A 72,089-nucleotide genomic window follows, 5' to 3' on the forward strand; every position below is an offset into this window, starting at 1 on the left:
ACGCCATAAAAGAAAATAATAATAAACCATACCAGAATCACAATTTCTTGGTAACTTCGCATGAACCTAAAATGCTTCTGATCGAAACTACAGTTCGTTACGCAAAAAACAAGTCCTCACACGGCTTTCTTGATGGAAAAATAAAAAAGCTCTGGCTCTTAGAATAAGGCAACACAAAAAGTAAATTATTTTTTATAAAAAGTATTTTATTTTTCAAACGCCATAAGACATAAAAAATACTATAAGCATATGATATCACCATAATCGTATCGCTCCGCAGAATAAAGTGAATACGTCATTTATAGTGCACGGTGAACGCTGTAAATTTTTTTAAATAAAAACAACAGTAAAATTGCTGTTTTTTAGTCACCACGCCTCTTAAAAATAGAATAAAAACTGATCAAAAAGTTGCACACACCCCATGAAAATTACAATGAATTCCTCAAGGGGTCTATTTTCCAAAATGGGGTCACTTTTAAGGGGTTTCCATGTACTGGTACCTCAGCAGCTCTGCAAATGTGACATGGCGACCAGAAACCAATCCAGCAAACTCTACATGCCAAATAGCACTCCTGCCTTTCTGAGCTATGCCGTTTTTCCAACCAGCAGTTTATGACCACATATAGGGTATTACCGTAATCGGGAGAAATTGCTTTACAATTGTTGGGGTGCTTGTCCTCCTTTAGTTCTTGTCAAAATTAAAAATTCGTACCTTTCATCGGAAAAATTAGATTTTCAATTGCACAGCCTAAGGCTGGGTTCACACGACCTATTTTCAGACGTAAACGAGGCATATTATGCCTCGTTTTACGTCTGAAAATAGGGCTACAATACGTCGGCAAACATCTGCCCATTCATTTGAATGGGTTTGCCGACCTATTGTGCAGACGACCTGTAATTTACGCGTCGTCGTTTGACAGCTGTCAAACGACGACGCGTAAATTGACTGCCTCGGCAAAGAAGTGCAGGGCACTTCTTTGCAACGTAATTTGAGCTGTTCTTCATTGAACTCAATGAAGAGCAGCTCAAGATATACGAGCGTCACAGATGCCTCGTATATTATGAGGAGGAGCATTTACGGCTGAAACGACGCAGCTGTTTTCTTCTGAAAACAGGCTGTCATTTCAGCCGTAAATGCCTGCTATCATGTGAACATACAATAATTCTACAAAATGCAGCAAAAAACAAGTGGGATCTAAATGCCCACTATACCCTCAATAAATTCCTTGAGGGGTGTAGTTTGCCAAATAGGGTAACTTTTGGGGGTTTCCGCTGTTTTGACACCACAAGACCTCTTCAAACCGGACATTGTGCCTAATAAAAAGAAGGCCTCAAAATCCACTAGGTGCTCCTTTGCTTCGGAGGCCTGTGCTTCAGTCCATTAGCGCACTAGGGCCACATGTGGGATATTTCTCAAAACTGAAGAATCTGGACAATAAGTATTGAGTTGCATTTCTCTGGTGAAACCTTCTGTTTTACAGAAACAAATTGAAAAAAAAGGATTTTCTGACAAAAAATTTAATTTGTATATTTCCCCTCTACTATGCTTTAAATTCCTGTGAAACACCTAAAGGGTTAATAAGCTTTCTAAATGCTGTTTGAGGGGTGTAGTTTGTAAAATGGGGTGTTTTTTGGGGTTTCTAATATATAAGCCCCTCAAAGCCACTTCAGAACTGAACTGGTACCTAAAAATAGAGGCTTTTGAAATTGTATTCAAAATATGAGAAATTGCTGCTTATGTTCTAAGACGTGTAACGTCCTGGAAAAAAAAGAACGTTCAAAAACTGTAAACATATAGTAGACATAGGGAAAATGTGAACTAGTAACTATTTTGGGTGATATAACCCTCTGTCTTACAAGCAGATGCATTTAAATTCAGAAAAATTCAATTTTTTTTCACATTTTCTCAAAATGTTGCTATTTTTCACTAACAAACACTGAATATATAGAGCAAATTTTACCACTACCATAAAGCCCAATGTGTCATGAGAAAACCATCTCAGAATCGTTGGGATAGGTTGAAGCATTCCGAAGTTATTACCACATAAAGTGAAATATGTCCGATTTGAAAAAAGGTCTTAAGGCCCAAACTAGGCTGCGTCCTTAAAGGGTTAAGCCGTTTACCCAGGAGAGACAACGCAGACGCACCTTGGGACTCTGTCTACAGTATATTGCGGCCTCAAAAGCCATCTTGTGTGTCTGTGCCCCCAAAAGCCCCAGAGCCTAGGTTTGGTGGGAGAGACAACCCTGGGTGAAGAAGGACTTTTGTCTAGATTGTCCAGTCCCGTGAGCTTAGTGAAAAAACGCACCGGGTCTCTGCTTATCTGGACTCTGGATCTGCTGCTAATTTCATTTTAAGAGACCTGGTGGATCTTCTCCAATTGCCCATAACCCCTCTGGAGAGGCCTTTGATGGTTGCATCTGTGAATGGACTACCTCTGCCAGACCCGGTTGTAGCTGTGACCAAGCTGCTGTGGCTCCAAGTGGGAGCCCTCCATTCCGAGCTCATCTCGTTCTTTGTCCTGGCTAAAGCCGTCAACCCTGTGCTGCTTGGCCTGACCTGGCTCCGACTACATGCCCCAGTCTTGGACTGGAATTCAGGAGTGGTTCTCCAGTGTGGTTTCCGAGTGTCTCAACCGCTGCCTGGTACAGATTTGTTTGGCTCTGCCTCAGTCCTTGGCAGGATTGCCAGTCATTATTCTGCATTCTCGGATCTCTTCAGCAAGAAAGAGGTGGAGACGCTGCCCCCACACCGGGTGTATGACTGTCCTATCGAGCTGGTTCCTGGTGTATCCCTTCCCCGTGGTAGGGTATATCCTCTCTCCTTGCCAGAGACTCTGTCCATGTCCACCTATGTTAGAGAGAAATTGGAGAGGGGTTTCATATGGAAGTCTTCCTCCCCGGCAGGAGCCGGGTACTTCTTGGTGAAGAGAATGGATGGTTCTCTGCGTCCTTGCATTGACTACCTGGACCTCAACCAGATCAGGGTAAAAAATAGATATCCGTTGCCATTGATTTCTGAACTGTTTGATCGTATACGAGGAGCAAAGATTTTTTCGAAGCTAATCCGGATTCGCCGGGGTGACGTATGGAAGACGACATTTAACACCCGTGACTGACACTATGAATATCTAGTAATGCCCTTTGGCCTGTGTAATGCTCCCGCGGTCTTTCAAGAGTTTGTTAATGACATCTTCCGTGACCTCCTCTATGTTTGTGTTGTGGTCTATCTTGATGACATCTTGATTTTTCTCCAGATCCGATAACTTATCGGAGACATGTCTATCAAGTTTTGCTGCGATTAAGGGAGAATCGCCTGTACGCCAAGTTCGAGAAGTGCATGTTTGAGAAAGATGCTCTACCCTTCCTGGGCTACATCATCTTGGATCAAGGCCTCAAGGTAGATCCTGAGAAGGTAAAAGCCATCATGGAATGGCCATGTCCTCAAGACTTGAGGTCCATACAGCGCTTCCTGGGATTCGCCAATTTCTACAGACAGTTCATTCCAAACTTCTCCTCCCTGACATCTCCTATTTCTACCCTCACCAAGAAAGCCATGAACGCCAAGGTGTGGACTCCAGAAGCGGAATCCGCATTTAATAGCCCGAAGAGTGCCTTCACGTCAGCCTCTATCCTCCATCATCCAGATGTATCTCGACAGTTCTCGTTGGAGGTGGACGCCTCCTCTGTCGGTGCTGGTGCACTCCAGTTCCAGAGAGGTTCCAAGGGCAAGACAATGGTATGTGGCTATTACTATAAACTCTTCTCTTCCGCAGAATGCGACTAATCGATTGGGGATCGGGAGTTACTGGCCATCAAATTGGCTCTGGAGGAGTGGAGACATCTACTAGAGGGCGCAGTTCATCCCATCTTGATATTCACGTACCACAAGAACCTAACCTATCTCAAAACGGCCCAACGACTGAATCCCCATCAGGCCAGGTGGTCGCTGTTCTTTGCCCGGTTCCAGTTTGAGTTCTACTACCGTCCGGCTGACAAGAATGTGAGGGCCGATGCTTTGTCCAGGTCATTCGAGACAGAGGACACTATGGAGTCTCCACAGAATATCATTGATCCATCCTGCATCATCCCAGTCAACTCTCTGCAAGTTAGAAACATTCCCCCGGGGAGGACTTTTGTGCGTCTGGCAGACAGAAGAAGAATCCTCCGCTGGGGACACTGTTCCAAACTGGCAGGTCACATGGGTGCTCGTAAGACCCGAGACCTGACTGCTCGTCAATTCTGGTGGCCCACGCTGCCCAAAGACATCACAGACTTTGTCTCCTCCTGCACGGTGTGCGCAGCAAATAAAGTTGCCCACTCCAAACCGGCTTGTCTGCTCCAGCCGCTGCCTGTGCCTGTTGCCCCCTGGCAACATATTGCTATGGACTTTGTCATGGGCCTGCCTCCCTCTGCTGGATGCAGTACGGTCTAGGTGGTGGTGGACCGATTCTCCAAGATGGCTTATTTTGTTCCACTGACCGGCCTACCTTCTGCTTCCCGACTGCCCAATCTCTTCTTCCAACACATCTTCCGTCTGCACGGCTTACCTCTGCATATTGTGTCGGATTGTGGGGTTCAGTTCACATCAAAGTTCTGGAGAGCTCTCTGTGGACTCCTCGGTGTGAAGTTGGACTTTTCCTCAGCCTACCATCCCCAATCCAATGGTCAAGTCGAGAGAATAAATCAGATTATGGAGAACTATGACACTTTATCTCCAGGCAGCATGATGACTGGCTGCAGCTGCTTCCTTGTGCTGAGTTCTCCTACAATAACCACACTAGTGAGTCCACCTCCTCCAGCCCATTCTTCATTGTCTACGGCCAACACCCACGAATACCTCTCCCTGTTTCCACTATGTCCCAAGTACCTGCAGCTGACTCTACATTCAGGGACTTTCTACAAATCTGGCAGCAGACCCGATCTTCTATTCTGCTGGCGGTCGACCACATGAAAAGAAAGGCAGACACAAGAAGATGAGAGCCTCCCCAGTTTCTTCCAGGCACTAAAGTCTGGCTGTCCTCTAAAAATATCCGGCTGAGGGTGCCATCGTACAAGTTTGCTCCCAGGTTCCTCAGACCCTTCGAGATTTTGCAACAAATCAACCCTGTCTCCTAGAAAGCTTCGGCTGCCTCCTACTCTCAAGATCCCCAACTCCTTCCATGTCTCCCTTCTGAAACCTGTCATCCTGAACCACTACTCCAAGATTTATAGTCCTGCAGTGGCTCCCAGCGGTTCATCAGATACTTTTGAGGTTAAGGAGATCCTGGAGACCAAGAGAGTGGGTGGAAAACCTTTTATTTGGTGGATTGGAGGGTGTTTGGTCCTGAAGAAAGGTCCTGGGAGCCAGAGGAGAACCTGAATGCTCCTACCCTTCTGAAGAAATTTCTCTCTCGCTCTGGCCCCAAGAGGAGGAAGAGTAAGAGTAGGGATACTGTCATGCCGATGGACGCAGGCTGTCAGGCTCACTCACCTCCTGATGGCCACAACCATGGATCTGTCAGCTCTAGTCCCCATCTCCTCCTCAGGAGACGCCAGCACTCACTTTCACTTCTCCCGGCTGGGTCCTGTAGTTAAAGTGCCAAATTAGCCCATGAGCACCCTGGACTCTAAGAGGGGCCCAGCCCCTTTCTGCCTTGCCTGAGATTTGTTGTTGTTACCCTAGTCTGTCTATGCAAATGGTCTCCTAAGTGTTTTCCTGTTCCCAGTGTTTCCTGCTACCTGTAACCTGTATCCCGTGCTATCCTGGTCATCCTGGAGTCGTGTTGCGCTGAGTACCATGCCTGTCCTGCTTCACCACGCCTTGTGCCTGCCTGCTTCCTAGTCCCAGCCGAGCCTGACTTGCTACCGTTTGAGCTACCACAGGTACTCCTATACGAACTATAGACTGTGACCTGTGTCCTGTTGGCCAGCTGCCATGCAGTCAAGGCGGTACGGCCCAGTGGGTCCACATACCCAACGTGACACCTAGTCTTGATGTATGACCCACGTAATCTTCAGATTCAGCTGATGGACAGATGTCCTGATATTTTCCTTCAGAATTTGCTGGTATAATACAGAATTCATTATTTCATCAATGATGGCAAGCCGTCCTGGCCCAGATGCAGCAATAAACTACCACCACCATGTTCTTCAAATGGTATGAGGTTTCTATGCTGTAATGCATAACGCTTCTCATTTAAACCAAAAAACTCTATTTCGGTCGCATCTGTTCACAAAACATTATTCCAATAGCCTTCTGGCTTGTCCAGGTGATCTTTAGAAAACTGCAGATGGGCAGCAATGTTCTTTTTGGAGAGCAGCAACTTTCTCCTTGCAATCCTGCCATGCACACCATTGTTGTTCAGTGTCCTCCTGATGGTGGACTCAAGGACATTAGATAGTGTGAGATAGGCCTTTAGTTGCTTAGAGGTTACCTTGGGTTCCTTTGTGATGTTGCAGGCTATTATATGCCTTGCTCTTGGCATGATCTTTGTTGGTCGACCTCTCCTGGGGAGGGTAGTAATGGTCTTGAATTTTGTCCATTTGTACACAATCGGTCTGACTGTGGATTGGTGGAGTCCAAGCTCTTTAGAGATGGTTTTGTAACCTTTTCCAGCCTGATGAGCATCAAAAGCTCTTCATCTGACGTCCTCAGAAATCTCCTTTGTACGTGCCATGATACAATTCCACAAACATGGATTGTGAATATTAGACTTTGATAGATCCTTGTTCTTTAAATAAAACAAGTCGCCCACTCACACCCAATTGTCATCTCATTGATTGAAAACACCTGACTCTAATTTCACGTTCCAATTATCTGCTAATCCTAATGGTTCACAAACTTTTGCCACTCAGATATTTGATATTGGATCATTTTTCAAAAGAATAGACCAAGTCTAATATGTTTGACTAGTTTGTTTGATGTGGTTCCCTTTATCTTCTTTTAGGACTTGTGTGAAAATCTGAAGTACTTTTAGATCAAATTTATGCAGAAATATAGGGTTCACAAACTTTCAAGCACCACTGGTATGCAGCAAGTGAATAGTCAGTTCTTGAAGTTGATGTGTTAGAAGCAGGAAAAATGGGCAGGCGCAAGGATCTGAGCGACTTTAAAAAAAAACATATTGTGATTCTAGATGACTGGGTCAGAGTATCTTCAAAACGGGAAGTCGTATGGGGTGTTCCCTGTATGCAGTGCTTAGTGCCAACCAAAAGTGGTCCAAGGAAGTACAATGGATTATGGGTGCTTGAGAAAGCTACAGGCGAAACGCGCGTCGGGGCGCACTTCTACATCTTGGGTCACACTAATCTCCTTAACATGGGTAAGTGCATCTGATAGACCTATTCTGGCTTTATGCCGTTTTTCAAAGGCACTAGTGACTTTAAGTAAATACAGGCTTTTACTTTTGAGCTCTGTATACTCTGTTTTTTGTACCACTTGTACTTGAAATTTTCAATATAGATGCACCCTGTGTTGGAGTTACATTGAATGAAATAAATCTTTTATACCATACACAAAATGTATTTATATACTCTGATCAATGTATATATTGGTGATCCAGACAAGGATTTATTTTAGATTCTCCGTTTTTGTTATTTTTTGTATTTAATGTCATTAATAAAGATGTTTAATTTTTTCATACTTTGATATGTATGGACTCTTTTTTTCTCTAGTTTACATGACTGGGTCAGAGTATCTTCAAAACGGCAAGTCGTGTGGGGTGTTCCCTGTTTGCAGTGCTTAGTGCCAACCAAAAGTGGTCCAAGGAAATACAATGGATTATGGGTGCACAAGGCTCATTGATGTGCGTGGGGAGAAAAAGCTAGCTCGTCTGGATCGATAAAAGAGAAGAGCTGCTGTAGCACAAATGGTTGAAAAAAAGTAATGCTGGATATGATAGAGAGGTGCCAGAACACACAGTGCTTTGCAGTTTACTATGTTTGAGACTGCTTTGCCACAGACCTGTCAGAATGCATGTTGACCACAGTCCACCACTGAAAGTAAATGGACATATGAGCATCAGAACTGCACCATGGAGCAATGGAAGAAGATGACAAGGTCTACTGAATTACATTTTCTTTTACATCATGTGGAAGGTCAGGGGTGTGTGCATAGCTTACCTGGGGAAGAGATGGGGCCAGAATGAACTATGGGATAAAGGCAGGCCAACTAAGGCAGTGTGATACTTTGGACAATGTTCTGCTGGGAAAACTTGGGTCCTGTCATTAATGTGGCAGTTATTTTGACATGTACCACCTACCTAAACATTGTTGCAGACCACGTACACCCCATCATGGCAATGGTATTTAATAATGGCAGTGTTCTCTTTCAACATGATAATGTCCCCTGCCACATTGGAAAAATTGTTATTGAGTGGTTTGAGGAACATGACAAAGAGTTCAAAGGTTTAACTTGGCCTCCAAATCCCCAGATCTCAATCCAATTGAGCTGTGGGATATGCTGTAAAAGTTTGATCCATTAAAGACCCACTTTTAAATTTATAGAACTTTCAGAATCTGCTGCTAATATCTTGGTGCCAGATATCACAGAACACCCTCAGAAATCTTGTGAAGTCCATACCTCAACGGTCAGTGCTGTTTTGGTGGCACATGGGGGATCTACACAATTCTAAGAAGGTGGTTTTAATGTTTTGGCTGATTAGTGTCCTGTGGTTCTGTCAGATGGACAATCCTTTATAAACGTATCTGTGCCTCCTCTACCCAATGCCTAGTGTTCTGTTTTATACAGGAAAACACTCATTGGTAACAAAAAATAAGGGCAGAACATTCCTTTTTTTTTCCTAAAAAAAAATCTCCACTTCCTACTCCTCATAGACGCCCTTGGTTACGCCTACTCCACCTACTCTTCATCCCGTCCCTAATCATTAGCAATAACTATGAATTTGTGTCTCCCTCCGTGGAGCCAGTGTGGGACAGTCCATGCATTCTCATCATACAAAAAGTTCTGGTGCCTGTATGAGTAACACAGGCTTACCCTCATTGACTCAAGTAGAAAACGTGTCTCACCGAAGCCTGATTCAGTTTGTTGCTATGCAAAAGCCCCAGTTTGATAGAAGCAACATGGAAAGGAACAGGTAAGAGACAGACACACATGGAGTGCTTTAATAAAACACGTTGAAAACTTTAGTAAGTATTAATTCCATAAAATGAAAAATACCGCATAGCATACTGTCTAGCTCTCATGCACCTCTGCAGTGTTGGAGCTTGTTCAGCAAAATAAGTCGAGCAGATCTTGGTTAAATGTGTCTAATATTTCACAGAAAGATTTCCCCCTAGGAATCTGACACACATAAAGCATTCAAGAAAGAGCAAACAAATAAATTGAAGTTGCCCATCAGTTGGGAATTCATAAAGGATTTGTAAAAAGTAAAGTTAAAATGTCTTAAAAAATCCACACCTCTTCTCTCTCCTTTTAACAGGCATTAATATGCTGCATGAAAATAGAATTTGCCACTTAGCCTATTCACTTTACCATATAAATTGCAGTAGTTTGCCTAAAACAGTTTGCCTAAAAAAAAAAAAGATTCCTTTTTAAAATGAATTATATTGTTAATGTATATGTAGAGATTTTCCTTGGACGCATTCTTAAAGTAAGAGTTAAATACCACATTTGGGGCCGCATCCCCATTTGTGCTAAAGCAGTGAATGGCTTTCACTGCATTTAAATTGCATAACTAATGGGGGAGTGCTTTATATACAGATACCTTAATTTAAACATCTATAAAATTGATTCTCATATAGTTTAGCTATAATACACTGATAGGGTATATTGGGTATTACAAAGTTAAAAGTCCTCTGTCCTCCACAATAAGGGCTCTCTGCAAGATCTATCAAGGCTACAAAAGGAAGAGGGGACCACCAGCACTTCACTATACCATGAACAGGGGAAGATGACCACCATATCCCAGTGTTTGAGGTATGTAAATAGTTGTTTTACTTTCTTAGCTGAATGGTATGGGAATTTTAGAGAATAAGGATTATCCCTGGTGATCAGTTGATCACTGTGGGTCCTGCCCCATGAAACTTAGCAATCGGCTGCTATCACCGGGCGAAAGTTTGCCCAGCCATAAATTTCCTCTGTAATAAATGGACATGCAAAGTCCGGCTGTGCAGGAGCCACTCTTACTTAGTGGCAATTCACTCTTGCACATAGAAGTTGGTCCTGCCCATGGGACTCGCCTCTATGCTGTCCATATGAGACAACCCCTTTTTGTCGAATGAAAAAGGTGACGAGAAAAGCAGTAGTTTTGGATGTAATTGGTTTAATAAATAAGTATAATTAGAAAAAAGAATGAACAAAGTATACAGATTCATATATGAACATAAATATATATGAATAAATGCTTCTGTTTCAAACCTTATGTGCATTCAGTGCTGTTTGATGCATTTTTATGGAATAATTACAACACAAGCTTAAAAATAAAGAATGTGTAGGAAGAAATAGCCACAGTCTTTCAACATCTTACTTACATTTAGACACCCAACCGTCTGTTAAGAGTACATTATACACATACATTAGTTACGCTTGTTTCGTTTTAGATATTTAATACTGTTGGAGTGCAAAATTATTTTGTCCGAATAAATTAATTTTTTGACCGGAAATCATTGTGGAACTTTTTGGCAGTCTTTTGAATGGCAGGTCATGGTTCCATTGAAACAGAAGTAATAATCGTCCAGGATCAATACCACATGATACTTTAAGTAAAAAAATATATATTTACATGATTCAAGATGCAGTTGTTTAAGGGGGTAGTCACTTTTTGTTGCAAACATTTCTGTGACTGAAAATCAGTTCCATTCATCTGAACATGGTTGTTTCTGCAGCATGTGCATGGATTTAGTTGAATGGAACTGATTTTCAGTCACAAAAATTTCTGAAACAAAATCTGCAGTGTGTGACTAAATCCTAAGGGTCAGTTCACTCTATGCGTAAATTTTCCGCAATGGAACCTGTTGCGTAAAATCCGCTGCATAATACAGTAGTAGATGAGTGGATAAGATGTCAAGAAATCCTATCCACACGCTTTGTACATGATATGCGGAGATCCCGCACACAAATTGACCTGCGGTGTGGTTTTTAAGCCGCAGCATGTCAATTGTGGTTGCGGAGTCGCCGGTAATTTGTTTTTGGGTTTCCCCATTGAATTCAATGGGGATCTAAAACCCGCAACAAACAGTCAATTACGCGGCAAAAATCGCAACTTAGAAAAAGCAACTCATTCTACTTACCTCTGATGTTCTGTAGGCCGGCCTTTTGGGATGATGTCTCATCCCATGTGACAGCTGCAGTCAATCACAGGCTGTAGCGGCGGTCACATGGGATAAAACGTCATCCCAGGAGCCCAGTTTGCCAGCAGGCCAGCTAATTTCTGCCGTTTTCCACAGTGGACCTTCCGGGCGAAAAGCGTTACTACAATTTGGTGCACATTTCTTGATTTTTATTTTTGTCTCTCTGCATTTCAAGGAACTGGTGCCTGAATCACAGACAGCACACGGATGTGCATCCATGTTCTGTCCGTGATTTCACGCACCCATTGACTTCAATGGCTGTCTGATCCACAAAAATCGTAACAGAATAGGACACGCAACGGAAACACGCTGCGTGAAAAACACTGCATGTCTGAATGGCCCCATTGAATTGCATTGGTCTGTGTAAGGCCTCATTTTCACGCATGTCGTACGCACCTATATTACTCTATGGGGCAGTGCAGACAATGCGTGAATTTTGTGCAGCGCGAGTGCGTTGTGTAAAACTCACGACATGTTCTATAATCGTGCGTTTTTCGCGCATCACGCACCCATTGAAGTCAATGGGTGCGTGAAAACCACGAAGGTCGCACGGAAGCACTTCCGTGCGAACTGCGTGATTCGCGCAAGAGCTGTCAAACTGAATGTAAACAGAAAAGCACCACGTGCTTTTCTGTTTACAAACATCCGAACGGAGTGTCTTAGAGATGAGCGAACCGAACTTCACCGGGTTCGGCCGAACTCGTTTTGACCGAACCCGGCAGGAGATAGTCACTGTCCAGGGTGCTGAAAGAGTTAAACTGGTTCAGCACCCTGGACAGTGACTTCCAATCCCAATATAAGTGAACGTGTAAAAAAAAAAAAATTCTGACTTACCGATAACTCCCGGCTTCTTCCTCCAGTCTGACCTCCCGGGATGACAATTCAGTCCAAGTGACAGCTGCAGCCAATCACAAGCCAAGCACAGGCTGCAGCGGTCACATGGACTGCCGCGTCATCCAGGAAGTTGGGGCCAGATGTCAAGAGAGGCGCGTCACCAAGGACGCGTCACCAAGGCAACGGCCGGGAAGTTCTCGGTAAGTACGAACCTCTTTTTTTTTAAACAGGTTACTCGATATGGTGATCGGAATTCACTGTTGAGGGTGCTGAAAGAGTTACTGCCGATCAGTTAACTCTTTCAGCACCCTGGACAGTGACTGACGTCGACTAGCCTCATCTCTATGATGGCGGCTGCGCGAAAATCACGCAGCTGCGCATCATACACTGATGACACACGGAGCTGTCAAGTGCCTTTTTCAGACGCAAAACGCTGCATTTTTTTGCGTGCGCAAAACGCACACGCTCGTGTAAATCAGGCCTAATGGGCATTGTTTTAACGGTTGTCACATGGACGTATTCAACATTCGTGTGAATAAGGCCTAAGAGTGTCATTTAACTTCGTCCCCCACCCTTATCCAGACACTGAAATGTAATGTTAATATTATTTATTTTTTTTGCATTGCAGGACAGCACAATGTAGCACTTATGAAATAATATGATGCATTTTCTGTAGAGATGCTCCATGCATTCTACATAAGTATTTTCATGTACTTTTGAAAGATTCACTAAATCATATAGGCTTCTGGTTATGCCAAGTATGTGGATTTTATAGTGCGTTAGAGAAAAATAAAATAGCAGCCAGCTAAATCGCTCTTCTTTGTGAGCACTGATACCATTTGAATAGGATTAAAAAAATAACTTTGAACTGTAACATACACACAGGGACGCCCTAAATGATCTTACCATGTGGTAGCACATAACAATAAAACTCATATGCTCGTGGGCAGCTTTGAGCTTTTTGCTAATGAGCTGTAAACTGGGTACAAATGCCACAGTCAATTAATCTGTAAAACACTCAACAGGATCTTTCAGTCAGTTTTGTTGCAGGTGATTGATGGTGAATATAAAGTAGCTTTTCTTCAATTGTGGCATCAGTTAGAAGATAGAAAATAGTGCTAAACACTGACTTGAAAGTGCATTATGCACAAATTTTATTTAAGATTTTGCGAAAGAGAATGAACATATTAAACTACGGATGTAGCCATCTTTATATTGACTCTGATAACTTGCTGCAGCGTGATAGCACACAACAGAAGCCATTGAAAAGTCATTGAAAAAGTCGAGATAAAGGATCTTGCCAATATGTATTTATGCGTTAAAAGTCAAGATAAAGATGGCTACATCTGTAGGGCAGCAATGTATGGTATAGGTTCACAGTATAACAACCTCCTCCAATTCAAGTGTGGGAGAAGGATGTAATGCTGTGAACCGTCACTACAAGTGTGTCAGGCCCAGGGGCGTAGCTACGGGTGGGGCAGGCGGGGCATGAGCCCCGGGCGCAACTGCAATGGAAGGAAGGGGGGCGCAGACCAGGGGTGTAAAGGCATGTGTCCTACGGGCCGGTACCCTCATAGACGTTTAGTGGCATGGCCACCCATTGCTGTTAAATTTATTTAAAAGCTGGGGCAGCGCATGAGACAGGAGCGGGAGCTGTGTAATGTAATGCATGATGTTCTCCTGCACAGGCAGAGCGTGTGTGCTCGGGGCGACATAACATGAGGCGTCATATATTGCAGCCGGTCATACACTCTGCCTGTGAGGAGAACACCATTGACGTGTTCAGCCCCAGCTAGCAGACAGGCAGACAGGCAGGGAAAATGGAGGAAGAGAGGGCTGGGGAGGAGCAGAGTTAGGGTATGTGCACACACACTAATTACGTCCGTAATTGACGGACGTATTTCGGCCGCAAGTACCGGACCGAACACAGTGCAGGGAGCCGGGCTCCTAGCATCATAGTTATGTACGATGCAAGGAGTCCCTGCCTCGCTGCAGAACAACTGTCCCGTACTGAAAACATGATTACAGTACGGGACAGTTGTCCTGCAGCGAGGCAGGGACTCCTAGCATCGTACATAAGTATGATGCTAGGAGCCTGGCTCCCTGCACTGTATTCGGTCCGGTACTGGCGGCCGAAATACGTCCGTCAATTACGGACGTAATTAGTGTGTGTGCACATACCCTAACACATAGCTCTACTCCTGCCTGCAACGTGTGACCACATAACAACATGAAGATCCCTCCACGGAGCTCCGGAGTGATAAGTGTGTGCGTGTGTGTGTGTGTGTGTGTGTGTGTGTGTGTGTGTCTGTGTGTGTGTGTGTGTGTCTGTGTGTTCCTAACCACGCCCAATATTCCGCATAAACACATCAAATCACAGCCAGATCCTTCTGCAAATAATGTGTGCACATTCTGACTGCGGATCTCTAGACTGTCTGGATATCACAGATATTATGGATCCGGTTATATCGTCTTTGTGTTACTTTTCCTATCTTGGGTATAACATTTGCTCATCACGGCGGCAGCAGCTGCAGGACAAACCAAAAGGCTCAGAACAATGAAAATCAAGAGGGAGACCATGTGGTGGATGACTTTTCAATCGACAGGTAGCAGAGTTACATGATGGGGATTTTTCTTTTTCAGTTGTGTAACTCTGCTACTGGTCAATGGAAAAATCATCCACCAGAGCCCCCCTGTAGATAGCTCCAGATACAGCCCCCCTGTAGATAGCATCAAATACAGCCCCCTGTAGATAGCTCCACACACAGCCCCCTGTAGATAGCTCCACACACAGCCCCCCTGTACATAGCGTAAGGCACAGCCCCCCCTGTAGATAGCTCCACACCCAGCCCCCCTGTAGATAGCTCCACACACAGCCCCCCTGTAGATAGTGCCAGTCACAGCCCCCCTGTAGATAGCTCCAGATACAGCCCCCCTGTAGATAGCTCCACACACAGCCCTCTGTAGATAGCGCCAGACACAGCCCCCCTGTAGATAGCGTCACACACAGCCCCCTGTAGATAGTGCCACACAGCCCCCCTGTACAAAGCACCAGATACAGCCCCCCTGTACATAGTGCCAGATACAGCCGTGGCGTTACTAAGGCTGGGTTCACACACACTATTTGCGGACGTAATTCGGGCATTTTAGTATTGAATTACGTCCTGTCAAAAGGTGGTGCGTAAAAAAGACGCCCGCGTCAAAGAAGTGCCTGTCACTTCTTCAGACGTAAATGGGGCCGTTTTCCATGGACTCCATGGAAAAACAGCTCCAATTACATCCGTAATGGACTCAGCGAAAGACGCCTGCACATGCCTTTACGGCTGAAATTACGGTGCTGTTTTCTCCTGAAAACAGCACCGTAATTTCAGCCGTAATGGATGCTGCCGTGTGAACATACCCGCTTAAAATGTCAGGGGAAATAGCCCCAATACATATGTGTCCGCCCAAAAAAAAAATGTGTGTATAGGAGACAGCATAGCATATCTATAGCACTACGACCCTATAAACTATGGATAGGATTAGATACATTGGCTCAGCAGACAGTATCACACATGATAGGATTAGATACAGTGGCTGAGCAGACAGTATCACACATGATAGGATTAGATGCAGTGGCCCAGCAGACAGTATCACACATGATAGGATTAGATACAATGACTCAGCAGACAGTATCACACATGATAGGATTAGATACAGTGGCTCAGCAGACAGTATCACACACGATAGGATTAGATACAGTGGCTGAGCAGACAGTATCACACATGATAGGATTAGATACAGTGGCTCAGCAGACAGTATCACACATGATTGGATTAGATATAGGGCCCAGCAGACAGTATCACACATGATCGGATTAGATATAGGGCCCAGCAGACAGTATCACACATGATCGGATTAGATACAGTGGCTCGGAAGGCATTATCACACATGATAGGATTAGATACAGCGGCTCAGCAGACAGTATCACACATGATAGGATTAGAGATAGGGCCCAGCAGACAGTATCACACATGATTGGATTAGATATAGGGCCCAGCAGACAGTATCACACATGATAGGATTAGATACAGTGGCTCAGCAGACAGTATCACACATGATAGGATTAGATACAGTGGCTCAGCAGACAGTATCACACATGATTGGATTAGATATAGGGCCCAGCAGACAGTATCACACATGATAGAATTAGATACAATGGCTCAGCAGACAGTATCACACATGATCGGATTAGATATAGGGCCCAGCTTGCTGACATTGCGTCTGAAGCGTTGGACCCAGGAAAGGTAAGAATAATAATTTTGCTTCTTTATGTGTTACTAATTATTTTTGTGTGTTTGTGTTTTTTTACAGGTTCGGTTGTTGGACTTCGGATACGAGGACTTCAATGACAGCGTTTTTTTATTCTCAATAAAATGGTTAATGTGGGTTGTGTTTTTTTATTTCAATAAAATATTTTTTCTATGTGCTTGTATCTTTTTAAACTTTATTATCACCGCCTTAGTAATGGCCGCTGGCTGATTGACAACCTCCATTACTAAGGCGGGGCTTAATGTTAGCAGGTGCAGAGGCCAACACTAACCCCCATTATTACCCCGGTAGCCACTGCCACCAGCGGTACTGGGAAGAGCCGGGTACGAACCAGTACCCGACCATCTGTAGTGACGGTCAGGCACCGGGGTGGCCGCAGGCTAGTAGTATTAGGCCGGGATAGGCCAAAAACAGTGGCACCTACCACCCTGGTAATGCTGCCTGCTGCTGCTGTGTTGTATCTGGCTGGTTATGAAAATTGGGGGGGGACCCGTCATCGTTCTTTCCAATTATTATTATTTTTTTTTAAATGACGTGGGGTCCCCCCCATTTTTCATAACCAGCCAGATACAATAAAGCAGCAGCAGCCTAGCATTATCAGGGTGGGAAGGGCCACTGTTTTTGGCATTTCCCCTCCTGATAATACCAGCCTTCGGCCGCCCCATTGCCCGACTATCACTACAGATGATCAGGTACTGGATCGTACCCGGCTCTTCCCAGCACCCCTGGTGGCGGTGGGTACCGGGGTAATAAAGGGGGTTAGTGTTCGCCTCTGGATCGGCTAACACTAAGCCCCGCCTTAGCAATGGATGCTGTCAATCAGCCGGCGGTCATTACTAAGGCGGTAGTAATATAGTTTTAAAAAAAACAAAGACAAAGAAAAAATATTTTATTGAAATAAAAAAAAAAACCCACACAACCCTCATTAACCATTTTATTGATAATAAAAAAAAAGCCGTCATCGAAGAAGTCCTGGAATCCGACGTAGTCCAATGACCGAACCTGTAAGAAAACACACAAAAAAAACGATTAGTAACACAGGTGTTAGATACAGGGCCCATGTGTGATACTGTCTGTGAGACCCTGTATCTAAGCCTACCACAAGGTAGGCTTAGATACAGGGTCCAGCAGACAGGAATCTTATACAGTATAAGATTACTGTGTGCTGGGGCCCTGTATCTAAACCTACAGTGTGGTAGGCTTATATACAGGACCCATCAGACAGGATCACACATGGGCCATGTATCTAAGCCTACCATGTGATTGGCTTAGATACAGGGCCAAGCAGACAGGATCACACAATCTGTGATCCTGTCTCATGGGCCCCCTAAGCCTGCTACATCGTAGGCTTAGGGTTGTGCAGTCCCTAAACATTGATGGCCTATCCACATGACTGGCCTAAGTAGAGTCATGTAATATTTTACCTACTAAACCTCTTCACCCCCTTTTCCTGCCCATCTCCCAATAACGACACGTGACAACCGAGGTTGGATATGAAATGGCCACAGCAGCCGTTTATTTATTTACATTATTTAAATGTAATTTAATCCGAAACATTCGGATAACTCCACCTCTAATTCACATGACCCAACATGGGTCAGAATCAGAATTAACCATAAACATTTTTTAATACTTTAACAGAGCAGGGGAAGTCCTTGAAGCCATTTTAAGACCGGATTTTCCTTTAAGTTAGCCATCTGCAAACCACCACCAACTCTTTACCTCCAGCCGTAAACCAGCTCGGAGGCACCGCTCACCTCTGCAGATGGCTCCAACCACCAGAAGACCACTTCAAAGGGATAACACCCTATGAAGTCTTCAAATGATATACCTTTTTGGGGGACGCATACCCCCGATGCGACCCCCCCACCATTTTGTACTGACCAACCTCAAGGACTCCCCCCGCCACAGCTAAACAGGCCTTGACTACCTTAAGCCTGTGAGTTCCTCCAAACCACCACCGCCCTCTCAATTCCTTCTGCTAAGGCCAAGCTCCGCAGATCAATTCCAACCTCGGTCAAATGCACCCCATCACTACGCCAATAGTTCCCAACCCCGGACTCCAGATCCCTGTGACGAACACAAATGCCCCCATTCTTGGCAACGAATCGTGACACCGCCCGATTCACCTTAATGCGGGCCTTGTTAACCCTCTCCACCGACCTTGCCAGGCGCCAAGCCTTCCTTGGAACTATGTCCGACCAAACAATCATCAAGGACGGATGAGACGCCCACAGACACAGCAAATCATGCTTTATATCCCGCACTAGCTCACGAAAGGGGCGTACCGCTAGATCGTTCCCCCCAACATGTAACACCAAAACCTCCGGGACTCTATCCAGGCGAGCATATGTTTGAAACTCGGCCAATACCCGGCTCCATAACATACCTCGAAATCCCAACCAATGTAACACCGCATCCCGACGCGGAAGGCGAAGCTGGCGGCCATCCGGGCGCACGTCCGCCCGCAGTGCCCCCCAGTGCACAAAAGAATGTCCTAACAGCTAGACTAAACATGGGCGATGATCTGAAAGAAAGGACAAGAAACTCATAGAAAATCATAAGAAACAACGTACAACTCATAACAAATGAGGGCGCACGTAAGACCTAAACCTATTGGACTCCCAGCGGCCAATGCGACGCACGCCCTCGTCATCCAACCCCCAACGCCCAGCTTCCGTAGCCGCGCCAATTCTGAACGAGTGAGATGAGTAACACCCGTCCCCCACACCAACCACAGCCAAGCATTTTTTGAATACTGCATCAAATTGATACTTAGACAGAAACGCGCCATTCTCATGACGGAGCAATGGCGCCTCCGGCACCTCGCCCAGTGGCCTGAACGCACCCATGCAAGCGACCGGACACATCGTCAATCCCTGGAGAGCAAACAACACTATCCGCTTACCTCGGCCCAACTGATCGGTCTTGGACCGCCGAACCAACAACTCGAGTCTATCCCCGTAAAGACCAACATCCGCCTGTCGCAACCCCCCAGCCTTAGCCTTACTAGGGGAGACCAACTTCCCAATTCGGAGTGCCACAAAAAACACGAGGGAAAAAGCCAACCTAAACAAATCTACCTCATAAGGTGAATTACAAACAGCCCCCAGCGATGCGCCCAGTGAACCAAGGAGGGCAAAAAACACAGGTCGCCTCTGATCTGCTTCGGCCCTGCCTCTACGCAATCCTTTCAAAGCTTGCTTTACTAGAAAATGCTTGGATACATCCTGGAAACCCCGTAATTTGAAACCGAACGCCAAACCAGCAACGAAACTATTCACCTTAGCCAGCGAAAACCCCGCCTCCCACGCATCACCCAACCAATAAAACAATGCTACCAACCTGTCTTGCTCCGTGCAGACGTTGCCCAATACTCTTACCCAATCCTCCCATTGCTGCCAACAAGCCGAATAAGCGTTCCAAGTCGCCCTAGCCAGCGACCGTTCAATCAACCCTTCCACGGGACCGAAACCAGCTCCCAGAGATGTTCCGGGCAAGCCAAGCCGGACGCATCCGCTCCCGGTGCCAATTGACGAAAACGATCCCACTGCGAGCGAGAAAGAGCATCAGCAATACAGTTGGACACCCCTGGCACATGCACCGCCACCACCCACGCAATTAGCGACAAGCACAATAACACTAGGTGACGCAGCAACTGAACCACCGGTGGAGATGATGCCGATAAGTTGTTAATTGCTAACACCACTCCCATGTTATCACAGTGGAAACAAACCTTTTTATCCCTGAGCCTGTCCCCCCAAATGGTCGCTGCAACCACGATGGGAAACAGCTCGAGCAGGGCCAGATTTCGCGTAAGGCCACTGACCACCCAGCTGTCCGGCCAGCTCCCCGCACACCATTGACCCCCCCGCATATGCGCCAAAACCCCCGGACCCCGCCGCGTCAGTAAACAACTCCACGTCACTCATTTCTTGCACCGGGGACATCCACAACGATTTACCATTATACTGCCCGAGAAACTCGTCCCATACCTGCAGATCTGCCTTGTGTTCCAAACCAAGTCTCATAAAATGATGGGAAGCCCTGATACCCGCCGTCGCTGCCGCCAAGCGCCTACTAAAAATTCTACCCATTGGCATAATCCTACAGGCAAAGTTCAACTTCCCCAGCAGCGACTGGAGTTCACGCAAAGTGATCTTTTTTACTCGGCAGGCCCGCCTCACCTCCTGCCTCAATGGTAGTAATTTATCTTCAGGCAGCCTGCACTCCATAGCGACCGAATCAATTGTGATCCCTAAAAAACAGATGGTGGAAACTGGGCCCTCAGTTTTACCCGGCGCCAACGGAATTCCAAAATCCGACGCAACCTTCTGCAAGCAATATAATAGGTTACCACAAACAGGAGAACCGCTAGGGCCGACACACAAAAAGTCATCCAGATAATGTATCAACGAGTCCACCCCCGCTACACCCTTCGTCACCCATTCCACGAAGCTACTAAAAGCCTCAAAGTATGCGCACGAAAGAGAACACCCCATTGGAAGACACCTATAGACATAGAACCCCCCGTTCCAGAAGCAACCCAACAGCCGTTGGCTTTCTGGATGTACAGGCAGCAAACGAAAAGCCGCCTCAATGTCTGTCTTCGCCAACAACGCCCCTTGTCCCGCCCCTCGCACCAACGCCACCGCCTTATCAAATGACGTGTAAACCACCGAGCATAAATTGTGATCTATCCCCTCATTTACCGACGCTCCCCTGGGAAAGGACAAATGGTGAATCAAACGGAATTTATGGGGCTCCCGCTTCGGCACAATTCCCAAGGGGGATACAACCAAATTCACAACAGGCGGCTCGACAAAAGGACCGGCCATGCGCCCCAGCGAAACTTCCTTTAACAGTTTTTCTGAAACAACCGCCGAGTGCAAATAAGCCGACTTAAGGTTACGCCGCGTAACCGGAACCTCATACGGAGGAGGGGGAATAACAAAACCAAACGAAAACCCCTCAAAAATTAACTTGGCTGCAACCCTATCCGGATATTCAGTTAGATACGGTGCCATTCTTTCCACCCTCACCGGAGACCGACCCTTGGCCAACGGCGGAGGACTGAGGACCTGACCGCTTCCCTTTCCGCATACATTTTGCAGCCCCATGAGAGGAGCCGTTACACTCCGAACAGACATGTTTAAATTTGCATGAGGCCCCGAACTTACACTGGCCATCATTGAACTACCAGCAGAATCCAAGTTTTGAACCGGAACCCTGTCCGGCCGTAACCCTTAACCATAGCGCAATATCTTTCTGATACCACCGAATCGCCGGTCGTACAGCTTTTCGCTGGCGAAATTGCTCATCATACCGCAACCACGCCTGCCCACCGTACGCCCTATACGCCTCCCCGATGGCATCGAAATAACAGAACAACGGCGAGCAATTTTTCGCCGCCTTTTCTCCGATCACGCTCGCCAAAATAGCAAAAGCTTGCGACCAGTTCACGAACGTCTGCGGAATAAGCCTATACCGCCGGCGTTCTTCTTCCTCTTTTTTACTCTCATCCCGCTTGCCTTTATCCAGATTGAACTTAGCAAGCGGCAGAAGAGAAAATATCTCCACGTATTCATCTTTCCAAATACGGTCCCTCACCTCCTGCTTCAGGTGAGCACCTAACGGACCCTCAAAACAGACATACACCTCCCCCGAGCGCGATCATCCAGCCTAATTCTATCCCCATCCTTCAGTGCCTCAGTTTGAACTGACACTGGTACTGCTTCTCTTGACACCCCCGAAACATTACTACCCACGGACCGCGGCAATACATCACGATGACCTTCCCATACCACCGCCGGGGACACCGCAGGAACTACAGGGGCCGCTGCCCTATCTAAACGCCCAACTAACTCACGCAAACAACCCACCAAATCCGATAAGCCATCGCACCCGACAACGCCACTATCGACTGCCGCAACCTCTGCGCTTGCTACCCCACCCTCACAACCCGACATGAAAATTGCTGGATACGGTAACGTGGGAGTTACACACTCACCTGGCTGCCCAGGCGCTGTATTCCCGCCAGCCGCAAAATCCTGACCGCGCTGCGTCTCATCCAGCTCTCCATCTTCCAAATCCTCTCTTGCTGCCGACTGGTGCCACCTGCCGCCCGACCGTAGGGATCCAAACCTCCGACCGGACTTGTTGCCTCGACAATGGCGTTGTTCTTGTAGTCCTCCCCGACGATCTTGAGGAAGCCTGCCCCCTGGCCGGCACATCACCATGCGGAGCGGCCGTGGATTGCACACTGCATACTGTGGCTGAAGGCGGGGGTGTGATCGGGAGCCCGGCCTGCGACTCCCTGTTAGCTGCCAAGCCCCGTCACGGCTGGGGATTCCTGCCAGGACGCAGGCCCTGGGAGGAGGCGCCTGTCCCAGCAACCTGGCCTGCAGCGTCCTTAGAAGGGCTCCCCCTGCGAGGCCGGGCCCGCGGGGCCATGTCTGGGCTCAGACGCTCTGGTGGACGGGACCGCCGGGGTGACCTGGCCTGAGCCACCGCTCCCAACGACGCCCCCTGCTTTATTGTAGCAGGGGCCGCAGGGACCATCTCTCCCCCTGCTGCAGTAACACTAACGCCCGTGAAGAGGGTGGGGGAAGGGGGCGCCTCTATGCCGGCTGCCGACACAGAGCGCGACGGGCCTGCCTGAGGGATCCTGGCTAGCACTGCCACTGTTTCCTCCAGCCAGCCCGGATCGTGAAACGCCGATGCAGCCTGCAGCTGCTCGAACATTGCGGCCAGGGAAGCCATACTAACACTGCCACGGGAGGTAAGTAAATCAGTTCGCACTGAGCAGCTCAATTTGCTACCTGTTGTTCCTCCCGCTGCTTCCGGCTCAATGCCGAAAACAGCAGGAGGAACAGATAACTCCCCCCGTCCCCTCCCCTATACGTCCCCTCCCTTTCCCCAACTATCTCTTCTCCTATTGGTTCTCTTCCCTCCTATGGCAGTCATGGAGGCTTCCCCTTAAGCCCTCCGCGCTGCCGTCCAGCCTCGTCTGGATAGGCCATCAATAGCTGATGTGTCGGGATCCGTCTCCCGGGACCCGCCAATCAGCTGTTTTGAAGGAGCCGCAGCACTCGTACGAGAGCTGCTTCCCCTTCATTTCACTACTCGCTCACACTGTGAATCGCCGACATGAATTCACAGTGTGACCGGAATGAAGGGGAGCAGCTCTCGTACTAGTGCTGCGGCCCCTTCAAAACAGCTGTTGGCGGGTCCCAGGAGTCGGACCCCGGCAGTCAGGGCTACTAATCTTATCTTCCTCTTCAGCCGCGGCGGAAGTTCTGTCCTCTCGATGCTGTGCGCTGCGCACAGCGCTTGACGTCAGGACCTCCGCTGCGATCCGGAACCAGGAAGGTAAGTACAGTCTGTTACTATAGTAACAGGGGCCCGCGGCCCAAGTTACTATAGTAACTTTTTATTGATGTGCTGCGGGGGGCTGTGGGCCCCCCTGGCTTTGGGGCCCGGTCGCAATTGCGACTGCTGCGACCCCTATAGCTACGCCAGTGCTCACCGTCAGAAGAAGGCAGGAGTCTTGCAGCTGCGTTCTCACTGGTGTCGATGCCGGCCCGGGAGTGAACCAGTCCAGTCACCTGACCGGTGAGGTCAGATGACAGGTCAGGTGACAGGTCAGGTGACTGGACTGGTCCACTCACGGGCCAGCATCGATCCCAGTGAGAACACCGCCGCAAGACCTCCCTTCTTCTGATCGCTGCTGCAGTCAGCAGCGATCAGCTATTTTGATGCAGCGCCCTGCGGGACATTTACAGACCGCCTGGGACGGCGGGACAGCGGTGAGAAACCGGGACATTTGGGAGGTATGGTTTCTGTATAAATTGTTTTAGAGGGGAGGAAGGATTTGACTGTATGGCCTCGTGCACACTTCCGTCGGCCGTTGTATGGCCGCTAATGACGGACCTCACACGGATGGCTTCCGTGTGCAGTCCGTTGTTTCAAAGGCCGAGACTGTTCCGTCAATAACGTGCAGGAGTAGGACCTGCCCTATTTTTGAGGGAACAGCGTCACGGTTCCGTTAAAACAACGGAAGTGTGCATGGCCCCATTGAAATGAATGTGTCAAAGTGCTATCAGTTCAAACAACGGATAGCACCCTGATGAAAAAACTGAAGTGGGCATGAGGCCGAAGTCCTCAAGCACACATGTGTTGTTATTTAGACGGCTGCACATCACGGATCCGCGAAACAAGGAACCCACATAGAACTATACTGCTTGTAAAATGTACAAATGGCTTTATGCTTCAGTTACATTAAAATATAAGTGAAAAAAAAGTTACACCTCATTGATTCGTAGAGAAAGCAAACATGGTGAGTGGGAAGGAGATGTCAGGAAAGAGTTTGGGGGGGGGGGGTGCCAAACTGAATCTTTGCCCCGGGTGCAGGAGAACTTTGTTACGCCTCTGGTCAGGCCCGTTTAAATAGCTGATCGGTCTGAGAGTCAAGAGTTGGATCCCAACCAGTCAGATATTGATGGACTGTTCTGGGGAAAGGCCATCAGTTTTATCCTTCCGGAAAACCCCTTTAGCCCCTCTGATGACAAAATCAGTATTGATATGTCTTTGCTAACTTTAGGCTATGGGTATTTTTTTAACAGCACATATTTTCATGACCCGATGGCTCCCATAGCACTCAATGGATCAGTTTTTAACTGCGGTTTTTGAGAAATCAATCAATGTGACGGCCATTAAAAGCTGATCGGTCACAAGGGGACACTCATCCTCAAGACACAAATACAAATGACAGTGCTAGCAAGTCAAGGGAACCATTGGTTCCCTTCCCCGCTAATCTGCGCTTTTTTGTGATGCAGGCAGCGTGATGGTGTCTTCGCATTACCTGCTTTGCTCCACTGGAGCAGGTCTGTTCAGAGGAGACCAGGCCTGCATCGCTGGAGAAAAGGACGGCACGGTAACGGAGACAGGTAAGAGTGGGGCTCTAGCTACAGGGGGTTGTGTGGCACTTCATACAGGGGGGGGGGGGTGTGGCGCTATTTACAGGGGGTCGTGTGTGGTGCTGTCTACAGTTGGTGGTGTGTGGCACTATCTAAATGGGCACTGTGGAACTATGTGGACACTATCGCCAGGGGACACTGTGGCACTATGTTCATGGGCACTATCTATGCAGGCATTATCTACAATGGGCACAGTGGCACTATCTAAATGGTCACTATGGCACTATCTATGTAGGCACTCTGGCTCTATCTGCAGGGCACTATGGCACTATCTATGTGGGCACTATCTGCAGTGGGAACTGTGGCACTATGTTGGCAATGTGGCAATATCTATGTGGGTAATATCGACAGTGGGCACTGTGTACATGGCAACTTTAGCACTATCTATGTGGGCACTATCTATAGTGGGCACTGTGGCACTATGTTGGCACTTTATACAGGTGCATTGTGGCACTATCTACATGGGCACTGTGGTGTTTTCAGGGGGTTCAGACAAAAAAACACTGACAAAAGAAATTCATCTGTTTTTTTAAAGGCTATGAAAAAGGAAGGAAAACTAATTAAAAACGGTCATATGGCTGGGAAATAGATTACATTTTTTATACACACTGATGGCACTATCTATGTAGGCACTCTGGCTCTATCTACATGGGCACTATGGCACTATCTATGTGGGCACTATCTGCAGGGGGAACTGTGGCACTATGTGGGCACTGTGGGACTATCTATGTGGGTACTATCTACAGTGGGCACTGTATACATGGGAACTGTAGCACTATCTATGTCGGCCAGGGGCGTAACTAGGAAAGACTGGGTATCACACAACCCCCCCCCTTGTAGATAGTGCCTCCCTATAGATTCCACCACACAGCGCCCCCCTATAGATAGCACCATACACAGCCCCCTGTAGATAACGCCATACAGCCCCCTCTGTAGATAACGCCATACAGACCCCCTCTGTAGATAACGCCATACAGCCCCCTCTGTAGATTACGCCATACAGCCCCCCCCCAAAAAAAAAAGCGGCCTATAGTTTGTCCTACAAAAGACATGCATCCCCTATCCACAGGATAGGGGATACATGTGTGATCGCTGGCAGCGATAAGGAGACCGAAAGTTCCCCGAAGTTCTCCATGACTAACCTCGGACTTCTGGCGTCTGCGCAGTTCAATAAAAATGAAAGGAGCGCTGGTCACGCATGCGCACAAGCACGACCGGTGCGCAAGTCATTTCCATGGAGCTGCAGACAGACTACGGAAGTCCGAGGTTTGCCATGGAGAACTTAGGGGGGACTTTCGGTCCCCCGTTCTCCTCATCGCTGGGCGTCCCAGCGATCCCACATGTATCCCTATCCTGTGGTTAGGGGATGCATGTCTTTTGTAGGAACAACCCCTTCAGTGGCGTCTCGCTGTAGCAGCCATAGCGGCTGCTAGCGGAGCCTGCGGCCATGGGAGGGGCCGTGCCGGCGGGTGGCACGGGCCCCCTCATGCTGCAGGCCCCGTAGAAGTCGCTACGGCTGCTATAGCGGTAGTTACGCCACTGCGCATAGGTTTGTACGGCGTAAAACTACAGCTCCCAGCATGGCCGAAACAATGATAAGGATATGCTGGGAGATGCGGTTTCACAAAAAAAAAATCATACCACCATCATCTCGCTGCAGATCATACAGTGACTACAATACTGATTAGAGGCAGAATAAACATTTACATTAAGTGACTCACCGGTGACGTCTCAGATTCTAGTTCTTTTCTTCTCACTCCGGTTCAGACATCTATGATGGATTTCTCCCGGCCATGACCCATTTCTGCAGTTTTCCGTTTAGATGTCTTCAGCTTCTCACTTTTAAAACATTTCTGCACCTGTAAACAAAGTTAAAATTCTCAACACCTCTAAATATAACTGTCACACACACACACACACACACACACACACACCGTGCCCCCTGTAGATAGTGCCCCCTGTAGATAGTGACCTATATAGAAGCCCCTGTAGATAGTGCCCACATATGGACTCCAGAGCTGCAAGGCAATAGTGCTAACCACTGAGCCACCGTGCTGCCCTACATATAGCTTCCCCTATAGTTAGTGCTCCACGTATAGCCCACCTCTGTAGATATTGTCCCACATATAGCCCACCCCTGTAGACTGCGCACTACATATAGCCACCCTGTTGCTAGTGCCCCACAGGTAACCCACCCCTGTATATAGTGTCCCACACATAGCCCACCCCTATAGAAAGTACCCTAAAAAATAGCTCCCCTATAGATAGTGCTCTACATATAGCCCACCCCTGTATAGTGTCTCACATATACTGCCCCACATATAGACCCCCCTGTAGATAGTGGCCCACATCCCCACATACAGACCTCCCCTGTAGCTAGTGCCCCACATATAGACCCCCCCCTGTATATAGTGGCCCACATATAGACCCCCCTGTATATAGTGGCCCCCACCCCCACATATAGACCCCCCTGTAGCTACTGCCCCACATATAGACCCCCCTATATATAATAGCCCACATAAAGACGACCCCCCCTGTAGATAGACCCCCCCCACTATAGATAATGCCATTCACATTTTTATGAGGAAAAAAATATATAAAGTTGACATACTCACATTCTCCGGTTCCCACGCTGTTCACTGGCGATGCAGACATGCTCTCTTCTGAGCGTGTCTGCAGGAGCTGAACGAGCGTCCTCCAATGACGCCGATTGGCGGGGCAGAATGACTTGCCCCGCCAATCAGCACCTTCCAAGCATGGAAGCGGCGCGATGATGTCATCGCGCCGCTAGCCAATCAGTGTCATTGTAAGGCACTGGATGGTCAGGCACGGAACATGCCCGGCCATTCATTGCTAATACATGTATTTGGCTGCCGCTAGCACCGGGGCCCCCTCCGGTGCTAGCGACACCTACAGGCATGAGAGTGCCTGTGTAAGGCTCGTTGGCGCGGGCCCCACAGTAGCGGTGCTACCCCTGTAGCAGCCATAACGGCTGCTAGCGGCGCCACCGGGCATTTGGGAGGGCGTGTCGGCTGGCGGCACGGGCCCCCTCAAGCCCCGGGCCCCGTAGCAGCCGCTACTGCTGCTACCGCGGTAGTTACGCCACTGATGTCGGCACTGTCTACAGTGGGCACTGTGGCACTATGTTGACACTATCTACTGGTGCATTCTGGCACTATCTACATGGGCACTGTGGTGTTTTCACGGGGTTCAGACAAAAAAACCCTGGCAAAAGAAATTCATCTGATTTTTTAAAGGCTATGAAAAAGGAAGGAAAACGAATTAAAAACGGTCATATGGCTGGGAAATAGATTACATTTTTTTATACACACTGATACAAAACGACCATGAAAAACTGACAGTCGATCCATTTAGAACGGCCTTTTTTTCCCACTGTCATGTAAATATATCCGTATTTTACATAGACCGCATCTGATGGTTTTATACTGACATCCTATGGCCTACGTAAGACCACCAGGATTGCCCTGTATGGCTATGTTCACACAATCAGGATTTGCAATAGGCAAATCCGTGTGGATTTTCAGGATAATCTGCATCAGAAATCTGCAACTGAAAGTCATATTCCGGTTGGGCATTGAGCATTAGCAAGTAGATTCATATGCATTGAAGTTCAGTGGAGCTAATCCGTGGTTTTTCAGCTCTAAATCCACATAAATAATGAGCATGATGCGGATTATAAAGGAGAATCACAGCTCCTCTCTCTGACCAGGCTGTAAGGGGAGATTCACACGAACGTTGCGTTTTTGCGCGCGCAAACAACGCAGCGTTTTGCGAGCGCAAAAACCATTTGACAGCTGCGTGTGTCATGCGTGTCTGATGCGCGGCTGCGTGATTTTCGCGCAGCCGGCATCATAGAGATGAGGCTTGTCAACGCCCGTCACTGTCCAAGGTGCTGAAAGAGCTAAATCTTTCAGCACCCTCGACAGTGAATGCCGAACACAACAGCGAAAAACCTGTAAAAAAAAAAGATAAAGTTCCTACTTACCGAGAACTTCCCGGCCGTTGCCTTGGTGACGCGTCCTTGGTGACGCGTCCTTGGTGACGCGCCTCTCTTGACATCGGGCCCCACCTCCCTGGATGACGCAGCAGTCCAAGTGACCGCTGCAGCCTGTGATTGGCTGCAGCCTGTGCTTGGCCTGTGATTGGCTGGAGCTGTCACTTGAACTGAAGTGTCATCCCGGGAGGTCAGACTGCAGGAAGGAGACAGGAGTAATCGGTAAGTTAGAACTTCGTTTTTTTTTTACAGGTTAATGTATTTTGGGATCGCAAGTCACTGTCCATGGTGCTGAAACAGTTTAACTCTTTCAGCACCATGGACAGTGACTATCTCCTGACGTCGCGTACCGATAATTTTTTTGCCGGGATCGGCCAAAACGAGTTTGGCCGAACCCGGTGAAGTTCGGTACGCTTGTCCGGCTTCGCTCATCGCAAAGACACTCCGTTTGGATGTTCGGAAACAGAAAAGCACGTGGTGCTTTTCGGTTTTCATTCATCCTTTTCACTGCTGTTGCGCGAATCACGCTCGTCCCACGGAAGTGCTTCCGTGTGGTGCGCGTGATTTTCACGCACCCATTGACTTCAATGGGTGCGTGATGCGCGAAATACGCAGAGTTATTGAACCTGTCGCGCTTTTTGCGCAGCAGACAAACGCTGCGCAAAAAGCACGGACTGTCTGTACTGCCCCATAGACTTGTATTGGTCCATGCGTGCCGCGTGAAAACCACGCGGCCCGCACGGACCGAATACACGCTCGTGTGAATCCCCCCTTATAACGTATGCGGCCCTGCATTTTACTACAGTGCACCGACCCATCTAGGTCACACGCAGGCAGGGAGGACGGAGGAAGAAGAAAGGGCTGTAGAGGATTAACACACATCTCTTCTCCCCTCCTGCCTGCAATTTGCAATAGCTGATGAAGATTCCTCCACGGAGCTCAGGACAGGTAAGAGGGAACTGTAAGGCCCTGTTCACACAGTTTTTTTGCAGGCAGAAAAATCTGCCTCAAAATTTCTTCTGGAACTTTGAGGCAGATTTTGACCTGCCTGCAATTTCTTGCCGCGATTTTCGCAGCGTTTTTTGGCAACGGCCATTGAGCGCCGTGGGCAAAAAGCGCAGAGAAAATGCTTTCTCTGCCTCCCATTAATTTCAATGGGAGGTCAAAGGCATAACCGCGGCAAGAAAAAGCATGCCGCTTTTTTTACCATGAGCGACTAAAAGCTGCCGTGGAACAAAAAGCCTTATTAATTTAATTTGAATGGGAGGTATCTTTGAACACTTTTTGGCTCTGATTGCGGTTCCTGCATCAAAACCAGCGTAAAAAAAACTCTGTGAGAACTTAACTGTTAAGGTATGTGCACACACACTAATTACGTCCGTAATTGACGGACGTATTTCGGCCGCAAGTCCCGGACCGAACACAGTGCAGGGAGCCGGGCTCCTAGCATCATACTTATGTACGATGCTAGGAGTCCCTGCCTCGCTGCCGGACAACTATCCCGTACTGTAATCATGTTTTCAGTACGTGACAGTTGTCCTGCAGAGAGGCAGGGACTCCTAGCATCGTACATAAGTATGATGCTTGGAGCCCGGCTCCCTGCACTGAGTTCAGTCCGGAACTTGCGGCCGAAATACGTCCGTAAATTACGGACGTAATTAGTGTGTGTGCACATACCCTTAGACTGGGTTCACACAACCTATTTTCAGACGTAAACGAGGCGTATTATGCCTCGTTTTACGTCTGAAAATAGGGCTACAATACGTCGGCAAACATCTGCCCATTCATTTGAATGGGTTTGCCGACGTACTGTGCCGACGACCTGTCATTTACGCGTCGTCGTTTGACAGCTGTCAAACGACGACGCGTAAAAATACAGCCTCGTCAAAAGAAGTGCAGGACACTTCTTTCAGACGTAATTTGAGCCGTTCTTCATTGAACTCAATGAAGCACAGCTCTAAATTTACGGCTGTCAGAGAAGCCTCGCAAAATGCGAGGAGGAGCAATTACGGCTGAAACAAGGCAGCTGTTTTCTCCTGAAAACAGTCTGTCATTTCAGCCGTAAAAGCCTGCTACCGTGTGCACATACCATAAATGTTATGTGTGGGATGAGGGGATTCTGTTTAAAGTCTATGTAGGCCTTTAAAAACTTTATTTTTTTTAAATAAAACAGTTTATCAGTTTTTTCTGATGCAACTTTCTAATTACTTTTTATTAAAAATAACTTTTACTTTTTTAGATACAGCTGCTTTGTATCCTGTATACAGAGCAGATATATAGTGCGCTGAGACCTGTATCCATCAGGTCAGCAGGACTGACAGTTCAGTGACAGCGGTCGGATCGTACTGTTATCGATCACATCTTTGCTCATAACTTAGATGTGATCGATAACAGCTCGATTCTGAGTGTCAGAGAACCTGTCTGTCCAGCTGACCTGACGGATTCAGGTATCAGCGCAAGATACAGCTGCTATGTATATGGTATACAAAGCAGCTGTATCTCAAGAAGTTAAAATAATTTTTAATAAAATGCAATTACAAAGTTGCACCAATCATGCACATTTTTATAACAAACTAAACCAAACTGTTTTCAAAGGTATGCATAGCCTTTAAATTGTTTTTGGGCGGGGGGAGGGATTTGACTGTAAATGCTATGTGGTTGGGACTTATTTAGCATGTATTCACAGGTTACTCTCATATTACATTTTTTTCACAAAGATAATGCAAAACCATGGCAAATTACAAGGTCATAAAGCAATTTTACGAAAACTGTTGCAAAAAACGTGATTTGACCTCGATGTGTGAAGAGACTTTTGTAGTTCATTTGTGTAGGGTAAAGGGCTTTATAGTTATAGTTTTTGTGTCACATAGTTTTTTCACATGTAGCGATTGATGCAGTGGCGTAACTACCGCTGTAGCAGCCGTAGCGGCTGATATGGGGCCCGCGGCATGAGTGGTCCCGTGCCGCCCGCCGACACGGCCCTCCCCATGCCCGGTGGTGCCACTAGCAGCCGTTATGGCTGCTACAGCAGTAGCGATGCCACTATGGGTCCCGCGATGCCCGGCCCATAACATTTAGGCTTTATTCACACGAACGTGGCGTTTTTGCGGACGCAAAAACGCGGCGTTTTGTGTGCGCAAAAGCCACTTAACAGCTCGGTGGGGCAGCAGCATATGATGCGCGGCTGCGTGCTTTTCGCGCAGCCGCCATCATTATGACACTCCATTTGGATGTTTGTAAACAGAAAAGCACGTGGTGCTTTTCTGTTTTCATTCATCCTTTTGACAGCTGTTGCGCGAATCACGCTGTTCGCACGGAAGTGCTTCCATGCGACATGCGTGGTTTTCACGCACCCATTGACTTCAATGGGTGCGTGATGCGTGAAAAACGCCCAAAGAACGGACATGTTGTGACTTTTTTTCAGCGGACTCACGCTGAGTAAAAATCACGGACATGTCAGCACGGCCCCATAGACTAATATAGGTCCGTGCAACGCGCGTGCAAATCACGCGCGTTGCACGGACGTAATTCACGTTCGTCTGAATAAAGCCTTAAAGGCCGGGCGTCACGGACCCCCTTATGCCCGGTGGTGTCTCTAGCACCGGAGGGGGCCCGGGTGCTAGCGACAGCCACATTCACTTGTATCTGGGTCCTCAGGACGCAGATGCAAATGAACACTATGGGCTAGTGGCCACATTAGGCCTTCAGCCTACAAAATGCTGGGAAGACTCCCTGCGCAGGCCGGCGGGATGACGTAACTGTATCACGCTGGTCTGCTCATGCGTCCCGTCCCGAGGATGCGCATCACTCCGAACGGGGCAAGGTAAGTACAAATGTTTTGGGGAGTTTCTGGCAATATACAGGAGGAGAGCAGGGTGGCACTATATATACAAGGGGAGGAGCAGGGTGGCACTACAGTATATACAAGGGGGAGCAATGTAACACTATATACAAGGGGGGAGCAGAGTGGCACCATATACAAGGGGGTGTAGGGTGGCACTATATACAAGGGGGGGCAGGTGCACTATATACAAGGGGGGAGAAGGGTGGCAATATAAACCAGGGGGAGCAGGGTGGCACTATATACAAGGGGGAGCATGGTGGCTCTATATACAAGGGGGGGCAGTGTGGCACTATATATATGGGGGAGCAGGGTGGCACTATATAAAGGGGGGCAGGGTGGCACTATATAAAGGGGGGCAGGGTGGCACTATATACAAGGGGGGCAGAATCGCACTATATACAAGGGGGAGCAGGGTGGCACTATATACAAGGGGGAGCACATTCCCATATCCCCTTTATAAATGAAAAATGTATAGGAAGTAAATTGGTGTTAAAGATTCCTTAAGTAAATGGATATATTATATGTTGTCTTGCAATGTATGCTTACGATTTTGTATTTTTACTAATATTATAATAAAGAAAAAAAAACGTTAAGAAAAAAATGTGCACTGCCACACTGAATTTTTTTTTCAAGAATGGCTTGAGGAACATAACAAAGAGTTTAAGGTGTTGACTTAGTCTCCGAATTCCCAAAATCCCAATCCGATCGATCAGCTGTGGGATGTGCCTGAAAAACAAGTCAGATCCATGGAGGCTCCACCTTGCAATTTACGGGGCTTAAAGGATTTGCCGCTAACGACTTGGTATCAGATCCATGCCTCAATGGGTCACTACTGTTTTAGCTGTTTTAGCAGCACAAGGGGGACATACACAATATTAGGGGGGTTTTAAAGTTATGGCTACTTACATATAATTCACACAAGAAGTAGCAGTACTTGGGAAAATAAAGAGGGTTGTGTGCCAGAAACTCGACCTTGAAGATTGTCCCAGTATGTACAAATGAAGGTGTATATATATATATATATATATATATATATATATATATATATATATATATATATATATATACATATACAGTGCATACATATTTGAGAAATAAGTATAGTGTCAGTATACTGAACTGTTCATTTGTCACAGACCAGTTTTTTACTCGCTTTATCCATAATTTTGCCTGCACAGCATAACAACAGAAGAAAGCTAACACCATAAAAATCTGAATAATTCATATTTTCATGTTTTTCATGTAACCTGTGGCATGAGAAAGCTCTAGTATTTCAGCTTTTTATACTTCACATTTAATTCAATATCCATCTTGAGTGTATGCACTGCAAATACTCTACAGGAAATTGCCAGATTTACAATGTGGATCAATAAGTACAGAATACAGAATAGAAGATTAACACTGCCAGTATGGGAAAGTTTCAATTTTCATGCATGGTTCTTGAATCTTTAACAAGTAACAGTCTCATTTACAAATTTAAAGAATGTAACATAGTAATATAGCTAGTAAGACATAAGTCCATCCAGGTCAAGGTAAAAAAACAACTCCATGCCTCATCATAAGGCAATCAAAATAAATCCCTGGATCAACAACCCATCCCCATTAATCTAGTACATATCACGTGCAATATTATTACTTTCCAGAAAGGCATCTAGAACTCTTGCAACAAATTAACCATGACAACTTAAAGAGGCTCTGTCACCAGATTATAAGTGCCCTATCTCCTACATAATCTGATCTGCGCTGTAATGTAGATAACAACAGTGTTTTTTATTTTGAAAAAAGATCATTTTTGATCAAGATATTAGCACTTTTAGATTTATGCTAATTAGTTTCTTAATGCCCAACTGGGCGTTTTTTAACTTTTGACCAAGTGGGCGTTGTAAAGAGAAGTGTATGACGCTGACCAATCAGCATCATACACTTCTCTCCATTCATGTCCATTTGTACTCAGCACAGCGTGATCTCGCTGTGCTGTCACAAACACCCACATTAACTTTACTGAAGTGTCTTGAGAGTGAATAGACATTGCCTCCAGCCAGGACGCGATGTGTGTTCACACTCCCAACACTTCGGTAAAGTTTGTGTGGGACTTAATCACAGCACTGCGTGATTTCGCGAGATCACGCTGTGAATGACAGATTGGTCAGCGTCATACACTTCTTTGTACAACGCCCACTTGGTCAAAAGTTAAGAAACGCCCAATTGGGCATTAAGAAACGAATTAGCATAAATCTAAAATTGCTCATAACTTGCTCAAAAATTATTGTTTTTCAAAATAAAAAACACTGTTGTCATCTACATTACAGAGCCGAACAGATTATGTAGGAGATAGGCACTTATAATGTGGTGACAGAGCCTCTTTAATGTGTCAGAGAGTTCCATAGTCTCACTGCTTATCTCCAGTAAGTAAACCCTTATATGTTGTTGTTGGTTTCCAGTACATCCTTGATGGCACTGCATACCCTATTCACAGCAATCCCACTTACTGTGGTGATGTGAAGAAGAAGGAAAACAGTTTTATGTTATTCGAATAAGCTTCATACACTTACCGCTCTGGTACATTGGTTTACATTTCTCTAAACTAGCCAACCTATCGCAAGGGTTAATGCATTATTCCTGATTTATTGCTTTTACCTTTTTAATTCATAATTAAACATTGCGACCTTTAATGTACCCATAAGCAAAACATAGCAACCCCACATCACTAGCTTGAATCCGCTAAGTTCAATAAAATTATAAGAAGGTAAGTTCTCACTACCGCTTTGACTCTTTTGGCAAAATCCCATAATATTGGGTTAGATTTTTTATACTCCACTGCATTATGCATATTATACTTTCAAACAATCTAGTACTGTGACCTAGCTCTACATGGTACATTGCTCTCTATTCTACTTACTTCCTGCTCTACTTAACTTTGTTCAATCTCCTTATCTTCTTAATAAAAATTCCTTACGGTAATAAAAAGAGATTTGCAAAAAAAAAAAAATTCTTATGGTCTATAACTTTACCTTTATTGCATAAAGGCTCCTTCTCACCTAGGACCTCATTTTTTTCTCAGTTACTTTAATGTGTACATATCTCATATTTCTGAAGACTACTTCTAAAACATTCTTTGTCATATAAATCATTTTGGGTATTTTTTAAAAATATTATATCATCTATTTATTTACAACAGTAAACCGGAACAGCTGATCGGAGCGGGGTTCGGGTGTCGGACCCCAACTGATCATATACTGATGACCTATCCTGTGGAAAGGTCATCAGTATGAAAAAACATCCCATGCCCAGAAAACCCCTTTAAATTTAAAACAACTAAGAGTTAAACTAGATGCACCAAATTTATCACAGTGGCTCATGCTGGATGATAAATTTGGAGCACGTTCAGACACTTCTGTCTAACATTATACCACCTATTGGTTGTTTTTTTTGCTAAAAAAATGTTGGTGAAATTTGGCGCATCTTAAACCACGCCTCCTTTCCTGCTAAACTACTTATCAGGTGAGTTGCAAACATTATTCTTTGTGGTGCATTTAATTGATAAATGTGTCCAAGGTGCAATTTATGCCAGAATTCTGGTGCAGCAACAATAGTAAATCTGCTTCAATACTCTTCCAAGGGTACTCTATTTGAAGATACTGAGTCATAGGAGTGGCAAGGGTACAGCAACAACTCATTCAGGAAAACATGCTAAAACATCTATAAAACTGCAGACCTCTCTAACCTCAGCTAGGTTACAGAACCAAGATCCAGTACCAGTTGACATCATGGTAGACTTGTCGGGATAAAAAGTTAGGTAAAAAGAACATATACAGTACACTATTAGGAGGATCCAGTTGCACCTTCACTACTGGAGATCCAGAGGCCTGTCAGCAATTGTACAGTATCCTCTGGCATGGCACGGACTATGACTCTAATAGCTTTTGGGATTACTACCATCAGTATTTCCATGCCACTGTTGATAATCTATTAAACATTATTAAAAACATTACACATAAAAATGAAAATTTACCATGTAGATTAGGTTGGAGACTTATTATAATTGATTTCTTGCTCAATAAAAAGTTAATTGTCAACAATTGTCTCAACAACCATAGGTGTCCACAACACCTTGAGTGCCCTACCTCTAGTATCACACCGCGTTCCAAATTATTATGCAAATGTTATTTTTCGCTGATTTTCCTAAATAGTCGATGCAAATGACAGTCAGTATAATCTTCAAGCCATCAACCGTTAGAGTATAATGTGCATTTTATTGAACAAATCTCCTAATGATAACAGATTTTTTTTTAGAAGTAAAAAACTCAAAATGCACTGCTTCAAATTATTATGCACAACAGAGATCAAAACATTTTAAAGGTTGTAAAGAGAACTAAAATGGCAATTTGTTGAATTTGCAGCATCAGGAAGTCATATTTACAGAAATCAAAAGCTCTTGCAATCAAAAAACTTAACAGGCCAAGTTACATGTTAACATAGTACCCCTTCTTTGATATCCCCTTCACAATTCTTGCATCCATTGAATTTGTGAGTATTTGGACAGTTTCTGCTTGAATATCTTAGCAGGACTAGCCTCCCAGAGTTTCTGTTTTGATGTGAACTGCCTCCCACCCTCATAGATATTTTGCTTGAGGATGCTCCAAAGATTCTCAATAGGGTTGAGGTTAGGGGAACATGGGGGCCACACTATGAGTTTCTCTCCTTTTATGCCCATAGCAGCCAATGACACAGAGGTATTCTTTGCAGCATGAGATGGTGCATTGTCATGCATGAAGATAATTTTGCTACGGAAGGCACGGTTCTTCTTTTTGTACCACGGAAGCAAGTGGTCAGTCATAAACTCTACGTACTTTGCAGAGGTAATTTTCACACAGTCAGGGACCCTAAAGGGGCCTACCAGCTCTCTCCCCATGATTCCAGCCCAAAACATGACTCAGCCACCTCCTTGCTGACGTCGCAGCCTTGTTGGGACATGGTGGCCATTCACCAACCATCCACTACTCCATCCATCTGGACCATCCAGGGTTGCACGGCACTCATCAGTAAACAACACGGTTTGAATATTAGTCTTCATGTATTTCTGAGCCCACTGCTACCGTTTCTGCTCGTGAGCATTGTTTAGGGGTGGCCGAATAATAGCTTTATGCACACTTGCTAACCTCTGGCGGATCCTACACCTTGAGGTTCGCGGGACTCCAGAGGCACCAGCGGCTTCAAATACCTGTTTGCTGCTTTGCAATGGCATTTTAGCAGCTGCTCTCCTAATCCTATTAATTTGTCTGGCAGAAACCTTCCTCATTATGCCTTTATCTGAACGAACCCGTCTGTGCTCTGAATCAGCCACAATGCTTTTCACAGTAAGATGATCACGCTTAAGTTTTCTTGAAATATCCAATGTTTTCATACCTTGTCCAAGGTATTGCACTATTTCACGCTTTTCGGCAGCAGAGAGATCCTTTTTCTTTCCCATATTGCTTGAAACCTGTAGCCTGCTTAATAATGTGGAACATCCTCCTTAAGTAGTTTTCCTTTGATTGGGCACACCTGGCAAACTAATTATCACAGGTGTCTGAGATTGATTACAATGATCCAAAGAGCCCTAAGACACAATACCACCCATGAGTTTAATTGAAAAACTAATAATTAAATGTTTATGTCACTTAAATCCAATGTGCATAATAATTTGGAACACGGTGTATATATACAGCATAAAGCACTCCTTACTCCCCTTCCCTTTCCTGCCCTCCTTCCTTCTCACCTGTCTGTAAAATTAAATTAAATTAAATTAAATTAAATTAAAATTAAATTAAAAATGTTAACAACTTCCTGAGAGAAGGCCGGGAGGGAATGTATGGAGCGGGCGCACGGGCTGAGCCCGCTCTATATGTTGTGTGTGTCGGCTGTATCAAACATCCAAAACTTCACCTCAATGATTTGGATCCCATTCATTTAAACCCTTAGATGCCGCGGTCAATAACGAGCGTAACATCTAAGTCATTAGAAAGAAGGGGACAGTCGACGGTTGTCATGGCAACCTGGGGGCCTAATGAAGGCCCTCATCTCTGCAATCTTTGTGCTCTTATGAAGCCCTGCCAGAGGCAGCATGTAAAAATCACAATATACTGCAATACATTAGTATTGTAGTATATCGTGCAAGTGATCCAAAGATCACTGGTTCAAGTTCCCTAGGGGGACTAATAAAAAGAGTTAAATACAGGTAAAGTTTTTTATACATAAAAAAATGAAAACATTAAAAGTAAAAAATCACTGGAAAAATAAAAATGTTATGGCTCTCAGAATTTGGCGACACAAAACTTATATTATTTGTAATAATCAGTTTTTCCTTGTAAAAGTAGTAAAACATAAAAAAATATATAAATTTGGTATAGCGTAATCTAATTAACACATAGAATAAAGTTAATGCAGTTTTTACCGCAATAAAAATGAAGCCCAAAAAACAATGGAGGAATCAGTTTTTTTCCCATTCTACCCCACAAAGAAATGTTTTCCAGTTTCCCAGTACATTATATGGTACAAAAAAATGGTGCAGTAAAAAACTACAACTCATCCTGCAAAAAAACAAGCCCTCATATGTCTGTATTGACCAAAAAAATAGAAAGTTATGGAAATTGGAATGTGAGAAGGAAAAAGCGAAAATTAAAAACCGGAAAATGGCTGCAGAGGGAAGGGGTTAAAGTGTTGCACGCTGTTTGTATATATGATGCTGATAGTAATGAATGTATGATATAGCGGATGGAAAAAGTAACTTTTTTATCAGCACAAAGGTAAAAAAAACATTTACTTCTATGACATCACTGGCAAAGCTCTTTTTATTCTAGTAATGCTGCATTATAATAGAACACTACATAGGTTAGCGATTTTTGAAATGTATATTTATATGCTATTGTTTCTGCTTACAAAGCACTCATTTTTGTCATGATTGAAATGATTAATGTTGCATTTATTAAAGATTTCTCAAGGTGGTAATATTAAAAGAGAAAGAATAGAGAATATAATTAGATCAGCTTCTAAAAATATTTTCATCTTTAGACAGAGCAAATATGAGTGATTTCATTATATTAGACTACGTTAATTGGATTTTTAGCTGAGATATAGTTCGTATTCATCTGTAAATAAAAATTATGGCTAATATAAGATTAAAAAAAGAAACCTGTTTGCAAGGTTTGGAAAGGTGACAAACTGAAATCTGCAATTATCTCTGATATTCGTTTTGCACCAGGAAAGATGTAACTTTAGATCTACTACAAAATGGCTAATGGCTTCTTGGAGAAGAAACTGAATATAAAATGAGTTATAATGTTATTGTCATTAACTGTAAAGTGAAAAGATCCAAATTCTGCCTCCAAAAAGATTAAAAGCCAGCAAAAGGTTTTTTTTCCTTTTCGACACTAAACTTATAACAATTTTCGAACAGATAATGTAATCTGAAAGAAGGTTGAAAAAAAAGACATGTTAAAATAAACACCTTGTACTGAATTTTATAAATATTTTTTTATATATATATAAATGTATTGCTAGTCCCAAAAAGAGCAAGCTACTTGATTTGCAATGTTTGACGTCTCGTGTGGTTCTTTAACAAAGCAAGTACCATGTGCATGACAGTACAGTATCTTAGAACAAGGTCACCTTGGTCAAGCAGAGGTAGGTAAACCTTGTAATAAACAGCCTCTCTCCTGATAATTGATATACTGTATTCCCTTCCTATGGCACCAAAGATATACATATTCTGAACCGTCATACAATCTTGATGACTTGTAAATTTCTATTGAATTAAAGGAAAGATCCAGCCAAAACTAAAGTAGAGTTTTTAACTGCAACGAAGTCTAACGGAACCAGACGTTTGCAGCTAGAATAGTCATTTAGCACATTAACAATGTATAGAGTGTATTTCTGATTAATTTAATTTTATCTTCATTGAAAAAAACTGTGCTTTTCTTACAAAAATAAGGAAATTTCTAAGTGACCCTAAAATTTTGAACGGTAGTGTAAATGGCACTAGAAAACTTATCTTATTCTTTGTTGGTCAAAAGAGTTGAGAAGATCACGTATATTAAATTTGATCACACACACTATATGGACAAAAATATTGTGGCACCTACACATTACACCTGCAGGAGCTTTTATGACATCCCATTCTAAATCCATAGGCATTAATATGGAGGTGGTCTCCTCTTTGCAGCTACGGTACAACAGCTTCCACACTTCTGGAAAGGTTTTCTGAAAGTTTTGGAGTGTGTCTGTGGGAATATTTGCTCATTCATGCAGAAGAGCATTTGAGAGGTCAGACACTGTTATTGGATGCGAAGGCCTGACTCGTAATCTCCGTTTTAGTTAATCCCAAAGGTGTTCGATGGGGTTAAGATCAGGGTTCTGTGTGGGCCAGTCATGTTCTTGCACACCAAACTTCACCCAACCATGCCTTCATGGACCTTGCTTTGTGCACTGGGGCACAGTCATGCTGGATGTAAAGGATCTGCCAGGCACAACTTCTGTGTATACGCCCATGGGTAATCAGTCTGCACCTGGTTCTATGTCTCTTAGACTGACTCCATCTTCCACCACTCAGGATGGCAGGCTTAGGAGTGGCAGAGCCTATCGCAGCCTGGCCAGACGGAGCTAGCTCCCGCCCCCTGTCTATTTATACCTGCCTTTCCTGTTCCTCCTTTGCTTGTGATTCTTCTCGTGTGGTTTCCTGGCCTTGCTGCAGCTCCTAGCTATTTGACCTTGCTTCATACTGACCCTGGCTTACTGACTACTCTCCTGCTCTGCGTTTGGTATCTCATACACTCCTGGTTTGACTCGGCTCGTTCACCTCTCTTGTTGCTCACGGTGTTGCCGTGGGCAACTGCCCCATTTTCCTTTGCTTGTGTCCCCTTGTCTGTTTGTCTGTCGTGCACCTACTGAGCGTAGGGACCGTCGCCCAGTTGTACCCCGTCGCCTAGGGCGGGTCGTTGCAAGTATGCAGGGACTGAGTGGTGGGTAGATTAGGGCTCACTTGTCTGTTTCCCTACCCCCCTAACACGACATAATCACAAGCCCATATACCTAGGCTACCCTGGTCCCTCACACTACTATGGACCCCCTTGAGACCCTGGCTCAGCAAATGCAGGGTCTCTCCCTACAGGTCCAGGCCCTGGCTCAGAGGGTCAACCAGCCTGACGCTACCATGGTAGTGCCCCTCACCTCACCTCTTGAACCCCACCTCAAGTTGCCTGACCGGTTCTCAGGGGACCGGAGGACTTTTCTCTCCTTTCGGGAGAGTTGTAAGCTCTACTTTCGCTTAAAGCCTCACTCCTCAGGTTCTGAGAGCCAGCGGGTGGGTATAATTATGTCCCGGCTCCAGGAAGGGCCCCAAGAATGGGCCTTCTCCTTGGCTCCTGACGCCCCTGAACTTTCCTCCGTTGATCTTTTCTTTTCTGCTCTCGGACTCATTTATGACGAGACTGACAGGACTGCCTTTGCCGAGAGTCAGCTGGTGACCTTACGTCAGGGTAAGAGACCTGTGGAGGAGTATTGTTCTGACTTTAGGAAGTGGTGCGTAGCTTCTAGGTGGAATGGCCCTGCCTTAAGGTGCCAGTTTAGGTTGGGTCTGTCGAACGCCCTGAAAGACCTGCTAGTTAGCTATCCCTGTTCTGACTCCTTAGACCAGGTTATGGCTTTAGCGGTATGACTTGACCGACGTCTCAGGGAACGTCAACTTGAAAGTTTTTGTGTTTTCCCCTCTGACTCCCCCATGATGCATCCCGAGGTCCCGTTGCTTCGCTCTTCCACGGAAGACTCGGAGGTACCTATGCAACTCGGGGCCTCCGTGTCCCCCCGACAACGTACAGAGTTCCGCAGGAAGAATGGTCTCTGCTTCTATTGTGGGGATGACAAGCATCAAGTGAACACCTGTCCTAGGCGTAAGAATAAGCAGCTGGAAAACTTCCGCGCCTAAGTGACCATCGGGGAGGTCACTTGGGCGCACAGGTATTTCCCGTTAATATGAAACGTAATAAAATCTTGCTTCCCTTTCAGGTCTCTTTTGGTGGTAGGTCTGCTACCGGCAGTGCCTTCGTGGATTCAGGGTCTTCTGCTAATATCATGTCTGTGGAATTTGCTATGTCTCTAGCTATGCCTTTGATTGATTTGCTTAAACCTGTCGCGGTAGTGGGTATCGACTCCACTCCTCTTGCTAATGGTTATTTTACTCAGCATACCCCTGTTTTTGAACTCCTTGTTGGCTCCATGCATTTGGAGCAGTGCTCTGTACTGTTGATGCAGGGATTATCGTCCGATTTGGTTTTAGGACTTCCCTGGTTGCAGTTGCATAATCCCACATTTGACTGGAATACTGGGGAGCTTACCAAATGGGGTAATGAATGTTTGACGTCATGTTTTTCTGTTAATTCTATTTCTCCCCCTGAGGAGGTGAACACGCTACCTGAGTTTGTTCAGGACTTCGCTGATGTTTTCTCTAAGGAGGCCTCCGAAGTGTTACCTCCTCATAGAGAATACGATTGCGCTATCGATTTGGTACCAGGAGCTAAGCTCCCTAGGGGTAGGATATTTAATCTTTCTTGTCCCGAACGTGAAGCCATGAGAGAGTATATCCAGGAATGCCTGGCCAAGGGTTACATTCGCCCCTCTACTTCTCCGGTAGGTGCTGGCTTCTTCTTCGTAGGGAAGAAGGATGGTGGTCTTAGGCCATGCATTGACAATCGTAACTTGAATAAGGTCACTGTAAGGAACCAGTATCCCCTTCCTTTGAATCCTGATCTCTTTAATCAAGTTCAGGGGGCCCAATGGTTCTCTAAGTTTGATCTACGGGGGGCGTATAACCTTATCCGCATCAAAGAGGGGGATGAGTGGAAGACTGCGTTTAACACGCCCGAAGGTCATTTCGAATACCTTGTCATGCCCTTTGGGTTGTGTAAAGCCCCCGCGGTCTTCCAGAATTTCATAAATGAGATTTTAAGAGATTACCTGGGGGTATTTCTTGTAGTGTACCTTGATGACATACTTGTGTTTTCCAAGGACTTGTCCTCCCACATTGAGCATGTCAGGAAGGTGCTCCAGGTTCTTCGGGAAAACAAACTGTTTGCTAAGACCGAAAAATGTGTGTTTGGGGTGCAAGAGATACCATTTTTGGGTCAAATCCTCACTCCTCATGAATTCCGCATGGACCCCGCCAAGGTCCAGGCTGTGGCCGAATGGGTCCAACCTGCCTCCCTGAAGGCGTTACAGTGTTTCTTGGGGTTCGCTAATTATTACAGGAGATTTATTGCTAACTTCTCGGTCATCGCTAAGCCTCTTACGGACCTCACTCGCAAAGGTGCTGATCTCCTCCACTGGCCTCCTGAGGCTGTCCAGGCTTTTGAGGTCCTTAAGAAGTGCTTTATCTCGGCCCCGGTGCTGGTCCAGCCCAACCAAATGGAGCCATTTATCGTGGAGGTTGACGCATCCGAGGTGGGAGTGGGGGCTGTCTTGTCCCAGGGTACCAGGTCCCTCACCCATCTCCGTCCCTGTGCCTACTTCTCCAAGAAGTTTTCGCCCACTGAGAGTAACTATGATATTGGCAACCACAAACTCTTAGTCATTAAATGGGCATTTGAAGAGTGGCGCCACTTCCTGGAGGGGGCTAGGCACCAGGTAACGGTCCTTACCGACCACAAGAATCTGGTTTTCCTAGAATCTGCCCGGAGGCTAAACCCGAGACAAGCTCGATGGGCGCTATTTTTTACCAGATTCAACTTTTTGGTTACCTATAGGGCTGGGTCTAAAAATATTAAGGCCGATGCACTGTCGCGTAGCTTCATGGCCAGCCCTCCTTCGGAGGAAGATCCTGCTTGTATTTTGACTCCTGGTATAGTCGTTTCTTCTATTGATTCTGATTTAGTCTCTGAAATTGCAGCTGATCAAGGTTCAGCTCCTGGGAACCTTCCTGAGAACAAGCTGTTTATCCCCTGCAATTCCGGCTAAGGGTACTTAGGGAAAATCATTACTCCGCACTATCTGGTCATCCAGGCATCCTGGGTACCAAACACCTCATTGCCAGAAACTATTGGTGGCCTGGGTTGCCTAAAGACGTTAAGGCCTACGTCGCCGCTTGTGAGGTTTGTGCTAGGTCCAAGACTCCCAGGTCCCGACCAGCGGGCTTACTACGTTCTTTGCCCATTCCCCAGAGACCTTGGACCCATATCTCCATGGATTTTATCACCGATTTGCCTCCATCTCAAGGCAAGTCGGTGGTGTGTGTTGTAGTAGACCGCTTCAGTAAGATGTGCCACTTTGTGCCCCTCAAGAAACTACCCAATACTAAGACGTTAGCTACCTTGTTTGTCAAACACATCCTGCGTCTCCATGGGGTCCCTGTCAATATTGTTTCGGACAGAGGGGTACAATTTGTTTCATTGTTTTGGAGAGCCTTCTGTAAAAAGTTGGAGATTGATCTGTCCTTCTCCTCTGCCTTCCATCCTGAAACTAATGACCAAACCGAGAGGACTAATCAGTCTCTAGAACAATATTTAAGGTGTTTTATCTCTGACTGTCAATATGATTGGGTCTCATTAATTCCCCTCGTCGAATTTTCCCTTAATAACCGGGTCAGTAACTCGTCAGGGGTCTCCCCCTTTTTCTGTAATTTTGGGTTTAATCCACGGTTCTCCTCCGTTTCACCTGGTAGTTCCAACAATCCCGAGGTAGAGGTCGTTCATCAGGAACTGTGCACAGTCTGGGCCCAGGTTCAGAAGAACCTAGAGGCGTCCCAGAGCATACAAAAAACTCAGGCTGATAGAAGACGTTCTGCTAACCGCTTGTTTATGGTCGGGGATCTGGTGTGGTTATCGTCTAAGAACTTGCGCTTTAAGGTCCCGTCCAAGAAGTTTGCTCCCCGGTTTATAGGGCCGTATAAGGTCATTGAAGTCCTCAATCCTGTCTCCTTCCGACTGGAGTTGCCCCCATCTTTTCGTATACACGATGTGTTTCATGCCTCCCTCCTTAAACGCTGCTCCCCGTCCTTGGCTCCCTCGAGGAAACCTCCTGTTCCCGTTCTCACCCCTGAGGGGGTGGAATTCGAGGTGGCCAAGATTGTGGACAGCAAAATGATCCAAGGCTCCCTCCAGTACCTGGTCCATTGGAGAGGATACGGGCCTGAGGAGAGGACATGGGTACCTGCCCGGGATGTTCACGCTGGGGTATTGGTCAGGAATTTCCACCTTCGTTTCCCCAATAAACCAGGTCCACTTAGAAAGGGTCCGCTGGCCCCTCATAAAAGGGGGGGTACTGTAAAGGATCTGCCAGGCACAACTTCTGTGTATACGCCCATGGGTAATCAGTCTGCACCTGGTTCTATGTCTCTGAGACTGACTCCATCTTCCACCACTCAGGATGGCAGGCTTAGGAGTGGGAGAGCCTATCGCAGCCTGGCCAGACGGAGCTAGCTCCCGCCCCCTGTCTATTTATACCTGCCTTTCCTGTTCCTCCTTTGCTTGTGATTCTTCTCGTGTGGTTTCCTAGCCTTGCTGCAGCTCCTAGCTATTTGACCTTGCTTCATACTGACCCTGGCTTACTGACTACTCTCCTGCTCTGCGTTTGGTATCTCATACACTCCTGGTTTGACTCGGCTCGTTCACCCCTCTTGTTGCTCACGGTGTTGCCGTGGGCAACTGCCCCATTTTCCTTTGCTTGTGTCCCCTTGTCTGTTTGTCTGTCGTGCACCTACTGAGCGTAGGGACCGTCGCCCAGTTGTACCCCGTCGCCTAGGGCGGGTCGTTGCAAGTAGGCAGGGACTGAGTGGTGGGTAGATTAGGGCTCACTGTCTGTTTCCCTACCCCCCTAACATGACACTGGAACAGAAAAGGGCCTACCCCAAACTGTTTACACAAAGTTGGAAGCATACAATTGTCCAAAATGTTTTGGTATGCTGAAGAATTAAGATTTCCCTTCACTAAAACTACAGGGCCTAGGTCAACCCCTGAAAAACAAGACCATAGTATTATACCTCTTCCACTAAACTTTACAGTTGGCACAATACAGTCAGGCAGGTAACGTTCTCCTGGCATTCACCAAACCCAGACTCGTCCATCAGACTGCCAGATAGAAAAGCGGGATTTGTCACTCCACAGAACAAGTTTTCACTGCTCCTGCAATTTGGAGTCGGAAATTATGGTAAGAGTAAGACGGGTTTGAGAAAATTTCACGAATTGTTTTGGAAATTAATTTGGAGCAGTGGCTTTAACCCTTTCCCGTCCCTAATATGCATATTTACGTCGCTAATATGCATATTTACTTCGGGAAAGGGTTTTTTAAAATGATTCCCGTTCAGAAGCTGAGCGGGCACCATAGCCGCCAGGTCTCTGCTGTGTTTTTCTGATCGCAAGCATTTAACCCCTCAGATGCCAGCGTTAGATATGAACACCGGCATCTGAGGAGTTTTTACTGCCCCTTTCACGGGAGCCAGTGTGTTCCTCTAGCAGCTGGGAGCCTTCTGAATGCTCCCAGCCCTGCTATAGGAAGATTGCTATTGAGACCTGCCTGTGGCAGATCTCAATAGCAATGCACTCATTTTGCCATAGGCTGCAATATTGTGATATTGCAGTCTATGCCATAAGCAATCTGAAGATCGCAGGTTAGTAATAAAAAAAAAAAAAAAGTTTTTTAAAAAAATTAAAACATTCAAAACACCCCCATTTCCCAAAAATAAACGTAAACTATTAGGTATCCCCGCGTCCAAAAATGCCCGAACTATAACAATATGTATCCATTATGGTGAACATCGTAGTAGGAAAAAAGGTAAAAATGTCAGAATCTCAGTTTTTTTGCCACTTCAAACCACCAAAAAAAAATTAATAAAGAGTGATCAAAATGCCAGACATTTCCCAAAAGGGTATTAATAAAACCTACATCTTTACACAAAAAGACCCTTTCCACAGCACTGTACATAGAAATGTAAAAACGTTACAGGTAGAGATGAGCGAACTTATGAAAAGTTCGGTTCGGCTTGTTCGCCGAATTTCACGAGAAAGTTCGCTTTGGCCCGAACTAGTTCTGACCGAACCTGTAATTTCCGTGCGCCGAGCATGGTACTGTCCAGGGTGCTGAAAGAGTTAATGGGCTGCACTAACTCTTTCAGCAACCTTGACAGTACCATGCTCGGCACGCAGAAAATAAAATTTTAATGTAATAAAAAAATAAAATAAATACGTTCATACTTACATTCCTCCTGTCCGGCCTCCAGCGATGACGTTTCATCCATGTCGCCGCTGCAGCCAATCACAGGCTGTAGTGGCGGTCACGCACGTCAGGATGACGTCAGAAGGCCGGCCTCCAGGGATGACGCTTCATCCCACGTGACCGCCTCTGCAGCCAATCACAGGCTGCAGCGGCCTCTGCAGCCAATCACAGGCTGCAGCGGCCTCTGCAGCCAATCACACGCTCCTCTCCTGAAATACTCTGTGCTGCCTTAAACTCTGTGGACAGGTCAGGATCCTGTTTCTTTTAAATGCTGCTGGGGAACCCACTCGATCCACTATATAAGGCTGCGCTACAGTGCAGCATTTAAAAGAAACAGGATCCTGACCTGTCCACAGAGTTTAAGGCAGCACAGAGTATTTCAGGAGATGAGCGTTCAGATTCAGTGCTGCTGTGAACTCTGCTGTTACCATTACGTAGCTCTCAGTCTGTTACCTCTCCTCCACTCCTGTCCTCAATAACACCTTCACATGATTGGCAAGTCACCACCCCGCACAAGATCCGCACGCTCATCTCCTGAAATACTCTGTGCTGCTGTAAACTCTGCTCTTACCATTACGTGGTGACTTGCCAATCATGTGAAGTTGTTATTGAGGACAGGAGTGGAGGAGAGGTAACAGACTGAGCTACGTAATGGTAAGAGCAGAGTTCACAGCAGCACTGAATTTGCACGCTCATCTCCTGAAATACTCTGTGCTGCCTTAAACTCTGTGAACAGGTCAGGATCCTGTTTCTTTTAAATGCTGCACTGTAGCGCAGCCTTATATAGTGGATCGAGCGGGTTCCCCAGCAGCATTTAAAAGAAACAGGATCCTGACCAGTCCACAGAGTTTAAGGCAGCACAGAGTATTTCAGGAGATGAGCACGGCCGGCCACGGGCAGCCGGTCGTTTTTCCGAGCCATGCTCCAATTATAAAGTATAGGAGCACGGCCCGTAAAATAAAAAAATAGAACATGTTCTATCTTTTTAACGGCACGGGCACCTTCCCGTGAGAAAACGGGAAGGTACCCGTGGCTAACAGAAGTCTATGGGCCCACTATTTCAGGTCATAATTACGACCCGTAATAACGGGTGTTTTACGGTCGTGTGCATGAGGCCCCGTAATGACGGGTGGCTACATGTGTGCACTCGTCATTACGGCAGCGTTGCTAGGCGACGTCAGTAAATAGTCACTGTCCAGGGTGCTGAAAGAGTTAACTGATCGGCAGTAACTGTTTCAGCACCCTGGACAGTGAATTCCTGTGAGTAACCTGTAAAAAAAAAAGACGTTCATACTTACCGAGAATTTTCTGCTTCCTCCAGTCCGGTCTTCTGGCCGTTGCCTTGGTGACGCGTCCCTCTCGACATCCGGCCCGACATTCCTGAATGACGTTACAGCCCATGTGACCGCTGCAGCCAATCACAGGCTGCCGCGGCCTCTGCAGCCAATCACAGGCTGCCGTGCCAGAAAAGAAGGTCGGACTGGAGGAAGAAGAGGGACTCGTCACCAAGACAACGACCGGGTACGTATGAAATGCTTTTTATTTTATTTTGAATCAGCAGCCTCTTTTCTCTATCAGTGATTGATAGAGACAAGTGGCTGCTGATTTGTATAATATTTTTGACCGGGTTCGGTCAAAACGGGTTCGGCCGAACCCGGTGAAGTTCGGATTCGCTGCGAACCGAACTTTTCCCGATGTTCGGACCGAAACCGGGTTCGGTTGTCCTGGTACGCTCATCTCTAGTTACGGGGGTCACAATATGGCGATGCAAAAAAAATGTTGTTTCTTTCAAACAATTAATTTTTTTTAAAGGTACTAAAACATAACAAAAACTATATAAATTTGGTAACACTGTGATCGCACTGACCCACAGAATAAAGGTAATGTGTTATTTTCACCATACAGTGAACACCGTAAAAATGAAACCCATAAGAACATGGTGGAACTGCTGTTTTTTGCAATTCCAATTTTTTTTCCAGCTTCCCAGTACATCACACATAATATTAAACAGTACCATCAGAAAGTACACTGTGTCCCGTAAAAATTAACCATCATATGACTGTGTCAACTAAAAAATAAAATAAAAAGTTAGGACTTTTTGAAGGCAGTGAGGAAAAAAAACAAAACAATAAAAACAAAAATTTGTCTCGTCCTGAAAGGGTTAAGGAATACAGGATAAACTTAAATCTACTATGAGGCTATGTTCACACGGGGTATTTTGCCGAGTTTTTTGACGCGGAAACCGCGTCGCAAAACTCGGCAAAAACGGCCCGAGAACGCCTCCCATTGATTTCAATCGGAGGCGTCGGCGTCTTTTTCCCGCGAGCAGTAAAACTGCCTCGCGGGAAAAAGAAGCGACATGCCCTATCTTCGGGCGCTTCTGCCTCTGACCTCCCATTGACTTCAATGGGAGGCAGAGAAAGCGTATTTCTCGCTGTTTTATGCCCGCGGCGCTCAATGGCCACGGGTGAAAAACGACGCAAAAATCGCCGCGAAAATCGGCGTGCAGGGAGAGGAAAAGCTGCCTCAAAGTTCCAAACGGAATTTTGAGGCAGATATTCCTCCCCCAAAATACTCCGTGTGAACATAGCCTTAATGTGTATTTTTGTTTTGTTTTTTTTACAATATATAAGCTTAAATTCACAAAAAAAACAAATCTGTAAAATCATATAAACACTTCTTTACACTGGAAATTCAATTATGTAAACCATGATTTTAAACCAATGCTTTTCCCAGTATTAATATGCATGCCTCCTTGGTTCTTCCCCTTAAAAACAAGGCGATTCTAGTTAACGGATATTTCCTGCGAATATCTCATCAACTCAAAAATATATTTTGTGGTGGCCTCTAACCAATCTTTTTTCATTTTTGAGCATTCTTCAGAAAATATATTATGAAGGCCCTGGTACAATAGAAAAATTCTGTATGTGATATCTGCCCATTTATAGGACTTATAGGTTATCACGTGTTTTGTATCCAAGAATTAGAAAAAAGAAATGTGAAATTATTTGTAATGTCGGGGTAGGGAAACAGACAAGTGAGCCCTAATCTACCCACAACTCAGTCCCTGCCTACTTGCAACGACCTGCCCTAGGCGACGGGGTACAACTGGGCGACAGTCCCTACACTCAATAGGTGCACAACAGACAAACAGACAAGGGTAAAAAGAAGCCAGGGAAATTGGGAAGTTGCTCACGGGAACACCGTGAGCAACAAGCGAGGTGAACGAGCCGAGTCAAACCAGGAGATGAGCGAGTTACAAAAACGCAGAGCAGAAGAGTGGTCAGAAAAGCCAAGGTCAATCACAAGCAGAGGATCAGTAGTTCAAGAAGCTGCAGCAGGGCCAGGAAACAAACAGAGAAGAATCACAAGCAAAGGAGGAACAGGAAAGGCAGGTATAAATAGACAGAGGGCGGGAGCTAGCTCCGTCTGGCCAGGCTGTGATAGGCTCTCCCACTCCTAAGCCTGCCATCCTGGGTGGTGGAAGATGGAGTCATTCTCGCAGACATAGAAGCAGGTGCAGACTGATTACCTATGGGCGTCGACACAGAAGTTGTGTCTGGCAGATCCTTTACATTATTGTAATATATCTAGAATTTTTATATCCAGCAAGGAGATCTGGGGTCTTTTGGAATATTATGTCCAATAATTAAATTTATTTATAGAATATTTGAGCTTTATGAAATGCTGTGCTTGATTTCACTCACTGCTATGAAAATCCTGAAACAAAATGATAAATAACCTGGGACTGAACGTGTGATTCTTATAGAATAAAATATAACCTCATGAGAACTCCCATATCCACTGTCTCTGGTTATCATTGAGGATACTACCTACATCAGGTTACAGTTTAACACCAGTGAAAGATTTAAGTAGAAGAGGACACACAAGATGGATTTCATAGTAAAATAGTATCAGATGCATGCTATTCCAGCAATATTATTCATATCAAGGTATTTTATGTGGTTAATATGTTTTTAAATAGGGAAGTCTTTTTAAGCTGGAGATAGGAAATATTTCTGTAGATGCAATAGTAAAGCAAGGTAAAAAAGTTGTAAATTTTAATTAAGAATCTCAATTTTCCATGAAGATGCGGGAAGTTTAGGCTTTTAAAGCAGTGTTGCAGTGGCATGCACCAGAGAAATGATTCTGATCGCCTACCATCAATCAATACAGAATATGTGCAAGTTCACTTTTTTTAAATTCTAAATTGTGGTGTTATCAAAGTACACACAGGTCATATCATTAATACGTGCTCTTATAATTTATTTGTGAATAAAACCAATAAAAATTGTCCTATCAGTAAGTGATGGGCTTCAAATCATCTTTAAATGAGGTTGTCTTCTGCTGAACCTTTGTTGCCCAGGGTCCTATGGCACTCCGATAAGCCATATTTCTTTCTAAGTATTTAGTATGGTCCTAGGACCAAGAAAAAGTTTAATATTTGTGTTTTGGAAATGTAGGCTTTAGAGAAGACCACAATATGTAGTTTTACATTATAATGTTTATACTGTCCACTTTTGTGAAAACTGATATACCATTTTGACAGAAAAAGCAATCTTGATTTTTTTAACCAAAAATAAAATTTAGTACAGCAGACAGCTGAGCCAAAATAAGTACAATTTGGATAAAAGAGATTTACAGTTCTTACAAAGCTATACAAGAAAGAAATATTCTCTTAAAATGTCCTCTGCCTCAGAAAGGAATATGAGATTTAAAGTCTTGCTTTCTGGCAGTGTAAAAAAAAACCTGTTTGAAATCAATCAGAAAATCGAAAGCTGAGCACATCACTTGAAATATATCACATTTAAAACAAAAACTGAATTATGAGCAGTATGTTCATGCCAAAGTTTTCTAGCAGTTGTCAAGCTAAGACAGATGTCCGCCAGGCTCCGACAAGCCTATACTAAAAGTTCAGGCTCACCTTGAACCTACTTTGAAGACTATCTTCAGGAACTGCTTAACTAGCTAAACAACAGGAGAAAAAAAAAGGACAACAACAAGGAGGCAAATCACAAAGTGCATACAAGAAGTGCCGAATGTTGTATGTCTAGTGCTCGACTTGTTTATTATGTAGTAAAAACTGTAGGGTATGAGCTTTTACTCAATTTGTCACTCAACATATCCTTGACTTATGCAACTAGTTTTCAATCCCTATCTGCTTGAAGGTGAATGCAGAGTTGTATGTGCAGGCCATGAGATTTTGTTACTTATGCTGTGTCTGTACTTTTCATTTCACTTTCTGTTAGAGCTATTACTAAGTGAATGTGCCACTGCTATGCACTCTTTAATGTGTATTAAATGTTGGTTTCTGTCCTTTAATTATAAAGATGTCATCTTTTTCCTAATGCGCTCATTTGAAAAGGTCCAGAGTGTCTGTAATGGAGTACAAAGAAAGGTACAGTGCTTTAAAATTAAACAGCTGATTAGAGAATTCAACCTCTTCTTGCCCTGGCATTACTTAGCATAAGTCAGTCACTCCAACACAGCAGATGGTTCCTAATATGTCTAATACAAATTATCAGCCTTTGTATTTTAATAATTACAGCTTACTGTCAGGCAGATGTACAATAGTCGGTAAATGTCCTCGGGAAAACTATTAATATCTTAATTACATTACATCTTTGCAATTCTTTAGTTCTTTGGTTCTAACTTGTTTCAGTACAAGGTGAAAGACGTAATAGGACATATTATGTGCTTCATACTCAAATAGTTCAAGGAAATGTGAAGACTAGCTCTATAGTTGTGCAGCATCCATGGCAGCGGAACGCCGTTCCTACTCACCCCTCGGCGATCTGTGAGTGCTCGCGCGCACATGAATTATTTTTTAAATTAGCCCCAATCACTCTTAACTATTGAAGGGACCCTGCCCCCTCACTCCCTGCCTGAGCATTGTTGGTAATTCTTTGCAAATGGTCCCTTAGTGTTAACCTAGTGTCCCCATGCCCTTCTACTTGTATCTCGTGCCGTGCTTTGTTCCTGAGCCTGTCTAATGTTGGAGTCATGTCCTGCTGCATCTAGTGCTGTCCACCACATCTGGCGCAACCTGCTGCACCTGCTGTCATCCGCCACATCTGGCGCAACCTGCTGCACCCACCTCCATCTGTGCTAAAGCCTCTGCCACTGTCTGGACTATTCAGGTACCCTTGTGCTGGACTTTGTATTGATTGGGTGCTCTGTTGTTTGGCCAGCTGCTTCCCCGCTACGGTGGTGCGGCCTAGTGGGTCCACATACCCACAGACCGTAACAACTTGCATGGTATAATTATGTGATCTTTGGTGCTTTTGAGTTTGTGGCCGCAACGGTACCACTACGCCTTGATTTCAGTGGGTTCCAAATTAGAAGAAGGTATATACAAGCTCGGTGAGTCAAATCACTCTGAGGCCATATTCTCAAAAGGAAAGACTCCAATTTATTATCATATACAGCATATATTTATAAGACACATAGAACAAAGAGCATAACTCATAGAGTGTAATCTGCAAAGGGAGAATCCCTCCCTCTGACCTTGATAAATACAGAAAAGAGTGTATTCCCCTGTACTAGGCACGTGGTCGCTGGATGTTACTTGCATGAACTGTTTTACTACCAATAAATAACTAAGTAATCTGCAGAGCATCTGCAGATTATTACAAGGCAAACTGAAAGACAAAAAATGAATATCATACAGTGCTGTGTATACTGACACAAAATACAAAACATGGAATTTTGAAGTTATTCCTTCACAAGTTCTAAAATAAAGGAGGCTATGGATCAACTGTATCACTTGGGTTTTGTTGCAAAGGCACCGAAAATGGCTCGATCTGCAATATATTTTTAACATGTCACTTCATAAATGTGAAAATGTATCACATTTGATGCCTCCATTGGGGAGAAGATTATGATAAGGTTAGCTTGCCATTCATTTATAAATTTTTTGGTTGTAAATATCTACCTCTATGTGTTGATGCAAACCATATGTAGCAGTATTGCAATGACCTAGCCACATTTTATGTTTTAGAAAGTAAAGAGACCAGTAAAGGCTGTTGATATATTTGGATATTTGGTAAGAATGCACTATAAATATAAATTACATTTGATCCAATTGGAACACATTTTATATTCCATAAAGTTAAACATTCTAGCACCTTTTAACTCTCATAGGCAGTTTGATACATAAGCCCGTGTCTATATGCATGTTTCTATAGTATAGCTGTAAATGGACACTACTTGACTGGACAGTGAGCAGAAAAGATCTTTTGCAGGTTTTTATTAACAACCTTAATTTTAAAAAACAAAATCTGTGTTTTCTTAAAACACAGCTAAAAATAATTTAGGGGGATGAATGTCTTATGGTAAAAAAGTTCACATTCTGCTTTTCGGAGGCAGCCAGTGCGGTACCTGACATTTCTAAACATTATGTTATGACCCAATTGGTACAGCTATAATCCATTCATTGTAGTGACTGGGGATTTTCCCCTGTGGTGCATGGAGACACTAGGGCTACAAAAAAGTGAAAATCCAAGGTGGGGGGGGGGGGGGTCATCGTCCACACCAAGGAGTACAGTGTGTATAGGTTAGAATGTCAACAGTGTGTCTAAGCCAGAACAATATTTTACTCACTCACTGGGTGTTGAATGTGTATGGTAAAGGAAGCCCATCTGACACTTGTAACAACATGTTTAGCGGTTTGTGTACTCAACAGTGGGCTCTCTCTTGGATCAGGAAGGCTACATACAGCTCAGCTGCTTTTGCATATCTTGTATGTATCTTCTTTTGATACATTTAGACTTTTTGCATATCATGTCATATATTTTGCACTTACTGTAAGTAAACTAAATATATATATTTTATCACTTTGCAATTGTGTTTGGCATCCTTATTCATGCTACTTTTTTTTAAATATAAATTCTTTAAGTTTTTATTTTAAAACATAGGAAGGGAAAGGTATGGAAGGAGAATACAGAAAGGAAGGGAGGAGGGTTAGGAGTTACAAGGTATATAAATACAAATTGTCATAAGAGAACAATGGGTAAACCAACAATTGTCTCTGCTGATATGAGTTTGAGATGTAGAAAGATATGACTGATTTTGTACATGCTAAAAAAAATGGTGAATTTGAAGATTGACATCAAAATATTCCAAAATTATGAGTTTGAGAGGAGACGGACACCTTACCGGTCACAAAACAATGATGAGATCATCACACTTTTGTGCTTTAATCCATCCGTCCCAAATCGTGAAGTATTTATCTAGATTTTGTTCTATTGGCCAATTCGTTTTTTCAAAGGACTGTAGCAAACAAATTTCGCTATTCCATTCTGAAACAGATGGTGTATCCGTCTCCCTCCAGTGGCGAGCAGTTATGAGTTTTGCTGTACTAAAGAAATACGGAATAATAGATTTATGGTTTGTAATCTGAAAGGACATATCAAGGTTAAGAATAGCAAGTTCTAACGTTAAAGTGAGGTTTTTTTTTATTGAGAACCTTGTTTATGATAGTTTCTACCTTCGTCCAAAATGGTTTGATAAGGTTGCCATTAAACCAGATATGTGACATGGTCCCCGTTTCTTTCCTACAGCATATTGGGCTTTGGTTAGAGTCAAATCTATTCAAGAGCTCCGGTGTCATACCAGTGTGCCACTAATTTGTAATTTAGTTCTTGAATCTTTCTGGAGCAAGAGTGAGAATGGGAATTTTTCAAAATTCTATAAGTCTGTTCCTTAGTAAACGTTTTACCAAGTTCTTTTTCACATTTTGTTATATATGAGGGTGTTTCTGAATCACTAACAAGAAGTTGGTAAAGTTTTGAAACCATCTTTTTAGCTACAGTTCTAGTGGAATAAAAACTAGTAAATAAGTTTACAGTATTTAAGTCTAGAATGTCAGGAGAAAAGTTCTTAATTTACTCAGTGATTATGATGAATATCTGATCATTAGCCACAAGGTTTGGGAGAATACTTTCCATCTCTTTGAGTGGAATCACCTCTTTATTGTTAATAAAGGAGCTTACTAGAAGTAATGCTTCTTTTAAATTCCTGGTTAATTCCTTCTTAGGATTTCCAAATTGATTAGGTATTAAGAAAAAAAAACAGGAGTATGGATGCATATACTAGGCAAAAATTGTTGCTTTTTGTTTATTTTATGCCAGATTCTGACAGTTTGGTTAGTTAAGGGATTAAGTATTTCAGAATATTTAATTTGTTAAAAGGTGTTGGCCATATACATTTTTCAATATTATTGTTTAACAGATATAATTTTGCCATTACATAAATCTACATAAGTGTATAGCATCTCTGTAGTTACTCACATCTGGAAGACCAAGTCCACCCATTTGATGAGTGTTGAGTATTTAATTCTGTATCCTTTAGCTTGCCAGATAAATTTAGTTATAATATTTTTAAGTTTATTGAAAAACGTTAAAGGTACCTTAATAGGTAAAACTTGCAACAAATAAAGTATTTTCGGCAATATTACAATTTTTATGATATTATTTATTTAAAAATTTGATATTTCCCCCAAAATTTTTAAACTCTTGTAGTAAGGCCTTAATTGACTTTCCTGGGTTGGAAAGTATTATTAGCATGTCATCTGCAAATACGGCGGTCTTGTGTTCTAAATTATTACATGTAAGACTAGTGATATCTTTGTTTTCTCTTATCATTTGGGCTAGGACTTCGATGGTCATTATAAATAACTTTGGGGATAAAGGGCATCCCTGTCTTGTGCCCTTTTTTATTTGGAAGTGAGGCGAAAGTTCTCCATTTATTTTGATTCTAGCTGATGGGTTATTGTATAGGGTCATAATTTTCCCTATAAATATTGGCGGTAGTCCGAATTTCTGGAGTGTCAGTTTCAGAAAAAGTCAGTCTACCCTATCAAAATACTTTTCGGCGTCAGTTGTGAGAAGCCCTAAAGGTATGTTTTTAATCTGTGCAGCATGAATCACGTTCAGAATTCGAACAGTGTTGTCTTTGGTTTCTCTACCTGGTGTAATACCCACTTGTCCTAGGTTGATAATGTTTGGTAAGAATATTTTAATTCTGTTGGCTATTGTTTTTGCGAATAGTTTAACGTCATTGTTTATTAAAGAGATGGGTCTATAAAATACACAGGTAGTGGGGTCTTTTCCTTCTTTAGGAATTAAAGTGATGTGTGCGCTTAATGACGCTTTACGTAGGGGGTTGTTTAAATCTATGGTGTTGAAGTATTGTGTTAGGAAAGGAGACAAAGTTTCTTTACATTTTTATATAGTAAGTCATGGAAAACCCATCTGGACCTGGACATTTGCCTTTTGTTAATAGCAGTGTCTATTTCTTGTTTTGTGAAGGGGGAAGTCAACATTTGACTCTGGGCTTCTGAAATGTAAGGGAGTGATATTTTGTCTAACATTTTATTTATGGCTTGAGTTTTACTAGTTAATGTTTGGTCATTGTTTGCTAAGTTATATAGTTCTGAGTAAAAGGAACAAAATTCCTTGGCTATATCTTCCGTTTCGTAAATAAGTTTATGTCTTTCATTTTGGGTATAAAGGTGTTTGAGTGTTGTTTCTTAATTAGGTTGGCTAATCTCTTCCCACATTTATCTGCATTCATGTACATTTTGAATTTTGCTAAGTATTTTTCTGTGTTATAGTTTAATAAGTCTTTTAGTTCTGTTCGGAGTTTGAATAGTTCTTTTTCTGACTGTGTACATAAAGATTTCTTATGTTTTAGTTCTAAAATCTTTATTTGTTCCAAAAGATTTGTGATTCTTTTTTGTTGTTTTTTTTTTTCTTGAGCCTAATTCAATTAGAAAACCTCTCTAATCACCGCTTGATGTGCTTTCCAGGTAGCCGGATTACAGTTATTATCAGGGCAGTTGTCTAGAAAGTTGTCTTGTATACGTGAGAGCAAGTAGGTTCTGTCTTCTTTGCTTTCTAAGTAAACTGTGGTTCAGTTTCCAATTAAAATAATTATTATTTTGTGTCTTTGAGATTGAGTGTTAGTAAGAGTGGGGCATGGTCTGACTGTGTAATTTAACCGTATTTTACCTGTGTTATAGCATTAATTAGGGAGTAAGTAATCTATTCTGGAATTTTTTATAAACGGTTGAGTAAAAGGAGTAGTCTTTGGTGGAAGGGTTTCGAATTCTTCATGCATCAAATAAATGAGCCTCTGAGAAGAGGTTTTTTTATAGACTTGAGCTTCTTGTATGAGATTGAAGAACTATTGTTGGAAGTATCTAATGAGGGATGCAGTGGTGTGTTGAAGTCACCACCTATAATTAATTTGCCCTCCTTGAACTGCTCCAGTTTTTGTAATGTTTGTTTGAAAAATTTCTCCTGGTTAATGTTAGGAGCGTATATATTTACAAACGTGAATATTCTATCGAAATTGTTCCTTTAAGAAAAAAGTATCTGCCTTCTGTGTCAATAACTACATCTTTGTATGTGAATGAAACATTCCTGTTAATAATAATAGCAACCCCCTCTAGATCTCTTTAGAGGTGTGGATGAATTATACCACTTTGTGTAAGTTTTGTTCTTTGTTAAAGGTGTATAAAAAATTTTTTAAGTGTGTTTCCTGTAGAAATGCTATGTCTACTCTTTCTTTTTCTAAAAATTGGAGTATTTGACATCTCTTATTGGGAACATTGATGTTATATGTGGCTATTTTTAACTCAGCCATTGGTTAGGTAAGGAACAAAATCAGTCCTATTTTGAGATTTTGCAGAGACAAGGGTGTAAATATACAGAAAAACAACAAAACTTAAACGGTTAAACAGTGGTGAACAGTGATTTGTTGACATATTTATGTCCAACAATATATGCTGCCGGTAGAGATCTAAAGGAATTTCTTTCAATCTCGACCGGAGTTTAACCCCTTAATGACAAGCCTATTTTAGACCTTAACCCCTTACCGCTTTTGGGCGTGACTGTACGTCCAAATTCAAAGTGCGTTCCCGCACACGGGCGTACAGTCACGCCCTGTAGATAAAGCGAGCACAGGAACTAAGCGCGCTTTATCTTCAGCGGCTGTCAGCTTTTCATACACAGCTGACATCCCGCTGCAATGGCTGCGATGGCAGTTACCACCGATCGCAGCCATTTAACCCCTTCAATGCGGCTGTCAATGGCGTCCGCCGCATTGAAGTGGTTGACAGAGGGAGGGAGCTCCCTCTGTACCCCCCGAGTCCCCCCGCGATGGATCGCGGGTGGCAATGGTTGCTATGGCAACCAGGAAGCCATTGCTAGGCTTCCTGGTTGCCCAGGTACGGTATCCTATTAGGTCCTGCCCGAGGCATGACGTAATAGGCTAACTGTCAAATGAAGAATGACAGTTACGATACACTGCACTACATAAGTAGTGCAGTGTATTGTACCAGGGATCAGAAGACCAGATCTTCAAGTCCCCAGGTCAGTGTAATAAAAAAAAGTGAAAAAAGTAAAAAAAAATGTTAAAGAAGAATAAATAAATAAATGTTTTAACTAATAAAAACAACAATCGCCCTGTTTCCATGTTCAACTCCTTTATTATTAGAAAAAAAAATGAAAACATTAAAAAAAAAACTATACATAATAGGTATGGCCGCTTTCGGAACGGCCTGATCTATAAAAATGTCACATTATTTTTACCGCACGGTGAACACCGTAAAAAATGTTAATAAAAAACAATGACAACATTTTATTTTTTGGTCATCTTGTCTCAAAAAAAATGTAATAAAAAGTGATCAAAAAGTTGCAATTAACGCAAAATGGTATCAATAGAAACTACAGTTCGTCACGCATAAAACAAGCCGTCCCGCAGCGATATCAACTAAAAAATAAAGTTATGGCTGTCAGGAAATGGCGACACTAAAACATGATTTTTTTAGAAAAGAGTATTTTTATTGTGGGAACGTAGTGAAACGTAAAAAAACAATATAAATTTGGTATCGCTGTAATTGTATCGACCCGCAGAATAAAGTTAACATGTTGTTTATACTGCACAGTGAACACTGTAAAAAATTTAAAAAACAAAACCGTGATAGAATTGCTGTTTTTTTTGTTTCCTCATCTCCCCAAAAATTTAATAAATAGTGATTAAAAAAAATCGCATGTACCCCAAAATGGAACCAATAACCACAAAAAACAAGTCCTCACACAGCTCCATCAACGGAAAAATAACACGTTATGACTCTAAAAACGCAATGATGCAAAATGAAGGACCAGACAAATTTTTTAGGTCCATTAGAATTTCACTAAATACCCTACATCGTCATTTGCTGGACTCCACAGGTGGACCCTGTAAATGCAGCGGAGATGAGGAAACTTAAGGGCGTTGTGCAGCTTATAGGGCTAGTGAAGAAGTCAAAGATTAGGCAATACTGGAGCGCAGATATTTTGTATCATACCCAATAAACCTGGTCTGTGCATAAAGGAAAGGTTCACAGCGTACCACACCATGGATTATTCATTCACTCCATTATTACATTATCCTATTATGATCTGTTGCACTCCGCCCAGCTTACATATACCCTGATGTACTCCGCCCAGTTTACATATGCCCTGATGTACTCCGCCCAGCTTACATATGCCCCCACATTATAAGCTGAAATACCAGTAAAACACCAAGCAAAATCTGTGCTTCAAAAGCCAAATGGAGGTCCAACTGAGCCTGGCAGTGTGCAGAAACGGGAATTTATGACCACATATGGGGTATTACTGTATTCTGGAGAACCCACTTAACAATTTATGGGATGTATGTCTATGGTGGTACAAGCTGGGCACAACACATTGGGTACTGAAATGGCATATCTGTGGAAAACAGCAATTTTCAATTTGCAACATCTATTGTTTACTAATTTTTGCAAAACACTTGTGCGGTCAAAATGCTCACTACACCCCTAGATAAATTCTTTGAGGGATCTAGTTTCCAAAATGGGGTAAGCTTTCGGGGTACCACTGTACTGGTACTATAGCTCAATGCAACATGGTGTCAAACAATGAATCTTGTAAAATCTCCACTCCAAAAACTAAATGGCGCCCCTTCCCTTTAGAGCCTGCCTGTGTGTCCAAATAGCAGTTTATGACCAAATGTGGGGTATTTCCTTACTCTGGAGAGAATGCTTTACAAATATTATGGTGCGTTTTCTCTTTTATTTGTTGAGAAAATGAAAAATTTTGAACTAATGCTACGTCTTATTGGAAAATAATGTAATTTTTCATCTTCACTGCCCATTTCTAATAAAATCTATGAGACACCTGTGGGGTCAAAATGCTCACTACTCCCCTAGATGAATTCCTCAATGGGTGTAGTTTGCCAAATGGAGTCACTTTTGGGGAGTTTCCACTGTACTGGTACCTAAGGGGCTTTGCAAAAGCGACATGGTGCAGAAAAACCAATCCAGCAAAATCTGCTCTCCAAAAGCCAAATGGCGCTCCTTCCCTTCTGAGTCCTGACGTGTATTCATACAGTGGTTTATTACCACATATGGAGTATTTTCATAATCTGGAGAAGTTGCTTTACAAATGTTATGGTGTTTTTTCTCCTTTATTTGATGAGAAAATGAAACATTTTGACCTAAAGCTACATATTAGTGGAAAAAAAATGTAATTTTTCATTTTTACTGCCCAATTCTAATGAAATCTATGAAACACCTGGGGGGTCAAAATGCTCACTATAGCCCTAGTTGAATTCCTCTAGGGGTGTAGTTTCCCAAATTGAGTCACTTTTGGGGGATTTCCACTGTACTGGTACCTTAGGAACTTTACAAATGCGACATGGTGCCGAGAAATCAATCCAGCAAAATCTGTGCTCCAAAAGCTAAATGGCGTGCATTCCCTTCTGAGCCCTGATGTGTATTCATACAGCGGTTCATTACCATATATGGGGTATTTCCGTACTGTGGAGAAGTTGCTTTACAAATGTTGGGGTGCTTTTCCTCATTTATTTGTTGAAAAAATTAAAAATTCTGAGGTAAAGCTACATCTTATTGGAAAATAATGTCATTTTTCATTTTCACTGCCCAATTCTAATGAAATCTATGAAATACCTGTGTGGTCAAAATGCTCAGTACACCCCTAGATGAATTCTTCTAGGGGTGTAGTTTCCCAAATGGAGTCACTTTTTGGGGTTTCCTTTGTTTTTGCACCACAAGACCTCTTCTAACCTGACATGGTGCCTAAAATATAATTTAAGAAAAGGAAGGCCGAAAAATACACTAGGTGCTCCTTTGCTTCTGGAGCCTTTGTTTCAGGCACGAAGCACACTAGGGCCACATGTGGGATATTTCTAAAAACTGCAGAATCAGGGCAATAAATATTCAGTTGTGTTTCTCTGGTAAAAACCTTTAGTATTACAGGAAAAATTGATTAAAATGTAATTTCTGCAAAAAAAATGAAATTTGCAAATTTCCCTTACACTTTGCTTTAATTCCTGTGAAACGCATAAAGGGTTAAGAAACTTTGTAAATGCTGTTTTGAATATTTTAAGGGGTGTAGTTTTTAAAATGGGGTGATTTGTGGGTGTTTCTAATATATAAGGCCCTCAAAGCTACTTCAGATCTGAACTGTTCCCTAAAAAAATAGCCTTTTGAAATTTTCTTGAAAATGTGAGAAATTGCTGCTAAACTTATAAGCCTTGTAACGTCCTAGAAAAATAAAAGGATGTTTCAAAAAATGATGCAAACATAAAGAAGACATATGGTAAATGTTAACTCGTCACTATTTTGTGTGGTATAACTATCTGTCTTACAAGAAGTTACATTTGAATTTAGAAAAATGCTTAGTTTTGCAAATTTTCTCTAAATTTTGGTGTTTTTCACAAAAAATATTGAATGTATCGACCAAATTTTTTCACTAACATAAAGTACAATATGTCACGAGAAAACAATATCAGAATCGCTTGGATAGGTAAAAGCATTCTGGAGTTATTACCACACAAAGTGACACATGTCAGATTTAAAAAATGAGGCTGTGTCATTTGGTCCAAAAGTGGCTGCGTCCTTAAGGGGTTAATGACCAAGCTATTTTTTACGTTTTTTCCATCATCTCATTCAAAGAGCTATAACTTTTTTATTTTTGCGTCGACATAGCTGTATAAGGTCTTGTTTTTTGCAGGACAAGTTGTAATTTCTAATAGCACCATATTGGGGTACATAGAATTTATTGATTAACTTTTATTAACTTTTTTGGGGGGGAAATAGAAAAAAACGGCAATTTACCACACTTTTTTGCATCCTAAATTTACGCCGTTTACCGTGTGGTATAAATAACACAATAACTTTATTCAGCGGGTTGATGCGATTGCAATGATACTAAATTTATATAAATTTTGTGTGTTTTACCACTTTTAAAAATTATTTGTTTTTGTGTCTCCATAACTTTACATTTATCTACATTAAACTTAATTTGCCAAGTGGACGCCCAAACACTAAGGGCGTATTCAGACGAACGGGATATACGTCCGTGCAACGCGCGTGATTTTCACGTGCGTCGCACGGACCTATATTAGTCTATGGGGCCGTGCAGACAGTTGCGTGATTTTTCCGCAGTGTGAGTCCGCTGCGAAAAAGTCACGACATGTCCGTTCTTTGGGCGTATTTCGCGCATCACGCACCTATTGAAGTCAATGGGTGCGTGAAAATCACGTGCACCACATGGAAGCACTTCCGGGGGATGAGCGTGATTCGCGCACGCGCAACAGCTATGAAAAGGATGAATGAAAACAGAAAAGCGCCACGTGCTTTTCTGTTTACAAACATCCAAACGGAGTGTCATAATTATGGCGGCTGCGCGAAAAGCACGCAGCCGCGCATCATACGGGGCTGACACACGGAGCTGTCAAGTGCCTTTTGCACGCGCAAATCGCTGCGTTTTTTGCGTGGGCAAAACGCACACGCTTGTGTGAATCCGGCCTTAGTGTGTTCAAATCAGCTTGCAATTCACGAACATCTTCCATAGTCTGAACTATATTACATAGCTTGGTGTCATCTTCAAAAATAGAAATAGTGCTATTAATCCCATCCTCTATATCATTAATAAATAAGTTGAATAATAGTGGTCCCAGCACTGAACCCTGGGGTACACCACTTATAACCGGGGACCATTCAGAGTAGGAATCATTTACCACAACTCTCTGGATACGGTCCTTGAGCCAATTCTCAATCCAATTACAAACTATACTTTCTAAACCTATAGTCCTTAATTTATCCATTAGACGTCTATGAGGGACAATGTCAAATGCCTTTTCAAAGTCCAAAAACACTACATCCACAGCGGCCCCTCTGTCTAGGCTTCTGCTCACCTCTTCATAAAAACAAATCAGGTTGGTTTGACAGCTTCTGTCCTTAGTAAAACCGTGCTTGCTGTCACTTATAATACAATTTTTTTGTCACATAATCCTGTATATAGTCCCTCAATAGCCCCTCAAACATTTTCCCCACAATGGATGTTAAGCTTACTGGTCTATAATTAACCGGGGAAGACCTAGAGCCCTTTTTGAAAATAGGCACCACATTTGCCCTGCGCCAGACCCTTGGCACTATACCAGTCACTAGAGAATATGAAGAGGGGGACAGAAATAACGGAACTAAGCTCCTTAAGAACTCTAGGGTGTAACCCATCTGGTCCCGGGGCCTTGTGTACGTTTATTTTATTTTATTTAGCTTGCACCATATCTACATTCATCCAATTCAGTATATCAACTGATATATTAACAGCACTGGCACCGGCTACATCAGCTGGTCTTTCTTCTGTTGTATATACAGAGCTGAAGAACCCATTTAGTAACTCTGCCTTCTCTTGATCCCCTGTGACCAACTCCCCATTACCACTATCTAGGGGTCCCACATGTTCAGACCTTGGCTTTTTTGCATTTATATACTTGAAGAATTTTTGGGAATTTGTTTTACTATCCTTGGCCATCTGCCTTTCATTTTGTATTTTTGCTGATTTTATTCCCTTTTTACAGATTTTATTAAGCTCTTTATATTTTACAAAGGCTACAGATGTACCCTCAGATTTGTGTTTTTCAAATGCCCTTTTTTTGTCATGTATTGCCCTTTTTACAGAAGGTGTACGCCATGTGGGGTTTAATTTTAGTCGTTTATACTTGTTACCTATAGGAATAAATTTTGCACTATAATTACCCAAAGTAGATTTGAAAATCTCCCATTTATAATTTGTACCATTATTTGACATAAGTTCTTCCCAGTCTATATCCTGAATTGCAGCCCTCATCCTGGGGAAATTGGCCTTCTTAAAATTAAGTGTTTTTTCCCTCCCAGCCTGTGTTTGTTTTTTACAGTATATGTAAAATATAACTATATTATGATCAATGTTACCAAGGTTTTCACGAACATTGATGTTCCCAACAAGCTCTGCATTATTAGAAATGACCAGATCCAACAGAGCTTCACCTCTAGTTGGGTCTTCCACAAACTGGCCCATAAAATTTTCCTGCAACAGGTTGAGGAAATGTCTCCCCTTTGCAGTTGAAGCCGAACCATGACACCAATTAATATCCCGGTAACTAAAATCTCCCATTATCACTACTGTACCAGCCTGTGCAGCCCGCTCCATCTGTTTATATAGCTGACATTCCATCTCCTCAGTTATATTGGGTGGTCTATATTACACCAAAAGTAATTTTTCCAGTATTTACCTCCCTTTGTAATTCCACCCACAAGGTTTCAACCCCCTCACAATCTTCACCCTCTAATATCTCTTTCACACTCACCTTCATATCACTTCTCACATACAGACATACACCACGCCTTTCCTATTTGTCCTGTCTTTCTGAAATAGTGTAAAACCCTGTAGATTTACAGCCCAATCATGTGAAGAGTCCAGCCATATTTCAGCATCACCAACTCTATCTATATTTTCTTCCTGTACCAAGGCCTACAGCTCCCCCATTTTGCTTGCTAGACTTCTGGCATTTGTGAACATACACTTTAACTTGCCTTTATATGTTTCACTTTCAGTATCAGAAATGTGATTTGATATTATTTGGGCATTTTTATTTTCACTGCTGTTTTGTAACGAAAGGATCTCCTTATCTTGTTGCCTAGTTCTATCCCCACAGTCTGTTCCTCCCCCCACCAATATAGTCTGACCCCTCTCTAACCTAACCATCCCTTTTATTTTCTACATTGACCTCCCTCCTGAGCCCTAGTTTAAATACTCCGCCACCCCAGCTAGAATTCTCTCCCCCAGCACAGTGGACCCCCTTCCATTTAGGTGCAAATCATCTGCAGAATACAGTTTGTACCCCAATGAAAAGTCAGCCCAGTGCTCTAGGAACCCAAAGCATTCTCCTCTACACCAAGACTTAAGCCATGCATTTAACTCCCTGAGCTCCCGCTGTCTTTCTTGTGATGCGCATGGCACAGGCAGTATTCCTGAGAATACTACCTTGGAGGTCCTTCCCTTCAGCTTGTAGCCTAGTTCTTTAAAATTATTCTTAAGGCTACTCCACCTACCATTTATTCTGTCGTTGGTACCCACATGGACCACGACAGCTGGATCATCACCAGCCCCTCCCAGCAATTTGTCCACCCGTTCCACCACATGCCGAACCCTGGCACCAGGGAGACAGCAAACCATTCGGTTGAGGCGGTCTTGGCGACAAATTATTCTATCCGTCTTACTGATTATAGAATCCCCTACAACTATCAATTGTCTTGCCTTACCTGTATTACCATCCCGCCGACTACTAGCTGGGCTGTTCTCCCGGCTGTTAGGGAGATCAGTATCCACTAGGGCTGAAATTTCTGAGACCGACACCCTCGCATCATCACCCAACTTAGCAATTTTGCTTGGAATGTCAGAAACCAGATTGGCCTTCCTTTTCTTGGACCCCTTTCTACTGCCCCTAACTATATTAACCCAGCTACTTGCCTGATCCTGCTGACCTATGTCTTCACCCTCCAGTTCTAACCCACTAACTGCATGCTCCGTGAGCAGCAAGCTCAGCTCAAGATTGTCTATCTTCCTCAGTGTTGTATTCTGCTTCTCCAGATCTCTAATGCGAGCTTCCAGGTGACCAACATGCTCACATCTGCCACAGAGGTATTCACCCTGGAACTCCGGCTCCAGTCGTGCATACATATGGCAAACCGAGCACTGAAGAAAACTTCCACTCTTGCAATCCATTTTCCGAGTTACAACAAAACAGTGAACAATTGTCAAAGTAAAAGAAAAGAAGAGTACTTACTGGGGCTTTAACTCCTCTTTTTAACTCCAGTTTTAGAACTCCACTTATATCACAAGCCACTTAATTCAGCTAGCTCAGACAGAGCTAAGCTCAAACTGAGTTCAGCAGTCTAATTTATATCACCGGAGACTAAATAACCCCTCCCCCTAGTCAGCTGCTCAGCTGGAAGGAATCTGCAAGGAAAAAATAAGTTTTTAAATTATGTCAGTTTTTGCTATCTTCTATTTGCAAGCAATCAATTAAGTTCTCACACAGATTCACGAACACAGAAATACAGCAACACAATACAGAAATACAGCAACACAATCCGGTTTTAGAACTCCACTTCTATCACAAGCCACTTAAACCACCAAGCTCAGACAGAGCCAACATTTTTAAAGAGCTTGTTTAACGTTGTTCCTAATTTCGGAGATATTCCTTCATTTACCGTCTGGGTGAATTCTTTGAATAAGCCCCTGACACAGTCTGTTGTGGAAAGAGCTTTTATGTATTCTTGGGAATCTGAGAAATCGTGCGCGGTTTGTTTTTCATCTTCACTGTCTGTCCAGTTTGAGGTTTTGAAAGTTTCTTTTGATTAATCTTTTTTAGGATCCATTTTTGAACTCAAGCTTTGATTTTCTTCAAAGGTCAATCTTTAACTGGGGATTTCTGTTTCTTGACCTTTCTTAGGCGTTTTCCTGTTTTTGACTTGTTCTTCACCAGAATTTTTTGTGGATTTGTCCATTATGATCTGTTTCTTGTAAAACTTGCTGGAAGAGGTGTATTATATAGTTAGAGCATTTTAAGTTCCTATGTTAGTACATATTTTGAAATATATCTAAATATAGTTGATATTTTCTAATAATGTAGTTCTATTCAGCAGCTTATAAAGCAGAAAGAAAAAAATAAATATATATATATATATATATATATATATATATATATATATATATATATATATATATATATACATATATATACAGTGAAGGAAATAAGTATTTGATCCCTTGCTGATTTTGTAAGTTTGCCCACTGTCAAAGACATGAACAGTCTAGAATTTTTAGGCTAGGTTAATTTTACCAGTGAGAGATAGATTATATATAAAAAAATAAATAAAAAAATCACATAGTCAAAATTATATATATTTATTTGCATTGTGCACAGAGAAATAAGTATTTGGCAAACAAGACTTAATACTTTGTGGCAAAACCCTTGTTGGCAAGCACAGCAGTCAGACGTTTTTTGTAGTTGATGATGAGGTTTACACACATGTTAGATGGAATTTTGGCCCACTCCTTTTTGCACATCTTCTGTAAATCATTAAGATTTCGAGGCTGTCGCTTGGCAACTCGGATCTTCAGCTCCCTCCATAATTTTTCGATCGGATTAAGGTCTGGAGACTGGCTAGGCCACTCCATGACCTTAATGTGCTTCTTTTTGAGCCACTCCTTTGTTGCCTTGGCTATATGTTTTGGGTCATTGTCGTGCTGGAAGACCCAGCCACGAGCCATTTTTAATGTCCTGGTGGAGGGAAGGAGGTTGTCACTCAGGATTTGACGGTACATGGCTCCATCCATTCTCCCATTGATGCGGTGAAGTAGTCCTGTGCTCTTAGCAGAGAAACACCCCCAAAACATAATGTTTCCACCTCCATGCTTGACAGTGGGGACGGTGTTCTTTGGGTCATAGGCAGCATTTCTCTTCCTCCAAACACGGTGAGTTGAGTTAATGCCAAAAAGCTCAATTTTAGTCTCATCTGACCACAGCACCTTCTCCCAATCACTCTCAGAATCATCCAGATGTTCATTTGCAAACTTCAGACGGGCCTGTACATGTGCCTTCTTGAGCAGGGGGACCTTGCGGGCACTGCAGGATTTTAATCCATTACGGCGTAATGTGTTACCAATGGTTTTCTTGGTGACTGTGGTCCCAGCTGCCTTGAGATCATTAACAAGTTCCCCCCGTGTAGTTTTCGGCTGAGCTCCCACCTTCCTCAGGATCAAGGATACCCCACGAGGTGAGATTTTGCATGGAGCCCCAGATCGATGTCGATTGACAGTCATTTTGTATGTCTTCCATTTTCTTACTATTGCACCAACAGTTGTCTCCTTCTCACCCAGCGTCTTACTTATGGTTTTGTAGCCCATTCCAGCCTTGTGCAGGTCTATGATCTTGTCCCTGACATCCTTAGCAAGCTTTTTGGTCTTGCCCATGTTGTAGAGGTTAGAGTCAGACTGATTCATTGAGTCTGTGGACAGGAGTCTTTTATACAGGTGACCATTTAAGACAGCTGTCTTTAATGCAGGCACCAAGTTGATTTGGAGTGTGTAACTGGTCTGGAGGAGGCTGAACTCTTAATGGTTGTTAGGGGATCAAATACTTATTTCTCTGTGCAAAATGCAAATAAATATATATAATTTTGACAATGTGATTTTCCTTTTTTTTTTTTATATATAATCTATCTCTCACTGGTAAAATAACCTAGCCTAAAAATTCTAGACTGTTCATGTCTTTGACAGTGGGCAAACTTACAAAATCAGCAAGGGATCAAATACTTATTTCCTTCACTGTGTATATATATATATATATATATATATATATATATATATATATATATATGTATTTATTTACTTTTCCCCCACGGGTGCTGGTATGTCGCAGTGACTCCAGCTACAATCAATTTTTGAACAACACAGGACGGTCTCCTTCAGAAGTAAGAGTTCTCCTCCTCTTTCTTAATAGGCAATATTAGAGGTGTTTGGGTTGTGTTCTCCCCTTTCCTGCTTCCCTTATTTCATGCAGCATACCCTTAAAGCTGGATTATGTGAATTATGATATCAAGACCCAGGCTGCACCCTGGGGATAGGCCACAGTGTTCCCTGTTACTGCTGCAACTTTCAACTATTTTCTGGGGCGGGGGATTGAAGTGGTGGTATGTCAGGCATCTTCTCCTTCCTCCAGAAGGCCTCCTCTCATCTGTTTCTAACTCCTGTCTGGGTAGTCACAAAATTGTAGTCCCCGCTTCACCCTTGATCTAGGGCTTTGCGTTTTAAAACTACTGCTGCGGCTGCAATATGTTACGGAGCAGGGGATAAAGGTAGGGCAGGGTTGTATGTGGTGGCGGCCTCACCTTATTCTTGTTTGCTGTCTCTCCTCTGGCCGTAACTCCCAAACGAGCGGTCGCGGCCAAAAATTTAGTCCCTGGCTTCAGGCCTTACCTAGGCCGCAATTTCAGATGTCCGATAAAATGGACCAAAATGCTCTCCCAGGCAGGGATGGTGAATGGCAGTGTCCGGTGCCCACCAGGAGGGTGAGAAACAGCTTCCTTTAGTGCAGATTGAGCTGGATGGAAGCTATTGCTCACGGAGCTCAGTTTGGTGTGTCCGCTCTCCTGCTCAGGTAACCACTCCCCCCCTATTCATGCAACTTTTTAATCCCATGT

The sequence above is a fragment of the Rhinoderma darwinii genome, chromosome 1 (assembly GCF_050947455.1).
Source record: "Rhinoderma darwinii isolate aRhiDar2 chromosome 1, aRhiDar2.hap1, whole genome shotgun sequence".
Classification (NCBI taxonomy): Eukaryota; Metazoa; Chordata; class Amphibia; order Anura; family Rhinodermatidae; genus Rhinoderma; species Rhinoderma darwinii.